Genomic DNA, 72,089 nt, shown 5'->3' with positions numbered 1-72,089 from the left:
AGTTCTGTAAATAACAAATAAACAAACAAACATCCTTGAAAGAGAACTAGAGAGTTTCTTAACATATATGAAATTCACTCCGTTTCAAAACCATGATTTCACTTTTCTTCTGAAAATAAATTGACTGGAAATACAATTAATAGAATAGATTTAATCTGTAAGGAGGAAAAAAAACCCCAACTTTCTCACCATTGTGTTCCATATTATGGGGGTGAATTGCTTAAAATAAAACCTGCAGAGATTCATTGACATCAGCTCAGATAACCTGTTATCTTTTGGAAGAGAAAGTGATCAAATGCAGCAAAGAGTTAAACTTTAAAGATCATAGGAATACAAAGGAACACAAAAGGCAGTAGAATATGTCCTCTTCCATATTATCAGGTCAACATCTGCCATCCATTTGCTCATCTGTCTCCACACTCCCCTTTCTTCCTTTCCAGGCTTTCCTATAACCACATTTGCAAATATTTTTATTAACACATTCTTCCTTGTACAGCTTTACAAAGAGAGGCTCTTCTTGCCTAGATCACATAATTTCTGTCTTCACCTAGGATTGCTTCTCCATAGAACCATCTCCGTATGCTCTTCATTTATTTAATGCCTATAGTGTTCACTCTACTCCACTGATTCATTTGTGGACTATGATCTGCCAAAAGTGAGAAGCTGTAGTGTTTGAAATCAACAGCCAAGTAGTCTTTTGAGTATACACCACATACTTTTGCTGCAAAAACAGAGACACTATTTCACTGAAGAGACAACAGGGAAATTGCAGTGTAATTGCATGGAAAACTTTTAGACTTTTTCTTTGTACGACTCCTAGACTGGAGATATAAGTATCATCTGAAGTTTTTTTGTGCTTAGTTTTGTTGGGATTTGTTTTTTCTCTTCACTAATTCTAAAAGTCTCCACCTCTCTTTGTTTCTGTATCAAGTCATTGAAAGTTTGAAGACATACCTTGAGGTATTTAATATGTTCATTCTGGTTTGTAGAAATGTTTTAAAGTCTTATACAGGTGTTCTTAGTGCTCTTATCTATTGAAAAAAAAAAACCATACTGTGTCAAGTGAAGCAGTAGAGTTTAATACTATCCATCAATACTGAGTGACACAATTTGAAAATTCAAGTATCCCCTCCCCCTTGGTAACCTAATTTTAAATGCTTTTGGGAAAATGACATGTACAATGTGTCCTCAATGTCTATAAATTTGGCCTAATTCAGTACTGGTGGGGATTGATTCTAAAAGCCCCCACAGAAAATTAGTGCCATCAGCCCCCTGTCATTTTGACTAAATCTCGTTTCAACTGTGTCAGTACAGCAGAGAATGAGTGATGGCTTTCAATAGGCAGAGTTGATCCTTTCGGACATTTTCATCTTAATCATCAGATGACATAATTTTGTATTATTTCCCACCTAATAATATAATGCAAACATCTAGCAATGGGACGATGAACCATTATGCATATACCTAATTTAGATATATTAACACAACCTTTATTGCAATAAGCACAATTGCACCATACTATACTATATTTAAAATATTGACTGACATGCTGCTTATTGTGAAGGCAGGAGTTGTAGATATTGAAGATATTTGATCTTCAAGATATTTGAAAGGCAGTGTAATTAGTAAGTCTACATCAGTTCCTCTAGAAAATTCAAGTATGGTCTAGAATGAAGGTAAAGTTGCACAAAAATGTACCCTTAAGTAATGTTGAAGCTTGGACTCAAGTGGACTCAAGCTTGAGTGGACTCAAGCTTGGACTCAAGACTCACTTCTCCCAAGACAGTCAAATGGAAAAAAAAAAAAAGAAAACATTTTAAAACATTTAAAACATTTTACAAATTTATCACCATACCCTGATAAGGGAGGTTTCTGCTCCCCCTCTGCTCTGCCCTGGTGAGGCCTCATCTGGAGTCCTGTATCCAGTTCTGGGCTCCCTGGCTCAAGAGGGACAGGGAACTGCTGGAGAGAGTCCAGCTCAGGGCCATCAAGATGATCAGGGGACTGGAGCATCTTCCTTATGAGGAAAGGTTGTGGGAACGGAAAAGGGGCTGTTTAGTCTGGAGGACACTGAGGGGGGATCATATTAATACTGACAAATATCTAAATGCTGAGTCTCAGGAGGCTGGGTTAGTACTTTTTTCTATTGTAGCTAGCAATAGGACAAGGAGTAATGAGATGAGGCTAGAACACAAAAAATTTCCATTTAAACGTAAGAAGAAACTATTTCACTGTTTCAGGTGAGGGAGCCCTGGCCCAGGCTGCCCAGGGAGGATGTGGAGGCTCATTCCTTGAAGTTATTCAAGACCCACCTAGACATGTTCCTGTGTGACCTGATCTAGGTGAACCTGCTTCTGCAGGGGGGTTGGACTAGATGATTTCTAAAGATCTCTTCCAATTCCTACCAGTCTGTGATTCTATGATAAAGTTAGGTTAAGGTGGCTAGGTGATAATGTTAAGGTGAGTTATCTACTTTCAAACCCAATCTATGTATCCAAACAGTATGGCATTGATCTATATAGGTTTATCAGCTTGGGACAGAATGGGTTAGAGCTCTTCATTCTGAGTGGAGAAGTGTTAAGTGGAGGAGATGCCTCTAAATTTGGCTTCACTAAGCCTGAGCAGTGTAAATATGTGTTCATGCAGTTTATCAAACTGAAATAATAGTTTGCAAAGATAAGCAGAAAGGAAGAATATAATTATCTGAAGAATCATTGTCTACAGAGAAAGGGCCCTTAATGATCCGTGAACTCCTTGTAAGGAATCAATCCAAGATGATGAAGAAAAGCAAATTCCTCCAGACTGTATGTATTGTGTTCAGGTGGCAAGATTTTGGCAGTGGTAAGAGGCTGCAGCAGTGACCTCTGGGAGAAGCAGCTGACCTTGCTAGGCACAACTGGGTCTGCAATGAATCCACTGCTGGATGGCGTTGAGCCCATCTAAGTGTGTGACACCCCTGTGGAAACATACTGAAGAAAGTAGGGAAAAGAAACCCCTAACAACAACAACAAAAAACAGGAGTGAGAAAAATAGAGGGAACACCAAGGAAAGTAGGAAGAAAAGATGTTCACTGGTGGAGCAAATATTACCTTCAGCTTTGGAGGACCCATGCTGAAGCTGAGGAAAAGTGTAAGAAGGAGGGAGCAGCACAGAGAAACTGTACTGACCATGGCTCCCCATCCCCTTATACCACATGTGGTATGTGAGCATGTGGAGGAGTCTGCAATGAAGGAGTGGAGTCAAGCATGGGAGGAGAGGACAGGTGTTTTAACATTTGTCTGTCTATTTACAACAACCTGGATTTATTTTAACTGGCAATAAATTAGTTTTCCTCAAGTCAAATCTGTTTTGCCTGAAACAGTAATTGGTAAGTGATTTCCCTGTTTTTATCCAAACCCACCATCTTTCTCACCTTCTTATCTCCCCCTGTGTTGCTGAAGAGGAGAAGTCAATGACTGGCTGGGTAGATGTTTGGCTAACAGATGCTAACACATAACCCTCAACTCTAAAGCCTCTAAAAGGGTTTAAGTTTACTTTGGAAATGTTTTAAAGGTCTTCCATATAACTTAAGTTTCTTGAGAAATATTTCAAGTTTATTCTATCAAATCTTTGGTCCCTAGAAAAATGTTAGTCTCTAGAAAATTTTAGGACTCCACAGGCCTTGTCCCTTATGTCTAGCCTAGTGAATTTTCTGTTAGGGGCAATTAGTTAATATCCTGCTGGAAAGATACAATTTACTCTTCAAATAATATTCCAGCATTTGCTGCAGGGAAGCTTCAATTCCTCTCTTACACTGCATGAGGTTCCTTAACTTCTGTTATAGTCCTTCTGTTTGGCTTTTGGCATGGTTAGTGGTACTTTTCAGGTGTTCTTTTCCCGTTTGCTTTCTTACCTGATATGTAGGGATTTTTTCTCATCTGCACTCGTACTCAGTCTAGTTCCCTTTCTGTCATCCACTTCACAGAAAGACAATATGAAAAACCCTTCTTATTTGCCTTTAAAAATCTATTTTAATTCAGCAAATAATAATACACCAAAATTCTATGATTATGGAGCAAATCTCTCTGGAAACCATTTCTAAGCACACAAAGAATAAGGAAATGCCAGGGACAAAGGGCAAGGAAATGCCAGGAACAAAAACAGGATGGGTTTTTCCAGAGCACATTGTGTCTTACCAGCCTGATTGCCTTGAGTGATGAGGACAGGTTCAGTGCATTAAAGGGAGAGCAGAAGATGTTTTATACCTTGACTACAGTAACACCTTCAACACAGTCTCCCATAATATTTTTACCAAATTGGTGAGATATGGACAGCATAAGAGTGTACTATATAGTAGGCTACCAGACTCAAGAGTTGTCATCAGTGCCAGATGCTGGTTACTTGTGCTGTGGTAAATAACAATATACCCTCTGGATGAGGGTATAGAGTCCTCTCTTGGTATGCTGGCCAGCAACACCAAATTAGAGTGAGCAGATAATACATGAAAGGGAAGAGCTGCTTTTCAGAGGGACCTTGACATTCTGGAGAAAGAGGCAGATGGAAACTTTAGGAAGTACATCAAAGACAATTGTGAATGCAACAATACAGGCTGGGCACCAAAAGAATTGAAAGCAGCTTCACATAAAAGGAACTGAGGTCTCAGGTGGACAACAAGCCAATTATGAGACAACACATCTAACTTTGTAGAGATGAAGACCTGCATACTGACCTATATTAACAGGGGTACAGATAGTAGGTTCAGATAAGCAATTTTTCTCTTCCTTGTGATACAGTATGTAGTATACTATGTGTAGCTTTGCGCTGCAATGCAAGAAAAATATTGAAATGCTGAAGTGATTCCAGTGGGCCTCCAACGTGATGGGAGGCTCATTTGCTTATTTCATCTGTTTCATGGGAGGATATAGATAAAATAGAGCTAGACTGTTGTCAGAGGTGTATAGTGATGCACAGTGATAGGATAAGAGGCAATGAAAATGAATTGGAAAAGAGATGTTCCGATCAAACATGAGAAAACTATTTTCTTTTTGTTTTTGTTATGGAATTAGTTCATCTCTAAACTAAATTGCTCACAGAATTTCTGGAATTTCCATCCCTGAAGATTTTCAAAGCCTATTAGATGTGGTCCTTAGCAAACCATTGTAGTTTACCTTGCTTTGAGATTAGTACTGGACTAGATGACCTCAAGAGGTCCTTTTCAAATCAGCCCTAAATTAGCTTACAGTTCTTTCAGTGTGTACCTACGCACCTAAGAACACATCCATAAACTATATGGTATAGAGCTAAGCTTAATTTTAAGAGTTTACACAAAGTCTGGAGCACGTGCATAGAAACTTGTGTTGGTTGTTGTGGTTTTGGAGGCTTCTGTGTCTAACACCACTTTGCAAAGTATATCTAGATCCTCTGAGAGTGCTATAAATACAAGTGATTAGCTATTGATTTTGAAAAAGCTAATTTTAGCTTCAATGTGGATTTTTTCCAGTTATATCTTGTTGATAGGAATAGCATCTACTGTCCAAGCTGGTAAGTAATTGAGGCTCTGGGAGCTTGACTGCTCTTGTGCTAATTAAAATCTAATCATCATCGTGAGAACAAACACCTACTGAGACTTTTTAACTATAATTCCTAAAGGATCTTCTCAAAGTTTGCATGCACACACATTCTTTGTCAAGTGTGAAGGCTACTTAAGATGCTGAACACATTCTAGCTGTAATACCACAGTTTCTTCCAGGCTTAGGTACAGCAATGATCTTACTCCTGGTTCTGTGATTAAACCTATGCAACCTTTTTAGGTTTCTCATGGACTGAAGGCTCCTTTTGCCTTCCATTTCCTCACCCAATGTTACACAGCCACGATTAAGGCAGTGGTACAAATGTTTTAATTAACAGCTATACCTTAGAAGTATTATTATTTTTAAACCTGATTATAATAACCCAAGAACCAGGATTTGTTCCTATCTTTTGCAAGAAGATAATTCAGGAAAAAAATACTGATGTAGTCATGCATAGATGGATAGTGTAGCACAAGCTTGATTTCCGCATCCAAGTAAAGATGCTACTTTTTGCTTAGAAACTGAAAATGTGCTTTGAGAAAACTGGGTTTGGATACATTGAGGCTCTAAACACTTCCTCTGGAATTGAACACTTGGAATATTCCATGAATTCCATCCATTGGCACTTGTGTGACTTTACAATGTTAAGCTCTTCCAAGCAATTAAAAAGAAGTAAAAGCACATTGTGAAAAATTCAAGGGAGAACAACAATCCTGATGCACGTAAATTAAAATACTGTGATACATTTTATTCCATCAGTAGATTTTAAGAATAAGCAAAATGTGAGAGAAATTTAGTTTTTAAAAACCAAGTTTAGGCAAAGAAATATCAAGAAACTTTAAACAGTGGATATTTCTGACTTCAAGGGCCGTGATAGAAATGGTTTTAGATTTTTGAATTGTGAACTCTCAAGGACTGCCTCTTAGCACAATCTTCCTGGAGAGTCATGTTAGAAACAATTCACTTATTTTCAAGCTGCATTTGATATTGTTCAGCTGTACATTACCTACACATGTCAAGATTTTCTGAGACTAGTTAATCATTGGAGGGGTGATAATTATAAATGTAGATGAAACCAAAAATGAGATTACCTTAGAGAAACCAAATATTTTTGGGATGAATTGCTATATATAATTTTGACACTTTTTCAGAATACTTGACAATATGACAGGTGGCAATGCAAGACTTGGGTTTTGCCCTGTTTTGTTGAGGAAAGCAGCAGGATACAGCACATTTATCAGAAGTGAAAGTCAAAGGTGTTTTTAGCTTTGGCCTCTATGGGAGAGCCTTCTACCAACAAAAACAAAATTTGTCAGACAGGACAAATTTAGGCCAGCTATGTGGTTCACTTGGAGTGGATCTACCTACATGAGTGAATTTCTTCTTTCCTACAAGAACACAAATTCAGCTGTGTCCAGCTTTGGCTTCCCCAGCTCAAGAGGGACAGGAAACTGCTGGAGTCAGCACAGGGTCACCAAGATGATCAGAGAACTGGGGAATCTTCTTTATGAGGAAATGGGATGAAGCTGGAACACAAAAAGTTCCATGTAAACTTAAGAAAAAACTTTTTTGCTGTTGAGGTGAGGGAGCCCTGGCCCAGGCTGCCCAGGGAGGGTGTGGAGGCTTCTTTCTTGGAGGTCTTCAAGACCGGCTTGGACACGTTCCTGTGTGACCTGATCTAGGTTGACCTGCTTCTGCAGGGGAGTTAGACTAGATGATCTCTAAAGGTCCCTTACAACCCCTACCATTATATGATTCTATGATTAGCTGATAAAAAAAAAACAGAATGGGAAGGAAACAATACAAAGGAGAAGAAATTTTAGGTCACTGGCCACTGAAATTTTTGGACCATGGAAGGAATCACTGAAACACAACATCAGAGAGATTCAGTCGGAACAATGTAAAAGATTACAAGAATGAACAGCAAGAATATTATAAATGTCATTAAAAAAAAAAGCTTTTAATGGGATGTCGTAAAGGGATTTTTGAGATGTACGAAACTTCCTAAATGTATCAAGAAATGTTTAGAAAGTGAATCACGGCTGGAAAAAAGAAGAGATAAGGGTGGATTATACAGGAACAAGTATGAAAACTAGAATGAAAAATGGGGAGGAGACAGGACAAAATGTGTTGGTTGTGTGTAAACTATGTCTCAGTATAATTCTCTGTCCAAAAGCTGCATCTGATTGTTGCAGTCTGTCCTGTCCTCTTACTAAACCCTATTTGCTGTGTGATGTTCTGCGTGTACATCTGTGTAATTTGGTAATGAACTTTACACTTGACTAGATGATGAATTGGAAAGGAAACCAACCAGAAGCTGGAAGGGATCAGGGTCAGAGCTGGAGACTGTGTGAAAAGGGCCAAGAGGCTGGACATGGATTGTGGACGATCTTTTAAGGTCTGGTGTAATGCCTGTAAATTAGGAGAGTGATAATGTAATGCTTGTCCTGACTGGCGAACTTCAAGTCTGATCAATCACCCAAAAGCAAGAGTATAGGCCCTTCTGTGGTGTTCACATTTATGCGAGTGCTAATGTGGCTGTCAGCAAAAGCTTTGCTCTTCTATTTGTGCTGAGCTGTGTGGCACAACATGTTTCTCTTGCACGTATGTGTATTTGCATCTTTTGAGCTGGAAACAGGGAACAACAGCAGCCACATCCAGAAAAACTCTAAGGAAAAGTCTCCTGAGTTTGTCTTCCTTTGACAGCTGAGATTTTTGATGTTACAGTTATTCAACTGTACTCAGAACTGACAGGGTGTTTTTTTCTTGCCACCTGCCCCTGACACCACTCACACTGAAGCAGGTCTACGAGCATTTCTACTGGGTTTTTCAGCAATGCCTTTCAAATTTCCTGGTGCTTTAAGTATTTCTTTTTTAATCTTGCTTCAAAGCACATGGCACATCTCTGACACTCTGGAATCATTCAAAACCGAAGCACTCTGGGTTTTCTGAGTCACACTCTGTATTTTGAAACATTTGAAACACCTGGGAAGATCTGGGATGTATTTATTAATTATCTTCCTACAGCACCAAAGATATATGTAGAGATGTACAGCCAAAATTAAAGGCATGATCTTTTTTTTTTCCCTCAGAAGTGTTGAATCTAGATGACTGATCATAAAAAGTGCCAATAAGTACAAGTGAACATCAAAGGACAACTGGGTTCTCAAGCTGTCTTTATCAGGTTCTAACATCAGGTAGATCATTTCACTGTGAGAAAATTTTGAACTCTCAGATTAGATTCCTACCTGAATTTTGGATCCTTAGGTGAACCACACTTCTGAATCTTTTGAATTTGGGCATCCCTGATGCTTAAGGGATATTTCTTAATCTTGCTCTTCACAGGAAAAAAGAAGTACATCGATAAGTGTGTCACAGGATAACTTGGTTGGTTCGGAAAAGCAGACAAATTCTGCTTATTGGTGGTTGTCACTGTAACAGTACTGATATATGATGCTGAAAGTCAGCTAATTGGTGGAGGAGAAATCTCATTCATATTGTATTTTTCAACTTTAACTTGCAATATATGCAGAACTGCTGTGAAATAGGAGGTTCCCACAAAACTACATGAAGCACTTTTTCAGGACAGCAACTTTTCAATAACTCTTCTTCCAAAATTGATTGTAACAACATTAAGAAAAATAAACCCCTTGCTTCTTGATGAAGCTTACTCAAAAACACCTAATTTTACCAAGTAGTGAACATGGTACTTCTTTGATGGAAAACTCAAAAGCATTGTCTATCACCCTGTGCCAACAGTGTATGTGTGATAGATATCTTTCCTCTCTAGTATTATTACTAGGAATTTATTTGCTAAATATTTTACTGAGATCATCTCTTTGTTAGAGAAGAGTCCAAAGCAAAGCTCTGGCCTATGCTTGTTGGAGCTAAGCTCTAGCTCTACAAACTCAGTCCATATCTACTGTTTGTCTCAATGTGAAATGGACTTATCACTCTAGCTGCTTCCTCTCCATTAGCTTTTCTTATTCCGATTCTTGTTTTGATATTGTCCATTATCATTACTGGCAGTTAAGGAGTAAGCTCTCCCTACCTGTATATTCCTGCAGAAAAAATAACTCCTTAAACTGAAACTCATTTCTGGACTCCACTCAGTTTTCCTGCTCATTGATAGCTTTCTCCTTTCTCACCCACTTGACTAGGCATGAAGCGGTGTCCCATTTTTGCACCATTTCTCTAACTTCAGGCTCAGCTTCTATATAAATCTTCTATTTATACAGTCAAACAGAAAATGAATAGAAATTCTAGACTTGATAAGAAAGTTGCAATTTTTTCTGGCTTCTTAGCAATTATCATCTACTTCAAAGAACTAAAATATCTGGAGTACTGGACCTGAAACAAACTATAATAATTTTCCCTTCTCTCTTCAAAATCTGTTCCTTACAGTTAAATTGCTATGACTGTATTGTGCCATCCAGTATTAGGTGAAGGAACAATGGGTGCATGAAGTTGTAACACCAATACAAACACAGGCAAAATGCTACCACTTTCTCCCTCTACCCATGCAACCTTCTATATATGCCAACTGTAATATTAGCTATCAAAGAGCATAATAACAGATGGTCTAGCATGACATGGGCTTGTACTAAAAATACAAGGGTCAATAATTTGATTAGTATTCTGGATTCTATGATGATGTGTAAAATTTGTTCCACAGATAGCATAGCACTGTTAAAATTACTTTCTTCCTTTTGTGACTGTAAATCTTAAAACCAGCTGGAAAACACTAGCACTATATGTGTTATTTTAAGTATTGATGGGATTAAATATCAAAGCTGATTTATTTTTTTCAATTGGAAAAACAGTAGTTCAAAGGATTACTCCCCTGGAAATTGAAACATGCACAATGCCACATACACAACATCATTTGGATTCTGATGGGTCAAGTATAAACTTATCAGCTAGGTGACAAGAAATGCCTGTTGTTATTACTAGTCATACTTCAGTAGCACACTAAAGCCTGACTTTGAAGAAGGTTTATAACCCAGACTATCTTATTGTGCTCATAATTGATTGCAGGTGCATATAATTGAGATACAATTAATTGCCAGTGCCAAATCATCCCATAAAGCTAAGGAAGCTGGCACTGAAAATATGACTGGAAGGGTTTGACTCCTACTGCTGTTTAAGTTGATGGTAGAAATCCCTGCTGATCTGAAAAAGAACAGAATTTGATCCTAACTGTTGGATGTTGTGCCTCTAAGTGAGATTCCTTTTTTTTTTTTTTTAATGTAAGTTGACATAGCTTAGTCCCATAAATCCTTTTCTTTATGGGCCCTAGGATTACCTCATGGCCTAAAGCATTCGTGGCTCTAAACTGTTCTTAGTACTTAAAAAAAATAACAATTTTAATCCAATTCCCTCTCTTATTGCCTCTTGGGTCCTTCACTTCTCACATTGGCACAAAATCAAGCTCTGTAACACAAAGCCTGAAAATGTGAGTGCTAGTGTTGCACAAGGCAAGAGAGAGGCACAGAAATTGAATAATACACTGCAGCATAACCACTTTTTTTTTTAGCTAGTTTCTAACTGCAGTGTCTGCAGTTGAAATATCAAAGGGTAAATTCAGGGCTCAGCTTAGATTGGTGCACTCTCATCAGTTTTTTGTGTGAGGATATAACAGAAAATAGAACTGATTATGAAAAAAAAAAAAATATTTGCCACAGGTATTTTTCTTCCCCTAGCTTTTAATTACAATTATTTGCCTTTTAATCATAAGCTGCTTTTAATTTTACAGAGAAAGAAGACAGAATGCTGCCAGATAGAGCACCCTCCACATCTCTGCTATTCATTGCCAGGTACGTGTGTTGAGTGAGTTATACTTCAAGTCTCTTTTTTACAAGACATGGCCTTCCATGATTTCCATGTTATTCAGAAACTCACTCATGCCATGGCATAGATAGTATCTCTGCAATTGGTCCTCTCAGCTGCACTGTGTAAGACTGGCGATACAGGAAAGCTCAGGCTAAAAGGAAGTATAAAGATTCCTTGACCCCAGCTCCAACTGGCAAATGTGGGAAACACTAACATTTAAGGGTAGAGAAAATGGTAGAAGAGAGTGAGTACAGGTTTTTTCCTGTTAAAAACTGACATTAAAATAAAAGGAAGGATGCAGGGGAGAGAGAGAGAAAATAAACAGGCTGCCTGTGATAGCATGCATTTGCAAGGAAGAATCATTCAGTACAAATAAATGCTGAATCTGTGTTTTCTAACTAACTTCACATGAGTCTTAAACCAAAAGTGAAGAGAGGGAAAAGATTAGTCTTTTTCTTTCCCAGAAACAATAAATATTATTCTGATATGTATAAAAGTATATTTTGATACTATATAAATGGACTGTCTGATGAGGGGGAGGTAATTATCAATGTCCATGGTAATTATACCAGTGGCAATCATGGAATTTTGCTTTAAAATGGGATTTTAGCCTAACAGAGAAACTGGCTAGGTGATATCACCTGAATAGCTTTATTTCTCACACTGTAGCAACAGAGAAATCAATTATGGATTCGCTCCCCCTCTCTGGTAGTCATATTTGAAGTTTTGATGCTGCGCATTCCGTTTATTTGCTGCTGGCCTAATAATCCCCTGCATGCTGGGAAAACCTTTATTCTCTGACAGAAGTAATAAAGCTGTCTGCACGATTCCCTCTTGTGAGACATGGAGCGTTCCCATTTTATTTAATCTGGTGGTGTGCAGCCTTTTCAAAGTAAACACTTCACAGGGACCAAATGGGGAATGACATCCCAGTGACTGGCCTCTGTGACCAAAAAAAATTTAAAACTTGCCTGTCAAGGAAAAAAAAAACAATGACTTTTAATTTTAGATTCCCCCCCTCCTCACCCAAGAAACCTGCATGAGAAACCTGGGTCAAATGGGTTTTAGCTCTCATTTCTGCTGGAGCGTGTGTCTTCCTGTGGAAGTGCTCGAGTTTTCGCCTGCTCTTCATTCACTCATTCCCACTGAATGGCAGCATACAGAAAATGAAGAGATCTAAATGCCAGCAGGAGGCTGGCTGCTTTCTTCTAGGCATGTCCTGAGCCCAGTCACCCAGAACAACTTGTGATCCCTGGACAAAGACACTCACAGCAGGTGGCCATATCAAGAAATTTTCCTCCTGGAATTAGATATTATTCCAGGAATCACTACTGAGTCAAACATAATGCCCCATCCTGCTGGGTCAAGTAGGATTTCATTTCAATTTCTTTACACAACGATGCGTTTCATCTTGTCTGCGTACAATGACAGTGCTCAGGCATGAAATAAATTGAAGTGCTTGAAAGGCAGAATTATCCCTTGAACCTGCAGCATTCCCGACCCCAAAAACATACATTGTCAAGTGAGTTCCAGATAAGCAGGATCTTCACCGAGTGTTTGTGCTGCTTGGCTTCCTTTAATCATACTCCCTTTTGTAAAAGGGATTTTCGAGGGGAAAGATAAATCATTGCTGAGGAAAAAGGTCATTTTCAAAAGGCTTTAAGAGCTTCATTTTGTGTGGCTTTTCAAGGTGAAACAGGTAATTCAGTTCAGTGAAAACCTTTTGTATTCAACTTAATTCACAGCTCACAGTACCAAGAAAAAAGTAACAAAATAAGCTTGAATAAAATTCTTCATTAAAACTGTTCTCGTAGGTGTGTAAGTCACATTTTGTTGTTTGCTAATATATTGGCCAGAATATTGAGAAATAAATTTATGACTAATACCGAAGCTCTATATCCTGGCTTTAAATCATCTGTGTCTCCAATATTGGACCCTTTTCTTGCTGTAGTACAAAAGGCATCAATCATTTCTTCTGGGAATCACTTTTGTAACACGTATATTGAATATACTGATACTGAGACATCCAGGCATATCATTGGCATCCTTCCCACAACCAGACGGAGACTCATATTTTTAGGGTAGTGTAGCAAATTTTTTGCAGTGTTTCGTGGCTAATGAGCCAGCCCTGGATATAGGGACTCTTTCTGCACCTCTTTCAGACTGCCAGTGTAGGTCTTCCAGATCTCTGGTCACAGGTCAGATATTTATCTTTAAGACATCTGTGCTTAGCATTTTAACCTCAAAATATGAGCTCAGTGTAAGAATGACCAGATGAATATACATAGCTTGGGTTAGTAGACGAAGTTATGACCCTTTCAACTATAATGAATACACTTCTCTGTTCCTTCTGATTTTTCCCACTGAGCTGAGTATCCTCTAAAGCGTGGCTGCACACGTTTCACCAGGAACAACTGTGCAAAATGTTCATGAATGTTAATTGAGTCATCTATAACCTTAAATAATAACCCTAACTGAGAAAGTAGTTTTTCATAATCAAGAAAATGTATTTTTAAAACATGCACCCATATCAAGAACAAGAAATGTAGAAATCGATCTTGTTTGCTTACTTGTTTTTCCTCCACATAAAATGATGTTAATCTAAATATGGTCACCTTCTACTCTGATTCGGATCATATATCTGTCCTAAAATACAAGTAGAGATTAATGTTAGTCACATTTTAGTAGAAATGGGCAGAAATGCTTCTAAAAATGAAACTTTGACATTAATTTGTTCTTTTTTTTCCTCTTCCAGTGAAATAATACTAAGGAAATGCAACCAGGATTGCAGATAGAATACGCTTGATGAGGGAATTTTGTGAAGAAATCCTGTTCCCAAATTCTTATCCCTATCATATCTCCTTGTTTAACAAAAGCTATTACTCCTGTCTCCAAATCCTTCTTCTTTTTGCAATATAGTGTGTCTATTAAGGAGTGTTTTACAGAGATTATACATAGCACTTGAAATGAGTCATGCTTATGAGCTGTGGCAAAATACTGTGAACTTAGCTCAAATTTTCAATACATTGAACCTCTAAAATCAAAAGCCATGGACCAAGTGCCCAATTCATGCTCTCGATCCAGTGTAAAAGATTTAAATATAACGCCGTTTACAGAATCACAGAATTAGGGCTGGAAAGGACCTTGAAAGCTCATCCAGTCCAACCTCCCTGCCAGAGCAGGACCACCTAGAGTAAGTCACACAGAAACTCTTCCAGGTAGATTTGAATGTCTCCAGAGAAGCAGATTCCACAACCCACCTGGGCAGCCCCTTCCAGCGCTCCCTTACCTCAACAGGGAAGAAGTTTTTCTTTGTGTTTCTTTGAAACCTCTTATGCATGAAATAATAATTGAAAGGATGATTTCATTTAGGAGAGAAATTGGCTGTATTAAAGAAAGATTAGTAATAAATTATTTTTCTGTAAAAAAATCCAAAATGAAAAACCACAAATGAGAACATTTCTATTCTGCATTATTATTTTTGTGATATCTAGATGACTGCAAGAATCATACCAGCCTTGGAGAGAATTCTGCTTAATTATCATCATTAGAGTGAATAAACCTTGCTGGGAAAATAGGTAAAAGCAGGACAGAAGAGAATACAAAATCATAGAACCATAGAACTATTATGGCTGGAAAAGATCTTCAAGACGACTGAGTCCATCACATTGCCAAGCCCGTGTGAAAGACATGATTTTGCAGAACTTCTAGCTAAAATAGCTCATGCAGTCATTGATGCCCTTCTGGTTACTCCAATGTGAGAATATTCTAAATTAGTCTCAGACCTGTCTGTTCCTCGAAAAGAACAAATGTGGTCCTAGAGGTAATTTAAGCACAAGGGTAATACCCGTTTTCATATAAAACATTTCTCTTAAAGGCCATTGGCAGATTTAACCTACAAAGCAAGGTGTATATTCTATTCCAATGAAAATTTTGGACCCATATCTACTGATTTTATAGTAAATCAGGACCTCTCAGAGCATTCCAGCATCTTCAGAGAAAAGGTTACAGGGGAAATCCTAATTAATTTTCCTGAGTAGATAATTAGGCTAGTAATGTGATCTGAATCAGAAATATTCTGGTGTGGATTTTCTTTTTCTGAATGTGATAGATTAGAGAGACCCTTATACTAAATTTAATTTTGTGACAAAATAAATGTATCAGTCTTGTAGAGAAAAATGTACATTTCTCCTAGCTATTATTTGCTGAAGGTCAGAATTTGCATTCGTTTCTACCCTTCCTTCTGTTTATTGCTCTTAACCTTAAATTTCTGATTTCACAGAATCATAGAATTGTAGAATGGCAGGGGTTGGAAGGGACCTTTAGAGATCATCTAGTCCAAACCCCCCTGCAGAAGCAGGTTCACCTAGATATAGGAACATGTCCAGGCAGGTCTTGAAGACCTCCAAGGAAGCAGAATCCACAACTCCTCTGGGCAGCCTGTGCCAGGGCTCCCTCACCCTCACAGTGAAATAGTTTTTTTCTTATGTTTAAATGTAACTTTTTGTATTCCAGCTTCATCCCATTACTCCTTGTCCTGTTGCTAGCTACTATAGAAAAAAGGGATGTCCCAACCTCCTGACACCCACCCTTTAGATATTTATAAATGTTAATGAGATTCTTCCCTCAGTCTCCTCTTCTCCAGACTAAACAGCCCCAGGTCCCACAGCCTTTCCTTGTATGAAAGATGTTCCAGTCCCTTGATCATCTTGGTGGCCCTGCACTGGGCTCTCTCCATTTCTTCTTATCAGATGGACATTAAGGTTTTTCCAAGGGAGTTTTTAATCTCTTTCTCCCCATTCTTTTATATTTTTTAAAATTTTCTCAGCACTTGTTGATGCCTAAAGTTACAGCAAAAATACAAAGCAACTCTCCATGTTCCAGAGAGTTTATTTTTGTTTACTAGGGAAGGGAAAGTTAGCACATAATCATAGAATCATAGAATGGTAGGGTTGGAAGGGACCTTTAGAGATACAAAGAAACAACAATAAAAAGATAATTCTGAAGTAATCTGAGAGCATGTATGGCTATCAGCAACCAGTGTCTATAAAATGGTATTTTTCCATTATAATTGAAATGCCTTTGCAAGCTAGCCTGAAATTCCACTGGTTACAAGGTGTTAGGTAGTTCATACCAGTCGATTTTTATTTGTATTTTTGTTTTAATTAGGAAATCCATCATTTTATATGTAAAGCTACTGGAAGAATTTCTAATAATCTAGTACTCTTCTGTATAATTATGCACAATGCATCTACCACCACAACTACAGTGGCAGAGATTAAACACTTCTCATAGACATCCTATCTCTATGCAGGGAAAGACAGCATTATTTTTCAGTAATCTTGTCCATTGGCTATGAAACTGAGTAAACACAAGTTCAGAGATGAGATAAAGTGTTGCAGTTATATCTCTCAATCTAAAATTTGCCAATAGAAACAATTCTCTTTAATCAGGGTGCCAGAAAGCTAATGATCCTATAGTTTCGGAAGACAGGAGAGAAATTGAGGGGACAATTTGTTTTCATTCTTAAAGCCTTGCAAAAAGCTAGCAATCATGAAAAGAAAAAGAAGATAGTTAATTGTCCTGATAATCCAAACATGCATCATTTTTGTCTAATTTTCCTAAGATTTTAAACTATTTCACTGTAAAAATAAAGAAACCAAACCAAAAAACCTTTGATGTTGGTGTAGTGAAATCACACAAATGCTTAGTCCAAAGCAAAATGTTCCTTCCTCTCTTTTCTTCACAGTGTTTATTCAATGCTTATTCAGAATTGCAACTGGATTGCACAGAAAACTTCTTTTTAAATCATTGCAACCTGCCATAATTATTCTACTTCATAAAAGAATTCTTCCAGATTGCATTGCATTTTTTCTGTGAGTTTGTTTGTTTTCTAATGTGTATTTTAATTTTTAAAATACAAAAAGAAATTTCCATGTGTGTATTTATACTAAGGCACCAAAAGAAATACAGAGAAAGACATCTAAATCCTGGCCACACTCATTATGTTATAAAAAAAGTCTTCTTATTTTGATCAAATATTTTTTTCCAGTATCTGTTAATTAAAAGAAACAAAAATATCTACCAATCATTTTATAAATTAATTTTCTTGGCTCACTGCATTTACATCAATAGCTATGTATTTCAAGGAGGCAGTTTACAAGACCATTTATCAGGTTTGCATTAGTGATAAGCACACACACCCCCTATTTTTTTTTAGATGTGCTCTTATCTGAAGCCTAACTGATAATTTGCTTGTGGAGTTTGGTGCTGAAGTGGTTCTAGGAATATCAGATGAACAGTGTTGTAATTTGTGAGAGTCCTAGTCTTTATTTAAATCATAATCCTGCATCAAAATAGTATAATACCTAGAACTGATATGTCCAGTTTGTGAGTTCTTTTGTGTACATGTATAAAAAATATATGAGCATGGCTTTGTTGTTAGATGTTCCTTAGTGTCATACACACTTTGGTCTTTTAGGTGTAAATCAGAAAGTTGAATAAATGTGCATTTTCTTGAATATAGTAGAATGACATGAGACTTTCCTGGTGGGAAGTCTAGCCATCTCCTAGGGAAAGCTCTTCCAGGGGGAATGAGGGATCCATCATCACAAGGAACCTGAAACCCTTAGTTTTTGGGAGTTTTGTTACCCACGTGAGTAAACACCAAGCCTGGCATCACAGCCCATCATGATAGGGATCACAAACTGGAATTAGAGTTGCACCACTTTCACAGTGCAGCCATCTGGAGGGATACTCCTTCAACTGAAGTGGTCTGCTGAACAAGCTGAATTTCTTCTGCAGTACATAACTAATGGCCAAATCTAAATAATTTTTTCCCAGCATTATGGTTTTATTGATCATATCATGTCCCTATTTATAACACTGCAATCCCTGTATTTTAGAACTAAGAGCGGAACAAACAACAATGACCTTAAATATTCTGTATAGGCTCTGATTTGTATATAAAGCTTCTTAATTTGTGCAAATGAAGAGGATATAATTCATCAAATTAATATAGAATTTGCTTTTCTTTGACCCAGTTCTCTTATAGAAACTTATGCTTTGGAATCATAGGAGTACTGTATTAGTGCCTATTTATTTGATGTCCATGAAATGAAAATTAAGGACATCTCTGTAGGTGGCACCCCAGCTGAAGATAAACAGTGAATTCCTGGAGACAGGCCAGCACAGGGCCACCAAGATGATCAGGGGAATGAAGCATCTTCCTTATGAGGAAAAGCTGTGGGATCTGGAACTGTTCAGCCTGGAGGAGAATGACGGAGCACCTCATTAATACATACAAGTATTTAAAAGGTATATGTCAAGAAGATGGGCAACACTTAATTTCTGCAATGCCCAGTGACAAAACTAGGTAATGGACAAAAGCTGGAACACAAAAAGTTCCACTTAAGGAAAAAACTTCTTTCCTGTTGAGGTGAGGGAGCCCTGGCATAGGCTGCCGAGGGAGGATGTGAAGTCTTCTCTGAAGGTTTTCAAAACCCACACAGGACATTCCTGTGCAACTTCATCTAGACAGACCTCCTTGAGCAGGGGGGTTGGACTGGAAGATCTTCAGAGGTCCCTTCCAACTGCTACCATTCTATGATTCTATAATTCCATGTTTCTATGACTATCACATTACGTTGAGTAAATCTTTTTGTTCTCTGTCCTCTTGTGTGTCTATTTATGGTTTTGGGGGAAAGGAGATGGGTTCTGTATGATTTCATATGTTCTCATTCTCTTCTGTCAGTGAAGATTCAAGTTCTTTTCTTTTAGTGGAAACTTGTGTTTTGTTTAGCCATTAATTTATGACCATATTTTACTCTTATTGTTGCTATTTTTATTGTTTCCTTCCATGCAAGAGAATGAGATTCAATCTGTACACGTATAAAAGGAAAAGACAGACCCTAGCTCAAAGAATTAATATCCTTAAGATAATAAAAGCCTTAGCAGACAGAAAGTAACATTAATGATTAATTATTGATACAATAAACAATCGTTTCTACATGTCAGTGTCAGGTCATGCTTTTAAGGTACATGCTTACACAAGGACCAGAAATGGCTTCCAGTATTTGGACACAGAGAATTCTCTCTGCTACATAGACAAGATGTGAAGATAGAAATGAATAAAAGATGTAAAAGTGTATTCCTGGAACTGAGGTTCAAAGAAGACCTCTTACGGGAATATTAAGAAAATCTACCAATAAATATCACCCAGTCATCAAAACAAAATAATTGAATAGCGTAATATATCTCATAACAGAAAGAAGTTTAGTTTATGAAAAAAATATTAGAATGTCATTCAAAACTCAGTTGCAAAGAAAGATCATTCTATTTCAATTGAAATTCTTTATATATAAGGTTAATAATCTGTATTTAAAGACAAAGAGTGGGAGGATGTTGACGAACAGAGGAGCTACAAAATTGCTAAGAGTTAGTGACAAAACTTATTAACTTTAAGGGTCCAGTGTTTCTCAATATAAAAAAATAAACCAAGTCTTTCAGAAATCACTAAACAATATACTTAAAGCTAGTTTATTGATGTTATTGTTATATCAGCAGCACTCATAATCTACCAGACATCTACCACCAGCTACTTTTAAGTTCTGAGTGCAATAATTGAGACTGAAATTTTTCTTTTTTTATAAGAATTGGTCATGAGATATTGAATTAATTATGACAAGCATTTTCAGTTCTAATCGATCTGTAGAGGCAGTTTGCACAGATACAAAGGGATGACATCAATAAAAGGCCACCGGAAGTTCCTTCCATTTCATGACTTCAAGGTGATTCATAATTCTCAAAAATCTCTCACTGTTGCATAATATTGGCACCAATATAACTTTATTTCCTATTAATCTTTTGTGGGGACTCTGTATTCTTTTTAATGCCAGTGAGATCCATGCTGGATCTTCAGGATGAACTTACATTGACAGTTGCATTTTTTTTTTCTGCAGATGGGCATGATGTGAAATCTATTCGTTCGAAAAACACACTTATTAGGTTCACATCAAGACTTACAGGCTTGATGATGGAGTTGCTCTGTAAGAAAGGTAGAGGAAATGGAACAAAATTGGTGAAGAATTGGCTTGATGGTGTGTTAGTCCTAACAGTAAATTCATGGTAGTACACTGTATCACCATTGGCAGATAAGACATGTTTTACAAAATATAGAACTATGTTGTTGCCTTTAATACAGAGATAATGCTACTGCCAATGAAGGAAACAAGAAAAGAAAGCCAGTGGACACATATTGCAGTTCTGATTCTCTGTAAAATAAATCCCAAGAACATTGAAGAATGGTTGTTTCTTTAATCTGCTATAAATGCAGCAAGACTGTTGTTAATTGCAGAGGAGACAAGGAGGTGGGATTAAACTTTGTGTGGTAGCTAAGGTACTAATCAGCAATATGGTGTGAATACTGCTACTTGTCTGCAAGATATGAAATGTTTCTGCCAGGCAGGAGAAATGTTTAGATGAACAGACACTTCTTATTTTTTTCTGGTTCTCCTACATAAAGAAATGGAGAAAGTTCCATTTTCACTAGGTTTCAGAATATGCTTATTATCAGCACATGAATTATTTCCCTACAAAATGCATTAGCAGCTGAGATGTCTCACAGGCATGGGGGTGTCTGTTAATACCGTGGTGAGTATGAGGCAGCACTACTATTTAATATCAATAGCAACAAAAATTGCAGGGAAAAAACACCTTGCCATAAAAAAGATCAAAGATCAGTTTCAGATAAGTGCAATTTGCTCAGAAGATAACTCTTTTGCAGTGGGCAAAACGCTTCATGATGCTGCAAGCGTAGAAAGAAAAAAAATAGCACAGCTGTTCAAAGACTTCAAGATACACTGTGTTATGAGAAGCCTGTCCTTATGTCTTCCATTTGAAGAAGTCGCTTGAGAAAACTCCTTTGTACAGAGATACACAGTTGCACATTTGGGAGGTTGATGCATGTACTCATTTTGTCATTAATGACAGAATTCTCTGCCCCTGTGATCAGCAGTCTCCACAGAAGCTTCATGGAAGGAATGTGCTTTGCATTCTTACAAAGGTATATGGGATGCACTGCTGGCCTTCAGTGTATGTCTTTGAAATTATATATTATTCCTTTGAAGGAGGAAAAAATAGAAATGTCTATCCAAATAAATTTTAAAAGAATAACTGTTCATATTTCCTTTAAGGTCACTGAAAGTTATTAACAGTTTAGCTGAACATCTTTCAGAGATCATTTAGTTATATTTAGTCTGTGATCTGTACTAAATGGTCTAGTCCTGCTGCATTTCTATTGTTTTATGCATACAGTATTTAAAAAATCTAAAACTAAGAACAAGCAGTGGTTGTTATAAACAAGAAAGAACTCTCAGAAGTACTTGTTGGGATGCAGTAACCATCTGTAAATGTCAAAAGCATATAAATTTCCATTACCTTTTCCTAGACTTTACCTTCAAGGATATAGCTTCTACTTTGTGACCTACAACTGAGATAATGATAAGCCAGAAATAAGAATACATCAAAAAATATAAGGATAGAAAAAGAAGAATTGCAGTGAATTAGTGGAAAGTAAGAACGAATCTGTCCCTGGATGTGTTTAAGAGACTCGTGGATGTTGCACTGAGGGAAATGGTCTAGCGGTTGATAGGGCTGGGACAAAGGCTGCACTCCATGAGCTTAAAGGTCTCTTCCAGCAAAAATGATTCTATGAATTTATACTGGAACACCCTTAAATGTGTTTCCTCACATATTTTTTTTCCACTGAATCCTGACAAACTTCCAGAAATTATAACAATAAACATAATGGTTTTATTTTGTGGCAAGACATATTAAATCTATATATTGTAATTCAAAGATAATAGATCAGTTTAAGAAGTATAATTTCCTTTTATTTGTTTTAAACCTATTTCCCAATAATTTTCTCTTGTAGAGAGAAAAACAGATTTGATGTTAAACTTCTTTTTAGAATTCCTGATTTTATAGTATTGTATCCTGTGTCTTTTTGCTGCCTGCTTTCCAAATTAGTCTTTATGTAGAAACACTTCCACACCTGTGACCACTTTCGTTACCTTTCTGTGTATCTTTCCTAATTCTCCTGAATCCTTTCAGAGGTGGCTGAATAACTTTAAAGAACAAAGCTTCTTAGAAAGAACTTTTATAACCTGACTGATTTATTCTGTCATGAAATCATAACTTTTAAACAGTTACAGGTTTAAAACTGGGCAAGTGAATTCCTAATATAAGTAGGTAAAGGATATCTTAGAAGATGAAGACTGTGACAGCATAGATCAACCATAGTAAGGGTGATATCTTTCTTCTGTGTACCATGTTTATGCATTATTAGGAATCCAACTTTCTCTGTTGCTTTCACTACTGAATGTCAGATTGGCCAGGACTCATGTGACTGGTGCTCACATGCAGTGAAAAGTTAGAGTCAAAATGTAGACTTAGAATACAACTGCATCAATACTTTTAAAATTGTTTATCATAGGAATATAAAATATCTCAGAGCTTTCACTGTCTTTGATGAAGCAAATTCTTGAGTATATACCATAAATTAAGAATAGAACATCAGCTATAATGGCCAAAGTTTAGAAAAGGACGCTGGTCTTATGGATTGTGATCATTGCTATACTAACTGATGAATAAATGGAGGAGTGGATTTTGTGTCTGAAAGTTTTCCCTTCTTTTCCTAAATGTATCAGCAGGTTTATCAAAAGACATTACTCATCTCTGCAAAGCTTGTTTAACAGTATCAGAAATACTGTTGAATTCAGTAAAGATATTTATGTACTTGCATTTCAGATGCATCTAGTTACTTTATTGAACTGTTGCATGGATTATATCAGACGGTAAAACTGAAAGTCAACAGCAGTCCTCTGACGTGGCCATCACCTCTCTTATTTGATTCTCATTTGAAAATGCATTTGTTAATATCTTCTTTCTGTGGCACAATTTCCATGCTGTGGTTAGTACTGAAGCAGGCTTATAAAGTCAGTAGGCAGCAGGCATCCCTTTATATAGCCTCAAATTACCACACAAATGCATTCTTCTTTTTCACAGCCCAGCTTCTCCTAAAGACAGAAGACACCTTGTGAATCAGGATTGCGTTTGCTTTGTGGTTATGGTGCTTTGCTCAGACATGCTCCCTTGAAGCAGGTTTGAGTTGAGCTAAGGTTACTGACTCCTCATACTCACAAGTGCCAAGGGGAAAAATAATTTAAAAGTTGTACGTTCAAAAGTAGCATGCACCATTAAGCTGAGTCTGCTGTTGTGGAGAAGCATGAATTGACTGATTTATAAAACACGCTGGGCTTAGTGCAGCAGTGCAGACCTGCACGTGGCTTGTGAGTCTAATAGGGAGGGGGAGGAGAACTATTTGTTTTGTTGTGTCAAACCATTCTGCCGTCTCTGAAAGGAAACTCATTTTAGGATAATGAAAGAACAGGCATAGAAACTCAAACAATAGTTTCTGGATCTCAAAAGAAACCCACATATAATTTATTTCCTTCCTTTTTTAAAAAGACTGTTATGCATTAAAGTGTCCATAATGTTATTAAACTGGTATTCAGAATAATATGAAAGAAAATAAGATCACATTCAAACTGACAGGTAGTTGTACTGAATACAGACAGTGGTTTTTTTCGTTGTTCCCAAAGATACTGTCTTATGGTTCCAATGCTTTCTTCATTTTGAAAGCATCAGTTCATTGTCTTTAAAAGAACATCATTGTATCTGTATTCTCTTTAGTGTTTTGCCATTGAGTAAAAAAGGAGAGATAGTTTAAATTCAAATTGGTGATGTTGAGATGAAATTTTCAGTATCAGTTTTATTTGACACTAGTGCAGGTTATCTACACTCCTGATTAATCCTCCATGTGAATTCTTTTCATGGCTTTTTATTGCAGTTGATCAAATGTAGAGACTGTGCAGAAACGAGCCTCTTCCCTGACTGTTCTGTCCGTGACTAAGGCAGTCAAATCCTAAACTAGGTTAAAATTGCTACATGATATGGATAATGAAATTCAACAATCTTTTCTACTTACTCTGTTGAGTGAACCAACTGATTTTATATTGTGTTATTTGCATTGAATGTAAATATATTGGAAACACAGTTTCGACCACTATACTGTGTAGAAAACCGTTTGAAAACCCAATAGGCAGGAAAAACACCAGAGAAATAGAATAGGACAAGCAGTTTGCACTGTAAGCATTATACTATCTTACTGAAGGGTAATTAACCTGAAATGATCAGCTTCTTAACATATTAAAAGAACATTGAGTATTCTATGAAGCAAAGAAGTATATTTGGCATCTGGCTACAGCTTCTCCACAGACACACTTTATAAAATAAATACCAGTTCTGGCGTGTTTGCCAACAACATTGTCTTAGAATAACGTTGAAAATTCGTTGTTACTGTTATCATTGTTAATAATAAGACTAGCAGTATTATTTAAAACAAGTTTTATTGGTAATATTTCAAGAATAAAATCAGAAACCACAAGTTGTGTGACAGCGTTGACTCCCTAAGTTTGATGCTAAAAGTCAGTTATACTGTCACACCAAAAAGCACTTTGAATTAGCTTATGGGAATTGTATGGTAAAATAGAAAAATTGCAAAATAAATAATCTGGATAACTGAGACTGAGTGTAGATTTGCTCCTTCTTTTTTATTTCTGATTTTTTTTTTCCTTTTCAAAATAGCTGACCAAATAGCATGGTATCCAGCAGGAGAATGCCCGCAATTACTGGAAATGAGAGTCTTCTCTCTTCATAGATTATTGTAATTAATCTTAGAATCATAGAATGGTAGGGGTTGGAAGGGACCTTTAGAGATCATCTAGGCAACCCCGCTGCAGAAGCAGGTTCATCTAGATCAGGTCGCATAGGAACGTGTCTAGGCGGGTGTTGGAGATCTCCAAGGAAGGAGCCTCCACAACCCATCTGGGCAGCCTGTGCCAGGGCTCCCTCACCTCACAGTGAAATAGTTTTTTCTTATATTTAAGTGGAACTTTTTGTGTTCCAGTTTCATCCCATTACCCCTTGTCCTGTTACTAGATACAATAGAAAAAAGGGATGTCCCAACCTCCTGACACCCACCCTTTATTTATAAATGTTAATAAGATCTCCCCTCAATCTCCTCTTCTCCAGACTAAACAGCCCCAGGTCCCACAGCCTTTCCTCATATGAAAGATGTTCCCAATCCCTTTCAATCTTAACAGAGGAATGCGGTGAATCATATGTTAAATGGTTCAGTAGCTTAAATAAAAACTGGATAATAATTAAAAAGAAGAAAAAGAACTGTAAGAAAAAAGTAGCCTACTGCAAATCAGTATTAGAAAATTGTAAACAGGATCTAGCACTTTCACTTGGCATTAAAAATATACCATAACATTAAGTGGACTGCAACTTTCAACTTTCTTCCAGAAATGAACTGGAGAACTGTCTTCGCTTTGGGCCAATTGATCCAAAAGTAAGCCAATCTTTTTGAAAAGCTAATACATAAAAGCGTACTTAATTCACAGCTGAAATCTGTACCAAGGTTTAGATGTCTTCCTTATATGACAAAATGATTGCAAAAAGATACTGTAAAGTACTGTTTGACACTGAGGTCATGCTGCTCACATGCATTACACAGAAGAAAGGGCTCTTTATGCTTAATTAGTAGAAAGCAATGGCAGTTAGTTTGAAGTGATTAAGATATTGTTTTAGAAATGTACTTTCACCTTTCAAAATAGTTTCATTAAGGCCAGAGTGACATAATACCACATCTGTAATTCAAATTTCTTTTGCCACTGAGGCGATAAAAACCAAGTACTTTTTGTGTGTGTGTGTGTGTGTGTCTCTGTGTGTGTGTGTGTTAAGCAGATTTACTCTTTAACAGTGAAGCTTCAGTGCATGATTATGACATCAAAGTGTGACAGACAGTGATTATGTACTGCAGGGGGAAAAGACAGATAAAAACAGACATTTATTTCCTTTACCTTAAAGAGAAATTATCCCTGACTTGTAGTAAAAATAAGTATTCCATCTCTCTTTCATTTAGGCAAAATCAGGTACTGATATAATGAACTTGCTTTGTCTGACAGATTTTCTTTAAAATTGTAATTGTAAGCTCATTTCCTTTCTTTAAGTATATTTTCAATAAGCTTTTTTGTTTTTTCTTGACTTTGAGACTTTAATGCAGGCAATTTGTTGTTCTTTACAAAGACCTTTTGCATAATTGTGTGTAATCACAACACTTTTTTATTTCCCTCCTCCTATCCTCAAGAAAAATAGGACCATGGAAATAACTTTTAGAACAAATTGAATGTAAAGACTGATGAATTTAAGTAATTTAACAATGATTTATGAATTTTAGACCTCCTCTGAAATGGGGAAGTACTTTTTGAAAGTAATTCTCAAAAAGAGTAAAGACAATATTTCATACAAGGAACACAGGATTTTATACAGCTACCAATGAAGTCTCTGGAAATATTTTTGTTAAATCAGGTCTTTATTGCAGATATAAGTAACAGCTTCATTGTTTTGATGTTTTATCTATAGTAATGGAAAGTTTGGATTTGATTTTAAGTTCCTTGATATATAGAGAACAACAAATTGCTGTCAACCCTTAAGACACAGATAAGCAATACCACGGATTAAATTCCAAACAACTTTTGGCTTTACATCTGAAAAGTTTTGCCCGTTAAAGGTAGGGAAGAAGAAAGATGAGGGCTGTGAAGGGATTGTGTATCACTGAAGGGAAAAGGAAAAAAAAAGAAGAGATTGGAAGGATCCTCTTGATCTAGAGCCAGTATATATCATGTAAGTGCCAGACTTCAAGCACATGCTCTTTAATAGAGATTTAAGAAAATAATTCTCTGACCAAACAAAAGGGATGGTTATGAAAGCTAAACAATAAGACCAGTATATTAAATTTAATTCAACTTTAAATGTTGCTATTCCTGTAAAACTGTGCACTTCAAAAATATCCTTGACTTCTTTTTTCACATATAGAATAACAAATTAAATAGCTGATGAGGGCTTTTTGTTTTCAGCCTGCTACTGAATGCATTTTTATGAAGGGAAAAGGTTTCATAAACAATTTGTTTGTGGGGAGACAAGAAACAGATGACATAAGGACAGAATAACAGAAAAGTGAAGTGAGTCACATCTGAAATTGTTGTAAGAAGCCAATTGTCTCTTATTTATTAAGATTTGCATTTTTGTATTAGAAAGTAAAAACAGAGAGGAATTTTCCATTAATATGCTGGTGTGGAGAAGATGGGGGAAAATCCTGCCTCTACAAAAATCAATGTCAAACAGCAATAGAGCCTCCTAGATTTCACCTAAGTTTTTGCCAGCTAACAATAATGTGTCCAGCTCAAGCAATAAATGTTGAATCATTCTTCAAGATTTGTTCTAATTTTAGTTTAAAACTCCTTTTTGGCTAGTCTTCAGCTTCTGGAAACACCTCCATTAAGTTTTTAACCTATCAGCCTGCAAAGAGTGTCTGTTCCTGTAGTTCTTGTAGATTGGAAAGAGTTTTTTTCTCTTCTCTCTTTTCCACCTTCTCTAATTTCCTCTTTGGACTTAATTTTTGATGTGTCTCGTCCTGCAATGATGTAAATAAGAAAAAAAAGGGAAATCAATTACAAATTAACCACTTCGAGTCTGTAATCCTTTATTTTACAACCCAATTATCCTGAAACTAGACTGTCTTCCATGCAGCTGGAAATCTTATGACCACTGAATACTCAATTTTCCTATCAATTCTGTGAACATCTGCGTTGTGCACTTTGCGGTGACTCAGAGTGAGCATCCACTTGAGCCGGTTAGATGTCCTGCAGTGTCAGCAGAATCTAACTTTACACTCCTTGAGAAACATATTTTAGCATTGCTTGCAACTTACACTGAAATGGCTTTATTTTTAAACAAAGAGGATAGAAACTGTATAGTCTGTTTTAAACCTTAGGATACCTGGTTAAGAAAAGAAAACAAGACAAGATGATAAAATCTCCTGGAAGGAAGCAGAGGGCTTCTAATATATTAACTTAGAAGCACACCCTAAAGCCCTGCACTGCCTGTGATCTTCTCTGGGATGATTCAAGGATTTCCTACACAAATAACACTGCCATGTGGGAATCTGAAAGAAGAATTTGATCCCCTATTTTTAGATGCCTGGAAGGCATTTATAGCAAAGTGTCATAACATGCATCTGATCTCTTCCTAAGTGCACTTTTGAAATCATTATATAGTTAGGAGAGATTTTTTTTAGTTAATGAATTTAGACACGTAAACATGTCAGTAACTTTTTCTAAAAGATCAAGACAGGAATGAAAAATCAAAAAACATTCAGGTGGTGAGAAGAGATGCTATGAGTTATTGCAACAAACACTGAATGACACGCATGCGTTAGGAAGACACATCAGAACTATTAGAGCATTTCCCTCTGATTCACTGTAATGTAGCTTTTTATATTAAAAAATTGGGTTTTTCAGGGCACAGAAACCAAGCGGTGTTGCTTGTGTAATGTATTAAACCCGTCACATTTTTCATTCTTGATTTTCTGTCCTTTTATTATTTTATGGTCTAGCTTCTAAAAATGTTAAGAATTTTAGCAGACTCTATGGAATTCTGATTTTAAGAACACAAAACAGGAAGCTATTTTGAATGCTCCCACTTGATCCATCTTTGTGCTGGCAGCACAATGCCTGTAAAATCCACCTGCTGGAAGTCGGGTGGTTTTATGCAAAGGGATGTCATGGTAATTTGGAAACTGATGAATGCAGAGTGAAGCCTTTTCCTGCCCCCAAACCTGCCACACCAGTGTTTCTAGCTCATTACATGCCAAAACTTTTGATTGATGTGCTCACTTCAGTCATGGGTAATTTTAACTCCTATATTAAGTAGCTGCTGCTTCCACTCCATTATATTTCCTCGTATGGGGCAAATCAGAGCTCAAGCTTGGTCTCTATTGGTCTGACCTAAAAGCCAGAGTAAGTCTTTGTTTAGTTTTGCGTAGGCAGCAAGCCAATATTTCAAACAACTTAGACAATCACACTGCCTTTTCTTAATTGACAACATCCTTTGAAATGCAGCTTTTGAGGACTACTACATAGCATTTTTTTGGGAGCCCCAAGGAGGTAAGAAAGTTGTCAAAGGCTTTCTGGGTGTGAATTCAGACTTCTTCAAGAAATTTAAGTAGAATATTAAGTGCAGCACAGAATAACCTGTCACTGCTTTGCTTTACTGCCAGTGGGATGGAACTCATATTTTGCATAGCTTTGTTGCTTATATACCTGAGTGTATTTGGGACCAAAAAAACCCCCACCAGAATAGAAGCTTTGTACATTTTCCCTCAAAAAACAGACCCCATGGGCTACCTTTAAAGAGTCAAAGGATTGGCTAAAATGAGATTCATCTATTCTATGGCTCATTAAATGACTTCATCTAAACTGTTTACATTCTGTATCTTGCAAACAGGAAAAAAATCATCACAAGTTCATCTCATCATAAAATTAGTGTATAAAATAGGTGAGATTTAATGGCTGTGAAGGGAAAGAACTGATATATAATGCTTCTCAAATCTCTACCTTCACCTTTAAGGCTACATATCATCCAGTCATCTAAAGATTTGAGAATGATACCGATTATAAGATCTCTAGACAGCAAGTAGATTTTCCTTCATTTCATCCTGGTTTAGACACCATTACTGGAAGGAATGTTGTTAGTTTGAGATGTGTCTTGGATTTTACAGTAGGATAGCTCAGAGAAAATTTTACCCCTAAATGGTACCTCAATTTCTATATTAGATATGCAATTTAAAGATCTGTGTAAAGCCATTTGGTGAAACATTAAACCTTCAACTTCCTACCAGTGCTTTACCGATTAAGTTCCAAAGCACATTTTAAATATAGCTGTGCAGATCTTGTGGCTTGATGACAAACCACAGTTATTCAACTGGGTTCATTTTAATGAAGACACAAATTAAAAATGTGCATAGTCATGCCTTGCTTCATTTTATACTTTTTGTAAAGAACGGACCTAGATACCTAGCACCTTCAACATTATCTGCTGCATGGATTGTTTAGGCCCTGTACAAGACATAGTATTAAGACTACAGTGTAATACAAGATAAGGAGTGATATGCATTTAATAAACAAAGACAAAAAGCAGAAATATTGAGACATATATATATATATCTTTGAGCTAATTATAAGAATATACTCATCTTTGAGACAATTTCTTTCATTATCAGAAACAAGCAGGCTCCTACTGAAAGCAGTGCATCTCCTTCTAAAATAGTCAACTAACATAGACAAGAGGATTACCTCCTAAAACGATAAATTGTCTCTAGAAGAAAAGGAGACTGAAGTGTACTGCTTGGAGTACATCTCTGTACTGATGATGCCAAGAGTTAGATAAGACAAATGTCTTCTGAAGAAACCTAGTGCTGAAACACAAACAAGAAACTACTGATGAAATCTATCTTTTTTTCAGAAGAATTTATGGAATACTTAATCTGTACAGCTTCATAAATAGATTGTAATGCTCTTAGCATCAGTTAGAAATAAGCTCCATTTCTTGCTACTCCTGTCAATTTAAAAATCATTTCTGTGTTCTCTTTCATCAATTCCAAAGTTACTTTATGGGAGAGAAAACTGATATGCCAAGAATCTACGTTTCACTTATGAAAGTATCTACTGCCTTCATCCTTTTGTAAAGAGAACAGGAAATAAACTGTGTCCTGTAACATGGTTGTGTTGCAGAAGATCCTGACAAAGCAGAAAAGCAAATGACAAATCCATTCTGTGTTCAGATGACAAAAACGAAAATCTTTATCAGGAATGGGTTAGTAGAAGTTACACATTGTACCAAATAAAAGGAAACTACATTACACAAAACCCCAGTAAGTTGCATTTCTGCTTGTTGCAAGGAGCTGCACGTTATCTCTTGCATTATGAAAGCACACATGCCACGTTTTTCAATGAGTCAGATACACTGATCACCTTTTCCAGGTTTACAAAAATCAGTAGTAGGAATATTGACACAAGGATTGATTATATAATTTCCAATATCAAAGTGGCATTACTTCCTCTAACTACTGTGGTATAGACGCTCAATTTGTTAACTCATCTAAAATAAGAGTCACTTGTACGGAGATTTAATAAGAAACTAAATTTTCAAACTGAATTGGCTTAGAAATCTCACTTTTTACTAGCATCTAAAATTAGGCAAATGTAATCTGCCTCATGGAGGGAAAAGACAAAAAATAGCATTGTTTTTTAAAAGAATTATTATATAAACATATGTAAGTTCATTAAAAGACATTTAAACAAGGCTAAACAGGTGCCATAGAGATTAAATTAACCACATTAGAGGCTCTATATATGGCACAAGTAAAAGAAATAGACCCTAAAGGGAGAGACTATAAGAAAGCCTGTTAAAAATTCAGAATAAAGGAAGTTATTTGAATAATAAAGTCAGAGAAAAATAAGTATAAAAGAGGTCTCAGTCTGTCATTTAACATTTTCCCCAGCCAAGTCAAAATCAACTATACTTATATGATGTCCAATGTATGTATTTATTTGCTGTTCTGAAAGACCTCTAGTGTTAGATACAGCCTCCATATGTAACTTAATTTGGAGATTCATTATCATCAAATTTGGAAGGTTTCTTTCCACTCATTTTGAAATTTTCTTTATGCTCTTGAAGCCAATTGCTACTTTTCCTAACCACCATGGACTCAAAGTACTTTCCTTCTTAAAGTAGCCTTTTGTGGACTTGAAAACTGGTTTTAGTGTTCCCACTCGGTACTTACTACACCCTCATCCTACTCTTTACCCCTTGGCTGCTTCAGTCTTTTCAGTCTTACAGTCATCATTTCTATTGTGTTGGGAACCCTTTCTGCTTGTTTTTGGACTCCCTCTCTATGATCAGCATATCTTCTTAATGAGAGATTCAACTAGAAAGAACTCTAGAAAAAAAAAATATCCCCTAGTCAAGGTGAATAGAAAGCTCTGGAAACATCACCTCTGGAAAGTTATGTATAAAATTACAGTAAGGCAGACCACACAAGTATGAAAGAAATTACTTACCAAGTGTATTAAAGGAAACAACATACTATTTCCAAACATTTCAAAAGCAAGAAGCTACTGGGAGCTTATAATGATGAAGATATGAAAGAAGCAGGAAAGACCATTACAGTCAGAATAACTTAATTATTGTATTTATTTTCACTACAAAGCAAGTTAGAGAAACACTCACAATGAGTAGTAAAACTGCTTAAAAGTTGTTTTATTAAACAAATAAATACAGAAGTTATATGCTTACGTGTTCTAAAGAAGTTCACCTGTGAATTTTCTGGACTGCTAAGACCATTAGCAGCGTTTATCTCAATACCAGAAAAATATAAATGGCACATCTCATATAGTCTTCAAAAAGATCTCCATAAGTATCTTGTGAACCACCAACCTAAGGGTTTAAGTTGTTGACTCAAGTGTCATGGAAAACTGGAATGCAATTGTTGAAGTAGTCACTTCCCATGATTTGTCCTACCTCCCTCCTAAACTTTATTGTCTCTGCAGGGGAGCAGCTGACCTACACTATTACCATAAACAATCCTTGATTTCAGTTCACAGGAACACAAATAGTAATGATGAGTAAAACTGCTGAAAGTAGCAAGTCTCCCAAAAATAGTTTCACCCAGCATCCAAATCAATAACTTTTGCTCTGTACCAAAATGTGATGATAAAGACTGAAGGTAACATGTGGATAGATAAAACTGACACACCAGAACATTAGCATAGCTTTTGTGAAGGTGAGTTTCTTAGTGGAGTATTTCTAGCTTCATAACAAATGTATAGAAAAGAGTGACAAAGGCAGTAAAATTAATTCAGCCTTTCACCAAAGACTCTTAAAACCGTGTAGTATGTCATTCATCCTATGAAGTGACATGACAGGGGATGGCAGTTATCATAACATTATCTTGGTCAGTCAAACCTAAGGAGATGGAATTTACAAAGTGGGATCACAGGTTCTCCTCAAAGAAAAAGGAAAATTATGAAGTACCTCAAGGAATTGGTTCTGTCTTACACACTTGAAGAACTATGAAATTCACTGTCTCAGAAACTCATAGAGGCCACAAACTTTAATATGTTAAAACATTGAGTAGACTTTTACATGGATGCTTCCCTATTCCCTAAATAATCATATTGATACAGACTCTAAGACTATATGTACCTCTCTGTTTTAGTACATTGCAAGAATGCCTTCTGAAACCCATAGGATGTAAATACTCGAGGAACACATTATTTTTTTTCAGAGCTATATGAAATATCATCAAGTTTTACCAAGACAGCAACAGTTTTAAACAGCCTAAATGAAGCTCTACCTAATTTTGCAGCTGTGATGTGAAGAAAATAAGTAAAAGAAACATATTCAATGTACTGTGTTTTCCTCTTGATTTTTTTAAAATATCTTTTCCACACTTGTGTGGACATGAGCCATGTCCACATGGCATGATTTTTGCACATCAAATCGGTGAACATTTATTGATAGACTACAATAATTTAATACTCAAAAGCAAAAGAGAAAAGCAAGAGGTGAAAGTGATATTTTAGAATTCAGTAAGGCAGGAATAGACAGATCATTTCACTACAATCAGGTTAAAATTGTTTGAATATTTACATATATAAGGTATAAAATTGTGATACAATGTTCAGAATCAAGCTAACAGGAAAATTTTCCCTGGCAGACTCACAAGGAAACTTTAAAGGGCCCTAGCTCTGGCTCTTAACTCCAGAAAATTCACAGTGTAGAAACATTGCTTTCATACAGGAATCTAAGTTTGAAGGCAATGCTAATTTTCCTTTGACTTAGATGTTGGATCAGTTCTTGAAATACCACTGTGTTGCACAGTAACAAGAGATGTTATTTTAAAATCTTTTATTTAAACCTGCTTCCCCTCCCCCCTCTTTTTTTTTTAAAGAGCTTTAAACTTCCAAATTATTGATGTCCTCCTCAAGGACTTTTTTTGTCTCCTTCTTCCACATCATTTCTTTGAAAGAGACACAAACACGAACTTTTACATGTTCTATTTTGCTGCCCGGTTAGATAATTCTGCAAACCCTTTCTACAGTCCCTTTCTTCATAGAGGTTCAAAAGCTTAACGTAAATATATCACATCTATAAAAGAAGAATTAAGCTGAAGTTATACAGATACTTCAGGAACAGTATGGGATTTTTGACAGCCTTGAGTAAGGTCTTCGCTGTTATTTAACTCCATCAAATAAATGTTTGCCTTGGGAAAACGGTATATACTGGGATTAGCAATCTCGTTTTATTTCACTACTGCAGAGGGGTTATTTGTAAGTGGAAAGAGGAGATGATGCTCTTATTCTGGGTTTAAATCAGGTTTGGTTCAATTTAATATCCAGAAACATCTACACTTGAAATCCTTTACCATTATAGAAATACCAATACAGTAAACGAGCAAAGTGCTCCTAATGGAGCCATTCTCAAACTGAACCTTTGTATCAATGTAATAAATATACCGTCTTGAAGCAAATCAAGCTAAAGGACATTTTTGCTGGTAAGACAGAATCTGTAGTAGGGATTTATGCCAGCTCAGATGTGTGCCTTTAAGTTTGCTTTCCATAGCTTGGCTATTTGAACTGTAACAATTTTTTTAAGGTAGACATAGTCTAATTCGATTGGGAAGAAGCTTGGAGGAAATGACTGCGGTTAAATTTTGATAAACCTGTAAGTGTGTTTCACAATATTGTATTGGATAAAAAATAATTTCAATATGGTGTAAATTTGGCATACATTTCTTGTTTGTATACACAACCTCTCTGCAGTCTGAATCTCAGCTCTCTCCGTACTAATTCTGCCAGTTCTACTTTAAAATGTATTTTATTCAGCCTCAGATATCAGCTTTCCTTCAAGTGTAGCCTTCACATATAAGCAAATGTATGTCAAGCAATTTAGGAATATGCCTGAAAGAAATATGATTTTCCCTCCTGAATCAATCAATCCTCTCTTCTTCCTATGCTACCTATACAATTCTTATAAATGATACCTTCACAATTCTACTGGGAGGTTAAGTAAGTGAAATGTTAATGCAGTTCTCGTATGAGAGAAAATACATGTAGATTCCCAGTGCTCTGTAATCATAACGCTTCAGGATCATATTCATATCCTTGAAATGCTGGCTGCCTAAGATGTTACAGTTTATATTTCTTTTAAAAGACGAAGGAAAGAAAAAAGGAAAGAGATAGGTAGAATCAGTGTCATTTTGTGAGAACCAATGTAATTAATTCACTCCAACTGGAACCTCGGGAAGGATTTACAAACAAAGGGGTGGGATTGCAATTAACATGTTCACTTGTCCCTGAGCAAACCTCCCCTTTGATCTTTCCAGATGACAGGAGATGTGTCTTAGGAATTAGAATGTAATACAGGCATCAGCTGTGATTGATGGAGGGGTATCAGGGCTGAGTGAGAGGAAGCTCTTTAGGCAAGCAGGCATGTGCCACTGTATTTATTGCACTGCTCCTCCTCCTAGTTCTTTGCTGAAAGGAACTTTTTCACCTAGGTTCAGCTTGTCATTAGCAATGGCACTACAGATGGGTATTTTTCTTTTTTAGCTATGATCTCTGGAAGCTGTGTTCTGTGTCAGGTACTCCCTTTTTTTTGACCTACTTTGGATTGCAGTTCTGCCTTTAGTAAGAACGCAGTGCTCTGCTCACAGGTTGATAGTCACTAATGCAGATCCAGACTAGGAGAAAAAAAATAAACAACCCTGAAAGTATTTATGTTCCTACCTCTAACTTGGGACAAAGCCAAGTAGAAATATTTTGTATGTGTATAGATAAAATACCTCAATGTAGCTGGATATTTTACAACCTGTGCCTTGTCTATGAATATTATTCTACAGAGTATTTAATAACAACTAAATTATCACCAAAAACTTAGTAAAAATCAAATCCTTATTAGTCACTTTTCTCAGTCCTCTGGGTGTGCAAAATGACATGGCTCAAGTCAGTTTAGAAGAATTGCAGATGCTTACATCAGCTGTATCATAGGGTTATTATTTAGCCTTTGAAAAGTGCCTCAAAATAAGTTGCTAATAATTTAAATTATGTTTAAAAAGTAATAAAGGTAATGTGCTTCATGGCAATGGTTATTGCTGTGTGACTGCTCAGCTGACAGACATTTGCTTTCCCAAGTATATTCAGATTAATGACATTGTACCACAGTGTCCTCATGTCTTAAAGAAAAAGGAGGCTGTTACTAACAGTTCTGTATCTGAGTCTCTTGTTTTACAGCCTTAAAATGAAGCTGTTATATCCAGAAAAAGCTGATCCAACGGAAAAGGATATAGAATAGGAGAATTCTGGGAGGAAGGTAAGAGGTTTGATATGCTTCTTTGCATTAAAAAAATCTGTAATTTTAGAGTATTATGTCATAAGAATAATGCCATTTATATTTGTGTAGGCTAGTTTAGTCATTCCTATGACAAATGAGTCAACAGAAAACATAAGCATATGACTAATTTTCATGATATACATAACTTGATCCTTATTCAACAAATCATAGTGCTTTATAATATACTTCATATAATATAAAAAAAACCCATACACTTTTCTTAAAGAATGTGATTTGTCATTTAGAACAGGAGAAAAGAGTGAAATTGGTTTTGTTACTTTGAGAGAGGAAGGAAAATAAACCCTTCTGTTTCACATAAAGGTGTCCAAGCAATTTATACAACACTTGTAAAACTCTTGCAAACCTAAAATAGCATTTCCTAAATAGCTGTGGCTGAACAGGAAATGTAGCAAGAAGCAGGAATCTATCAAATCACTTAAAGCTTTTAGGAGTGGCACGTGTCTGTACCGCAAAGGGAGAATTCCCATGTAACTGAAGTGACTTTGTGGCATTAGTTCTTTCCGGGATTTAGCCTTCACTAACCAATTTTTTATTAAACTCTACCAAACTTCAAGGAGATATCTCTCAGGTGGCATATTACAACAGCATACAGCAGCCTTTTGTAGACTAAATATAATTAGGGTTAGCTGATTGCTAAGAGAATTAGAGGAAAAGCATCAGGAAAAAAAAAAAGGAAAAAAACCCCTATATCTTAAAGGCTGTGTTCAAAGCTGCATATGTGACTATACATGTAAGTTTTATTAAGTATTCACTAAGGATTAAAGATAGATACCATACCTAGTCACCTAAGCCATCATGGAAAGAAATGCTGCAGTGAGCAGCCATTAGAGTGTCTCTCAACAGATTCACCTTTTCCTCATTTTCTCACAATTTATTCTTGTGAGTCTTTTTATTGTTGTTGAGAAAAAGCAGGAAAAATAACGTGTGAAAACTAGATCAGGATTGACTCTGAGTGTAGCATATCTCAGAATTTAGTTAATTTGTTAAAAAACTAGAAACAGATTCATTGTCAAGAACTCGGTATCACTCCTTTTTTTACTCTCTTTAGCCTTTCAGCTTCAGATAAAGTTTTATTCAGGCTTTCTGGCTATTTAAAATGGTTGACAGGCAGAAACATTCCTCATGGAAAACTATTGTGGCTGATCCAAACATTTTATGTTGCAGAATAAATACCCAGATTCCTCTTTCTGCATGCGTGTGTTATGTGTTCATGGTGTGTTTATGAATGAGATTATTCATGGAAATAAGAACAGTATAACTGACTTAATTTGATGCCACATAAGATTTAGATATCAAAACAAAGCCTTTTTAATGAAAATAGAGATAAAAAGGATGGACAGTAGAATGTACAGAAGCTTGACAAATAGCAAATTCGAGCTAGATTGATAGGGAGGAACAAATCCGTTCTTGCGTGAGCATTTTGAAAGTCTGTGCTCCTAAATTACATTCCACTCAAGGTTCCGATTTTTTTGAAGTCAAATGAGGAATGTGTAAAGTTGCAGAGCTTTAGAAAGGAAGGGATATTTAACGTACATTCCTTGGTCTGCCAAACTCAGGCTGTACACTACTACTATCTCTCACCACCTGAGATCTGAGCAGTCAGATTAAGATTTTAGAACTGAGAGGGATATCTCATAAGAAGGGAATTTCAGTTATGAAATAAGATACCACAAATGCTATTTATTCTTAGAGAACAAGAGTCTGTTTTCCTGAAAGCCAGAAAGATTAAAAAAAGATAGTTTCTCTACTTTGGTTTGTGACTTCAAGCCACTTTTATCCAGCATGTGGTTTAAAATGGGATCTTTGAAAGACTATGAAGCCTAGGTGCACTAGAATATGTCTGTGCTGCCTCTATTCACATTTGTCTTTTTTAGACCAGTAGATTTCTGAATTAAGACAAAAAAATCTCCATCCTCTAATGTTACAACTTTTTATCAAACCTCTTTTTTACTGGGAACAAGTTCCACTTAGTTCTTTCTGATTTCAGTGCATTCATACACAGATTTGTCATTATTTCTGTTGCAGATACAATGCTACTTAGAAAAGAAATGCTGTTTAAACAAGAAATCTATACCCTGAAAATAAATAGACCCAAGGACTGGATTGTTTATGTTAATTATTAGAAAAAGAATGGTTTCTTCTTGGGTAAGCTATTCTCCAGAGTATGTCCAGAATACACAATGGTTAGCATGTCTGTGTCAGCTCTTATCAGACAGTTTGGATGCAGCTGCCCCAATTTAGTTGATAAAACTGTTTAGCTGGATAGTGAAGCATCATACCACAGGGGCTGTGAGAGACAAAAATAAATATCTTTTAACTCACTACTTTGGAGGCAGACATAGTGTTAACAATTGTCCTACCTGAGCCTTACTACATGAGAATCCATCCTAGGTAATGAAGGGAAAGATTTTTTGGAGATTAGAGAACCATGGCATTGGTGTTAAACGGTGACTTTGTTATGCTTTTATCTTGGGTGGAGTCCACTGCTATTTTTAAAATATGATTGCATTTCTTACTGATTTCTTCATGAAAAGGCAGCCAACAATTCCATCAGTTACACATTCTTGAGTGCCATCTACTGGCACCTTCTCTATTACAAGCACATACGCACATCTGCATGTGTGTATACATATTAATATATGGTCATATACAAACACACATGTATATATGTGATATATAAATAGCTGTATGTGACTGTATAAATAAAAAATTCAGGCTTGTAATAACAAATTTAAAATGCATATTCACCCATTTAAAAGCTCTCACCTCCGTGCTTATTGCTTGAAGTGCTTTGCAGGTAAAGTTAAAGCTAAGTTAAATTAGCAGAATTAATGAAGCTAGTTTTCCTATGAGACCTAACCAATTACATGGCACCTCTCACATGCACAGAACTCACACCTTTTAGCTCCCAGTGTCCCCTTCCAGCCTCTCCTAGCATCATCCTACCCTCTTGAAGGGAGCAATAAATTCTGTTCTTTATTCTGTCTCCAGAGCTGGCAAAACTTTTAGAACATGCACATTTTTGAGTAACCTCTCCTTCTCAGACCTCACTGAAACTGGTCACTAAGGACATAAAAGTTATCAGGTAGATCAGTAGAGAGGCTGTAATCCCACCTCTTGTTTCATTTTAATTGCATTAATTTTCATGCAGTTCATTTTAATTAATTGGTTGCCCCAATAACCATTAAATATGGATTGACAGTTAAATTAATATATTATTTCTTCTTGAAGGAGATTTAAGGATTTTGTTTTTCTTTGATTTGAGTCATGGAGGTGAATGTTCAGGCACTGAGAAATATACTGCTGCTATTGGCATTCATATAGAAATGTACAGGTGAAAATTAGGACAGAATTTGGATTACAGTAGTTCAAATATCTCACAAGTTACTTTGCCATTGCAAGTGACACTCTCAGAGGATAAGCACATAGTATTAGATCCTGACCTGCAACAAATTCTTTACAAAGCACTGTTAGAAAGTGGTAATTTTCTGAAGTCTATATTTAGGATTAGTCTGTAGCATTTATTTCCATTCCACACAAAATTCCTTCTCCTGTTTATGTCAGAACATGACAAATAAATATGAAAAATGTATATATACTCTCTATAGATCAGGTAGGAACGGAGAGGGTACACATCTGTACTCTGTCCAGATGATGAAATGTAGCAACAGACGTTTACCAGAAGCAACTATTAATTACAAACTATCAAGCCAAGTAACCATCACATGCTGCCTTTTCAGTGTGGTCCTTTCATACTCCATGCATCTCACCTTTGTGACAAGAAAGGCCTGAGAAAAAATATTTCATGAGGTGAGTTCATATTTCATCTTTAAGAAGCAAACTTCAGTGCTGAGCTCAGGAGGGAGAGTTAGTAAATATCTGTAGAAAGAACATTCTGAAAGAGAAAATACTTCTTGCAGTTTGTAACCATTGACTAAACTGAAAAGCAAAAAACTTGATGCAAGATCACAAATCTATTACACTGTATCAAGACCTCGACTCCAAATGTTTTTCTTTCCTTTTTATTCAACAACAACAAATAAATGCCTGCTACATGAAAAGAATAATTTTGGTCTGGAATTTTCAGAAGAAAGACTAAAAACACAACCATTTGAAAATAAATGATGATCCTTTTGAAAAATGGGCTTAACTTCATGAATATGAATAGTTCCAGCAAAGTTCTATGTAAAAAATAAACACTAAGGGAGACTAGAGTTCACATTTAATTTTAAGCTAACACAGACTAAGGAAATGTAACAAACAATGGAGACAAGAAAAACAAAGTAAAAAGGGATCTGCTTAGACAATTTTTATCCCCCCTCCCCCCGATGGTTATATTTCTATATTTCTGATTCAAATTGTATGAAATCTCTGCTTTACTAGCTTTGAATTGATTGTTTTAACTTTTATCTACTTCTAATATTATTCTTAGAAGTTTTATTTTCCTACAAGACATCTGTTTCATCTTCTGAAATACGTTACATTCTACACATTGCTTTTTAATTTTAGATCAAAATAGAATAGAAACATAAAGTCAAACCACTGTGTGGTTTCCTGGTGTCCCCTTTCTCCTCTTCATTTCTTTCCTATAGTTCAAATGCTCTTCTTGCCTTACATAAAAAACCACAAACTATGAACAAGCAGTTAGGAAACGGATACCAATACCTCTCTGTAAAGCTGCATTCGCATCACACATATATCCACTCTGCTTATCCTCCAAAATAGCTGGTATTAATCATACTAGAGGTCAATGGAAACACAACTATTGATTTTGATGAGCTTTGGATTAAGATCCAAAGAAACTGGAACTTTTAATAGGTCATTTCCCATGGGGGAGGAAAATAAGATTTTCACCCACTATTGAACCTTAACTAAAGAGCAATATCAAGATCTAGTGTTTTAACCCGTTTTCGACTTGAGCAGAGTTTTTGTTGGAAGCAGATTTTGGAGCATAATACACAAAAAAATCCCAATGGTAAAACACCAGTTCTATACATCACAATTTTGAGAACGTGAAAACTGTGAAGAATTACTCACTACATGAATAAATCCTCATTCCTTTATCCCATAGTTTCTTTAAACAATTTGCCTTTAGAGCTGATTAAAGACAGTAAAGGTGATTTCCATTTGTTATAATGGGAGCTGTACCAACCTCTACAGATAGATGAATCACATTTTTTGTTACTGTCCATTTTAGTCTCTCATAGCTTTCTGAAACTTTCAGATTAAAGTTTTGCAAGTTTGTTCTGTCTGAAGAAAACATTAACTTGTACTGTCATTATCCTTTATACTGGTATATATTTTCTGGATGAAGGATGTTTGTGTTAAGATGCTTGCCTAGTTTTGAAAGATAACCAAAACTGTGGAGAAGAAGAATTACCTTGTACAAAAATTCTTATTTGACTATTTTTTTTCCCAACAGCTTAAATAGTTTAAATAATGACAATAAAATTTTAATTTTCCACTGCAATGTATTTATTTCATGGGCCTTTGAATGAAAAAACATGGTGAAAATCCAAGAACAAATAATATAATATTAGACTGTCCTATTTGAGAAATATAATTTGATCCCATAATTGAAGATTAGTACAATGAACACGTGCAAAGACAAAGTTAAAGTTGTACATTCCACACAACAGACTGAGTAATTGGCACAGCCATTTAGGAAAAGCACTATACGAAAAGAGTTATTTGACCAGCAAAAGAACTGATCCAAAATACAACGAAAGGGGGATATGTGTAACGGTTTTAACAGTAAATGTCCAAGTTATTAGTAATAATAGGACACCATAAAGAATGTACAATGTAACACTTAAAACTGCATCCTTATCTATCTTTTTACATCCATTCTTTAACATGGAATACAAATTCAGGTGAATTATTTATATTTAGTTTATATTTCTGGTCATCTTTAAAACCTTTTTTTGCAGCATGATTTGAATTATTTCCAGATGATAATACCTTTTTTTAAAAAAAACCTTTTCTTCTTCTTTTTTTTCCCCTCAATTGAATTTGCACTTCTCTTTGAAGTTTACTCTCTGCCTTTAATTACCTCTGATGGACTGGTAAGACACTTTCCACAGAGCAATTCATAGACTTGGGCTAATATATCATAAATGAGAAATCTTCTGCTTGAAGCACCATTTTAAAGTACCATTTTAAACTGGAAGGACACATCACTTTGACATACACTCAATAATAACATTTCACAGCTTTTAACTAAGCTGGTGCGCTTTTTCTCCCCCCCTTTTTGCTCTCAGAGACAGATGCCCATTCCTGTTCATGTACTGTTTCTGCCAATACTCTGATGTCTTTATTTAGGGAATTAGAAAGAATTACTTGGAGTCTTCTGCAGGATAAAACTTACTCAGAAGACAGATGACAGCTTTTCATCTGGGGATCATACAGAAGGATGCTTCCTTCCATAAAAATAGATCCTGCAATGTTGTTTGCTCCTTACATTTCACAAGGGCCAATCATTCTTAAAAAGAAAAAAATATCCTTAAAACTGTGAAGTCAGTTGAATCCTACAATCCTCATTCAGTCCAACTGGTATATTTTCAATTATTACAACTTTACACAGTAAGGCATATGGAGTTGGCTCCTAAAAGAAACAGATTGTTCTCCCAGCTGCCCCTCCCATCCTTCAAGAAACAATACCAGCCTGAGTCAAATCAACTCACACAAATTTTGTTTCATAAAGAGACTGTTTGAATTGCATTTGTGAGCAGCATCTTTTTCATATCAGAATGCTGCTGAAGAGAGGGAAAAAAACAACAGAAAGAAGGAACGTTGTGATAATTATTAAATAAACTGTCATCCTATTTAACTGAATGGAGTTATTTAAATGTCACCATAATGAGCTGTTTGGAGTTTATTTTTTAAATTATAATCTGTTAATTAACGATTAATGTGTGCCTTTAAGACATACCCCACTGCAGGAGGTACTGGCAAGGCAGTTTGCCTCAGCAGGAGTGCTAGGCAGTAGTTAACACAGAAAAAGCGACTGGGACGGATCATCAGCTGGTTAGAAATTAACTTTGTATTTTCTGGAGTAGAAAAGAAACTATACTTTCCCAGGGACATGGATATAAAAGTCTTTCAGCAGGTGGGGAAAGGACAGAGCTGGAACACACAGGGCTACTGGTCAATTGTGTTCCCCAGGGATTGAAAAGAAATGATAAAGCTGGATTGTTGTTTGTAATATAGGCAAATCAGGATGAACCATTTAACTGACTTGTTCCTACTGATTATACCAAATACTGAGTGTTCAGTGAGCATGTTATTTGTCAGAAAAAGTGTTTCTAACACAACTAAAGAACAAAGCAAACAAGGTTTGTACTTACAGGTTGGCAGTAGGGGAGTTATAAAGATTATCAGTCTTGTTAACTTCTAGGTCTTATTGGAGGGCTGATGTATGGCCAAAATAGTTCACCAACTGAAACTTTCAGTTTTAAGTAAACTAATTAGTTATGCAGAAATGTGAATTTAAGATAATCACCTTTAATAAGTTAATATAGTAGTAATGAGTTAATATCACAAAGTCATAGAATCATTTAAGTTGGAAAAGATCTTTAAGATCATTGAGTTCAACTGTTAACCCAGCACTGCGACATCCACACCTAAACCATGTCACTGTCAAATCTACACATCTTTTAGATATCTCAGCTACCAGGTTGATTGCTTTGTGCCATATGAAACTATGCCCCCTTATTAAAGAATTAATTGTTTGAGAAATTTCATGGATATTTTTTTAATTATAAACCTTATCTGACTCAGTGCCAACCACTTCATTTAGGTTCTGAGTGAAGAGTCAATTAGGAAATTCAGATTATCCCATGTGAATGCTGACCACAAACTTGTGTTGATGCTGTTGGTCACTGTAACACCAAAAGCCCTCCAATTCTCTACAGAAGGAAACTGAAAATTTTAATTAAATACAGATGTACATTCTACCTCCCTCCAATATGTAAACAATGTGTTGGTGGAGTTCTCATTATTTCATCCAATGTCTTCATTCCAGAAGGTGATGATGTGATTAAAACCAGTGTCTAAAGGCTCCTCAGCTGATGTCAGATCTTTGAGATTGTACATTACTGGTATTTTATTTCATTTTCCCAGATTAAACTGAGAACAAGTCTCAGACTTGCTGATATTGCTTGATTGTCTTGCAGAGTAGTTAGAGGATAGCAAATACAGCTGTCTTATAAACAGAAAGCTAATAAATAGTAGAACTAAAATCAAATTACCTCTAATTACAAATCCATGTAACCGTATGTAGAGGGATTGTTTTACCCTACAGATAAATGTCTTTGCTTTCCTTTTTACACTATTGTGTTCGTCAGCTGAATTTTCTTTCCTTCTTTCTTGGAAATATATCAAACTCAACTTAATAATAACAAGAAGTGTACCTCTTCCTAAAAGTTACAGTGTGGGGTTTCACTTTTAGCTGGCACTTGTGGAAAAAGTACATCTTTGCTGTGTTCAGGTTTACAGTCAGCTGAATGCTTCCCACATCCTGCCTACCTATACACAGAGCTATATACGATCATGATCCCAGAATGGATAATGTGCATTTTTATTTTGTATTTTTGTGCCTCTTGCCTTATATCCAGTCTTCTTTCTGCACTGAATAGGAATTTCCTAAAATGCTAAGTCACTGTTTAAAGTCACCACCTTATTCTATGCTTTTATTCTGTTTGTTTGCTTTGCTTAAAATACATTTTTAAAATACAGTTCTCAACAAATTATAATGGCATAAACAAATACAAGACATGCTGAAGAGAGTCAGCACAGAGAAACAGAGAACTTGTTGAAAAGGAAATATTTAGCTGGGCTTAACAGAAAAATAATGCAGAAAGAAGACAAAGGATGAGGAAAAAATATTTTTGAGGTTATTTGGAAGCTTTGAGGCTTTAATTTAACACAGATATAAGCTGTGCTAGCTAACACAGGACAAGTTGTGTTCATGATACCAGAAGCTACCTAATTAATGAGGACTGCTGTGGCCCGTCCTCAGGAAGTATATGAGAGAATGCTGGTTGACTTCATTTGAAACTGCTCAAGAACCTGTACTGTGTGAGGCCGTAGGTGAGTGAATATCTCTGAGAGCATAACTACGTGGTATTTGCAAACAGAGTTTCTTCTGTAGAGTTGTATTATTTCTGCAATTTTCAGATCTATATTTCAGTTGCTAGTAGATCTGTGCACCCTCTCTAGCCAGTCCCTCTGTAACTTGTACAGTTTTGAGGTTAGAGTTGGATCTCCTCAGATGCTTTCTAGTTGAGTTCAATGTGTGCCTTCAACATTGTGTATAGACATCATACTTGGTTTCTTCACTGTTAGATTGAATATAACCATGGTACAAAACCAGGTCTGTGATATTTCTCATATATTCTCTACTTCATATGAAATGTGATTTTTTATTTAAGAGGGAAAAAATATACATATAGTATCATAAATAGGAATTACAATTTTTTAGTCTGCTAGAAATTATTATATATCCTTCCTTCTCTCCAAAAAAAAGGTGTTTTTTTTTCCTTTTCCTAACCAGAAAGTCTTATGCTACAGTGAATTTCATATGATTCTTTCCAGCACTATGCTTATCACAATGCAGTCTTCAGATAAATAAAATAACAATTTTCCTCCATTCAGTAGAAAGGGTAAATTCTTAGATAACAGTGATCTGGGGATTTAGAAATTGTGCTAAATTCATATGGTAATGAACATCTGTGATGTTTTGGTGAGTCACTTGCTCAAAAGGATACAATCCCCAGGTTTCATTATTGTCTTTGAAAACTTGCAGGAAGTCCCACACTGAACAGTGATGACAGACAACACAGGAAACTTTTAAGCAGTCTCCTGGTATGATATAGGGCAACTCCGGACTATACCCCAATGTGATACAATGGCTAATGTCTAATACATGGAAAACTTCTCAAAATTTCAATGTTTTAATGTCATCCTCAAACAAAATGAAAACATAATGAATCACATTGAGTGCTATTGTAATTTTTCACTTGTTTGTTTTTCTCCATTTGCTGAAGTTGCACAAAACGAGCCACCTGCCAGGAAACTCTCTTCTGAATGGCTTAATTCCTTTCTTTTGCCTCTCCTCCCACTCCTCCCTCAACATATAAGACTTTTTTCAAGTGTGTTCTGAGAATTTCAGAGCATATTTTCCTAATCAACTATGTTAAGACACTCAGCAATTCACACTGGAGGATTTCCTTTACAAAATAAGAATACCTTCCTCTAGAGGTACTTGGTCACTGGGCTTACACCAATGCAATTTAACATGCACAGTGATTTCAAAGTGAAGAAATGCCACAAAGCAGTTTTGAAAGGGAAGCCACAAAATACTTACTATTCAGAGGGTTGGGGAAAAGCCAAGAGACAGTAGGGTAATGTAGAAAGTCCAAATGCGTGATACTACTTAGAGTAGAGAAGGAAGGGCTAGGAAAAATATTGAGATGTGCAAAAGATGTTGGAAGTGAAAACAGATGAACTGGTGTAGAAGCATTACGTCTCTGCTAAAAATGTCTATATTCCTGGAACTCAGGGAAAACAGCACTAAACTGTACTGACAGGAGTGTGAATGTAAGGTGATCAGGTGGGGAAATAAGTAGCTAGACAGCAGCATCAACAGACTGGTGCTATGTTTAAATACTTTATCTTTCTCTGTGGTCTTAGAATCATAGAATCATAGAATCATAGGGTTGGAAGGGACCTTTAGAGATCATCTAGTCCCCCTGCAGAACTAGGTCCACCTAGATCAGGTCACATAGGAATGTGTCCAGGTGGGTCTTGACCTCCAAGGAAGGAGCCTCCACACCCTCCCTGGGCAGCCTGTGCCAGGGCTCCCTCACCTCACAGTGACATAGTTTTTTCTTGTATTTAAATGGAACTTTTTGTTTTCCAGCTTCATTCCATTAACCCCTGTCCTGTCACTGGATACAACAGAAAAAAGGGATGCCCCAACCTCCTGACACCCACCATTTAGTTATTTATAAATGTTAATAAGATCTCCCCTCAGTCTCCTCTTCTCCAGACTAAACAGCCCCAGTTCCCGCAGCCTTTCCTCAAATGAAAGATGCTCCAATCTCCTGATCATCTTGGTGGACCTGCACTGGACTCTCTCCAGTTCCCTGTCCCTCTTGAGCTGAGGAGCCTAAAACTGGACTCAGGACTCCAGATAAAGCCTCACCAGGGCAGACTAGAGGGGGAGAAGAATCTCCCTTGACCTGCTGGCCACCATTGACCTGTCTTAACCACCATTAATCCTACAAAGCAGCCTGCAGCAGGAATTTTTGCATTAAGGCACACCAAAACCTCCTTTTGTATGGAGACATCTCTGGTTTTTAAGCCTTGTCAATAGGAAGTAAATAAAACATATGTTTCCTGAGAGAACGATGAGCTCAACACATTTCTTTTGAATTCATCTTTCTTTCCTCTTTAGCTGTTTTACCAAGATGTTTGTTTATAAGCATCTTTACAGTAGCTCACAGCACGATGAGCTTCTTATAGGATTAAAATACATTTCAGTGTTTATTGGATAGATGAGATACTTGGTTTTTGTAAGCCTAATGATAATTTACCTATTGAGTCTCATAAAATGATGTTCTGGTTGCATTGGAAAAGTGGATTTGTAGACACCACATTTTTGTGCACATTTTTTATCACTCCTGATTTAATCATGCACTTTAGTTTATAATTGATGCCCAGTTATTCTGTTCTTCCTGGAAATCTTTCAGTCCTTTGGAGACTGTAGTTTCTGAGGCCATAATCTTAACCAAAAAAGCTGGACTTAGAGTTTGATAGCTAGAGTACATGGGATTTTTATGATTAACAACAATTTTACTGAAAAAATCTTTTCCTTCAGACTGTAGGGTTTAATCTTTCTTTGATATCAAAGATCACAAAGAAATCTAACTATAAATTTAGATTTTTCTACACTCTCTAGCTGAGAGATTCTTAGACCCTTTTTCTAAAACCCTGCGAACTGGCCACAACATGAGTCAGATTTGGTCCATCAGAGCAATTTCCTTGTTCCTAAGAATGATTATAAATTTGTTTTCACTTTCAAGATGTTTTTCCAAGCCATAAATCTCCTTTCCAATCACTCAGCTATCATAAATCCTGGGTAGTTTAAATTGTTCTAAACTTTATTGGAGGGGTTATTATTTTAATTGTGATTATACACAATGAGTATTTCAGGAACTGTATTCATTGTACAATCATAGAAAAATTTTAATCCTAAATAAGATGTTGAATAATAATTAAAACTACTGAAGATTTGATTAAGAGTGTTCAGGGATTAGAAATGAGAATTAAAGATGGCTATTGGGCCCAAGGGTAAATTCAAGCACTTCAAAGACTTTTTCAAAGAAAAAAAAAAAATAACAAAAAACCAAAGCAATTCCACATATCCCAAACAAATCAAAATCAAACATGTTATTCAAAGTGATTAAAAAATTTATTGCACTACAGATTTCCTTCAGGAAACAGTCTAAAAAAGTCCCATAAAAAACAATAGAATGTACTTGCTGAGCTCCTCAGAGAGTTTGTTGTGTATCATGGGGGACATAATCTCTGATTAGCTTCAGAGGGAGTGTTAAATGCCTGAACTGCTAAAGAAAAATGGTGAGGCTTTTGTTATATCTAATAAAGACATAGTGTAAAAGAAAACTTTGAGGAGAAAGAGCAGATCAGGAAAAGATGGCTGAATTTTATTTCCCACCATAAATGTGACCTTTTAATTAAGTGGGTAAGGATCCATGTTTTAATTTCCTTTATTAAAAAAAAAAAGTTTCATTAGCAATATTGCTTTAAAAAACCCCTCTCATCTAAATAAAATGGAGGATACTTTGCATCACATCACAGAAACGTTTGAAATGAGTGAAAATGGAGTATTTTCTCCTGACTACCATAGAGGAAATATTCATCTTCTAAAACAAGATAAGAACTTATTTTGCCTTAGCAAAATATATACGTTTATATACTAAAAAAGAAAGTATCTAAATGAGCATTTGTGTAACTGTGTGTATATATTTTACTTTTTACTGCCCTCATTGCTGTTCTTCATCAGCCTACTGAGCCTTAGGATTATTGCATTATCCTTCATTGACGGTAAGTAAATGGATAGATGCTACTAGAAGTGCAGAACAAATCACAAACACGTGAAGCTTAAGAAATGTTTTCCAAAAATATCAGTACTGTTTCCATTTCTAAATAAAGTTCTGGTAGAAAGTGATGTAACTCTGCTGGCTTCAGTAGTGTTTTCTACAAGACAAGGCTTGGTAAACTAAATTCTCACCTTCACATTATACATGGCCATGCCCACAGAAATGATCACTTCTTAATAGAAGGGCATGAAGCGATTTCCCTAACAAAAGTAGTAGCCCTCTGACAGGTAGTCAGGCACTTAGAGGCCCCTAGCTGGAAAATGTGTAAGACAGGTTTTCTTCCCCCTCTCCTGTGTAAAAATTTCCCTGGGAGTCACAATCAATAGGACTTGACTACTTTGAAACTGAACTTTGCCACTTTCCCCATTTTCTATAGTTTTGTATAAGCCATCCTATGTTTCCTCTTCAGTATATTAAAAGCCTCCTGGATACGCAACTGAAACTTTATATCAGTAAATGATGAAAATAACTCATAAAATCGATTAATTTGCATCTAGTAAGGCATCAATTTGAAATATGAGTAGAAACAGTAAATCTTTCTGAGTACTGCAATTTCCCTTATATCATTCCTTTTTTTTTTGGAAAAGGTTAACATTTTTTATTAGAAAACAATCAATTTTCATTTGATCAAGAAGTGTTGCTAGGGTAGAAATAATGTGAATGTAATTCGGGCATATTGTATTATCTGAGCTAGATATTGAAATATGATTTATTTTCAAAGAATCAGTTCTAAATGAAAGCTTGAAGTGGTCAATACAAAATGCAGAAATGGAATATTTTTACAGTATTAATAAGTTCTGATTTTTTTTTATAGGTGTCATTAGAAGATAGTTCATTCGATTTGACGATAGAGGGCTTGTTTCATCAGCATAAAAAACTCACAAAACTGACATGGTTATAACAACATTTCAGAAAGGGCTTTTTTAAATAGAAATCAACTTTGGTTAAACTATCTAACTGGTCATGATTTGATTTATCTATATGAAGTATGGCACAAGTCATCCAAGCTTAACTTCCGCCTTGAGCACCTCTAATGCAATTTACGTAGACACAAGCTAGCACTTACTAATAATTGCCTTTGCATATTATTCTGAGAAGGAATTAGCCTGTCACTCAGCAAAAAATTAATTCTGACTATTTTCAGTGATCTCACAAACTGACATTGTAGATTCTCAACAGAGGCAGGAGATGCAGTACATATGATCATTGCCCGACTATCACACTGACAGAAAAGCCTACACTCAAAGCATAAAGATAATTCCTCTTTGCTTTTGCAGTCAACTGTAAAAGGAAAATATGTGCCATAAAGTAGAACAGTGCCAGACCAGAGGATACAGATTACTAAACACTGCTAATTATGCCTCACATGCATGAAGTGGGAATGACAGCATCATTGTGAGTGACAGAAGATACTAAAACTCCCTGTGGAAAGACACGGTCTTAAATGACGTCCCACAGACAGATGCAGAAGTAATACAGGCCCTGTGGTTTTAAATTAAAATGCAGCAGAATTACCTGTATCAAATGACAAGCTGAAGTTGCCTGAGACAGAAAAAAGGGCATATTGGGCACCATGACAGTATCTTTAGGCATCACCCCAGGCCTGTATCTTCTCTAAACACTGTAACTTTTATCAATTATTTATTATTTGTCATTATTCCATCTAGTACCACATGTGTTTTTAAATATCAGCCTTGTAATTGTTTGTCATTCTGCACTTTATCAGCTCAGACAATTACACCTGTGTTCTTCAGGTATGTGCCAAGTAGGTGTTTCTTGTGAAAGTTTTCAAATGATTGATCATAGCTTTACAAAGCAATTATAAAGAAAATATTATTTGTGTAAATGTCTTGCCTGATGACTTAATTCTTGCTGAATATATGTCCTCCATCTCCTGTGGAATCAGCTATTATGCATGTGCAGTGACAGTTACATGCCAATGGGAGACTACAAGTTGTCTGCAATTTGCTTCTGCATATTCGTTGCTAATGTGTACATTTTTGAACTTGTGAACTCTCTGCATAAAAGAGGTTCATACATTGTTCCTATGTGACCTGATCTAGGTGAACCTTCTTCTGCAGGGGAGTTAGACTAGATGATCTCTAAAGGTCCCTTCCAACCCTACCATTCTATGATTCTATGTTTTCACATAGAATTTCACATTATGTTTTTTTATGGCATCAACTATAAAAAAATGTCTTTTGAATATGTCCAATGAAAGTTGTACACCTGATCTCAAGATATTAAAAAAAAGAGACAATGACTAGAATTAAAGTTAAAAAATAAAGGAGAAAAACCACTCTGTGTATGAAACTGAGAATGGCTAGACCTTCAGCTTAAGATAAATATTCCAATGCTCACAGACAATTCATTATTTTATTTCATATCCAAATTTATCTGAATTACTTGAAGTTCTGAAGCTTCCTCAAACGTCATAAGGGTGGGATTTTGTATGAGATATCCTGTCTGTATTTCCTCTCAATAGATAATAGTACCAAAAAAAAAAAAAAAAACAAACCTGTAGATTTAAGTATTTTGCAAAAAAATATAATTAAGGCATTTTTTCATTTTTCCTGAATCTTTGTCACATTTTCCCTTCTCAAAACCTTCAGGTTTGATTTCAGATGAAATCCAGATTTTCAGATCATGAGCTTGATGAGAAGCCAAGCAGCTCTACATCAGATCTACTATATTTAGTATGGCTTAGATGCTGAGAAAAAAAGAAAATTTATCTAAGTTTCTCAACAGCTCATTTCAAACTTTTATTTCTCTTTTATTATAATGAATGCAATTTCTATATTATTTCTGAATTTTAAAACATCTGACTAAAGCACTTTAAATGTTTTCTGGAATCAGCCATCAATACAGTTTAACTGCTTGCTATAACACATTTAATTTTATACTATCTATTGCTTTGCTTATGGAATGAGAAATCGGAACTAAATACTGGGGTTTATTTTTCAAAATTAACACGACAGTTGCAAAAGGATAAACTACTCCATATGTAGGACTATATCATACCCATAGGAACACCTTTCTTTGAGTTCAAAGGGAGATTAATGCATTTGTTAGGATGTAAATTACACTTCTAGCACTGATATGAAAGAATTGCTGTAAAAGATGTAGTGTAAATGTATATAACTTTGGCACCAGGTAATAATTATGTGTAACTAATTCAGAATGTTTATTTTCTTCTGTAAAGCCTTCCAAAGGGATGTGAATATTTTTTTCCCTGTGTATCTCCTTCATCCCCTCCCAAAAAGATCCATGGTTTCTCATTTTCATGGTAACTGAAACATTAACTTAGAAAATCACATCTATCTGACTCTAGAATGCTGGGGGGGGGGGGGTGGAAATTAACTCCCTATATTGTATTTTTCAGCCTACTATTACTTTGCTTTGTGTTAACTTTCAAATATGTAAATGCTTTTCTTATCTGTTTGAACGAGTTTAATGGGGTTTTATTTTCCACAGAGATAAAGTATTAAGGATTTAAAAAACATGTAAAAAAAGAAAAAAAGACCTAACACACAGAGTTCATTATAAATTTAATGTCTTGTTTGTGTTGACGAATTTAAAATATATCCTCAGTTAGTATGTTTTCTTTTACTATAAGTAGAATTAACACTTTCATCTCAGAATCTCAAGGGCTGGAAGGGACCTCAAAAGCTCATCCAGTCCAAACTCCTGCCAGAGCAGGACCACCTAGAGTAGGTCACACAGGAACTCATCCAGGTAGGTTTTGAATGTCCTGAGAAGGAAACTCCACAACCCATCTGGGTAGCCCCTTCCAGTGTTCCCTCACCTCAACAGGGAAGAAATTCTTCCTTCTATTTATTTGGAACCTCTTCTATTCCAGCTTGTACCCATTGCCTCTTGTCCTGTCATTGGCCATCACTGAGAACAGCCTGGCTCCATCCTCCTGACACCCATCCTTTTACATATTTGTAAACACTAATGAGGTCACCCCTCAGTCTCCCCTTTTCCAAGCTGAAGAGCCCCAGTTCCCTCAGTCTTTCATCACAAGGGAGATTCTCCACTCCATCATCTTGGTGACCCTGCACTGAACTATCTCCAGCAGCTCCCTGTCTTTCTGGAACTGAGGGGCATAGAACAGGACATAAGATTCCAGGTGCAGTCTGAGATCAGATTCAAGATTCGTGACAGATAGAAGGCAAAATGAAGAAAGCTACCTGAAAGTTTTACTGGAATGCAGCCCATATCTTGACTGTTTACACTGAAAAACAGAGTTACCTGGAAAGCCTGAAGTAGCAGTAAGTGGAAAATCTCGTTGCTGACTAAACAACACCTCTGAGGTTTGGAGACAGATGAGAGACAGGAGTGGGATCTATCATTTTTAAGGAGAAGAGTCTATTAAAAATGACTCAAAGACAAAATTATTAAGTCTTCAGTATGAACAAGTAAGTATCAAAAGCTCAGGAAAGCAGCAGGAAGAGGTAGCATAAGAGAAGGAAAAGAAATCTTGGAGGCCTAAGGCAGAGGTATACAGAGGTAACACATGGAATATCAAAGGTAGAGGAATCACTCTTAACATTACTAGCACTGAGTAGTATTTTGAGGCTGCAGGCTTGTGACTAGGCCACTGGCTAAGCCCTGGCCTGAACTTAAACAGCAGAAAAATGAGCCTTCCTGGTTTGTAAAGATCATGTAGTAGGAACAAGGCTTTTGTTCTGGAATCCACCATGAAGTCATCATTGACTACTATTGTTATGATATTGCACACATACAGTTTGCACAAGAAGAATTTTTGTGAACAAGTACTTCCATAACCAGTCATACCTACCCTTTCAGGGATGTATTTACAAAGCTACTGACCTGAAAAGTAGCTCCCTGATAACCTACACGTTCAGAGGAAATTCAACTTTGCCAAATTGACTTGGCCTATGAGCATTACATTAAATGTAACACAATACTGAAAAGATGCCAAAAAAGGGTCAGGAAATGTTTGCTTTAGATACTGTCAGTGTAAACAGTTATTCTGAAAGTAACACAGAGCTATTGCACTCTGTAAAGTTTTATTAGGTTTAATCTTCCGTTAAAGTTAGTCCCTTTGCAGTTCAGGAGTAAAGAATTGTTTTATAGAAACTTAAGATCTATAGAAAATGGAAGCTTGGTTTCCAGATAGTCTAGTTCTCATGAAACAAATGTGTGTGCTAATGGGAAGAAGAAGAAACTCAGGATATCAATTCTAATGTTTAAAAGTGACCAATTATTTTTACAGCTTCAGACAATGTGCTGGCTCAATAATAATTATAAATAAATTAAAGGCATTTTTAAATATTGCCATGCCAAAGATTGTATCAGTGAGTACAATAGAAGAAAACAAAAATAAGTATAATTTTACAAGGAGATATTTACAAGGAGGTTATTATCGAAAAACTGGATTACATTTGCAGAAAATTAACTGTATCAAGTCTACTTCTCATACTCATTCTCAACTTCCAAGTTTGATTCCTGGCCCCCAGAAAGGCAGTGTAACTGCATCCAGTTAATAAAAATGTTCTGTGGAGAGAGGTCGTCATCTCTGAAGACCCATGGAGAAGAACACAGCCCCTACAACCTATGTGCTCATATTTATCTCCATAGTAAATGCAGAGAACCTCAGAGGATTATCTTGCTTACTAAAAATAGATACATATCTCTCTTTTCCAGAGAGTAGGAAATTAACTGGAAATATTATGTGTGCCTTCATCTAGTATCTAGTTCCTTGCCTGCGATAACATAGAGGAAAGGTCATGTTTCTGTGGTTAGAAATCTACATACAGGAATAGCGTGGCTCTGAGCTACCTGCCTTGGGGATCTGCAGTGCCATCAGTGCACTGAATAGTCATGCTCTGAGCAATGCAGCAGTCACAGGACCAGTTTAAAGGAAGTCTGGTCATAGACTAGAGTTTGGGACACTCATAGTCAGAATTCTCCCTGTTCTATTTCATACACTCATGTGCTCACATTTCTGAAAGCAAGGGACACAGCTGTGCATGAGGGACTGAAACTGAGCCTTTAGAAGTCCTCAGGCTGGGCAGGGAGATTAACTCCTATAGCTGGGTGGCTTCAGCTGCTGAAAACCAGAGAGTCACTTTAGCTGGAACCTAAGAAGGTTTTTGGTGCTTTCTTCATATAGTGAGCAGAATCTCACACAGTGCTGCATCAGAAGGAAATCCATGGAGCTTCCAATTGTCTCATCTACTATGACTTCTTCACTTAACCTGAATTACAATTTCTAAAGACATGTATTTTTCCTATTTAAAAATATTTCCTTTAACCCAGTTTCCAGAAAACTTTCCAAATTGCCAGATTGAAACAAAATGATCGAGATTTCAGGTATAAATGTCTAGATCTTGTAAGTGTAACTTGGATTTTAGATGGTTTCTGACCTAAATATTTTCCTTATTTTGAAATAAGCCTGTAAGTGTATTCTAACCTTTGTCTTACTTCAAGCTTGGCCTTTTTCATTGACTTGAAGTCCTGATACATAATAAAATACTGGGATCTCTCCTCATAGTTCTTTTAAGTACTGTTTTCCTCCCATTCTCCCAAACACTTTCACTGTAACAATTATTAATTACATTTTGATAATGGTTCCTTTAGCTTTAATATTACAGGAATAGACTTACACTAATCATAACCTATTATAAAGGCTTGTAGACTGTTATAAATATCTTTTACATGTAATTGAGCATATTAATCAACTGAAGTACTAGGTGCAATAATTATTTTTCAAGTACCTCCTATCAGAGAACATATTTTACCCTTATTCTGTATATCTCATTCTACCCTTGAGGTAAAGCTGTTAGATATTTTCTTTTGTAACTAAGCTTATATAATAAAGAAGTGGTATGCAAGGACAATATTTGTCCTTAAAGTACCAACACAAAGGAAATTTGATTTAACATTATTATCACTTTAATTTTATGAGCTTATCAGTTTATTTTTTATGAGCTACCTATAATCTCAAAAGTGTATACAGTTCAAACCCTACTGATGCTTCAGAAACTCTAATCTCATTGAGCTCTTTAAACTACGTGGAAATGCTATAGATGTAACTAAGACTGGAAGCCTTGTGAATGTTAATACCAATAGGAGATAAGATGCATACAACTGACAGGTAAAATAGCCCCACAGTGGTATTTCCCACAGTTAGAGGTGACTAGTATGAGGAAAGGCCCTTGATTTCAGGATAAATATTATATTAACCCAGCTGAAAATACATTCCTATGTGACAGCACAGGAAGTCACAATAGCCTTCAACATTTCATCCTGGGACTAAGCTAATCAAAAGGTAGCACTGCGAAGGAAATATGCCTGGTTGTCTATAGCCAATTAGCCTAGCATGGCTACAGATGTGACAGTTCAAACTGAGGAGTTTGCTAATCATTCCTAGGAAGAGGACTTTCTAACTTTCAAGTTTCTGAGAGTTTTCTTTTCAAGATTTACCAGAGTATACCTAGTGACTTTGAAACTGATTCCCAGCCAGTAGAAATCACTGCAAGTGATAAACTCCTTGTGATTTATACCAGCTGAGTTTCTGTCTTATCTTTCCACTGTTTTTTTCTCTTAGATAATTTTTTATATCACCTAAATCTATATTGAGATTGGAACTTTACTTTTCTTTACATTATCTCTTTCCACTCCAAAATTTAATGGAGATGTTGTCATTCTCATTATTATTATAATTATTCTTATTTTTTAGACTTAAGGAAAACATACTATGTACATTTTAACTTAAAATATATTTCCCATATTCACTTGTCACTTGGCACATTGTCATTCATGTCTCATCCAACAGATATCTTGTACATATTTATGCTACCAAACTCGACATGCCTTTGTAATGCATATCCAGTAAACTACTGAGTAAGATGAGCTCGAATAGTTTGTGGAAATAACAGAAAAGTGTATCCTCATTCTCGTCATCTGGACAGACAGATATGATTATATTGGAGTTTAAATTTCAAACTTCATTGCAAAATATTTTGACATCAATGCATTGAAGGTTTGGGTAATTTTTTAGGGAGGGATGCTGCCTTGAATTTTGACAGTATTGCGTGTGTCAATGCAACTGATCAACGTGTTTGACATGAGACATTCCTTCCCTAGAATGCTTCCAGATATTTGTCAGAATACATTTCCTCAAAGGAAGTCAAACTGCTAAATTCATTTTGCCTTCTAACAAGAACCATCCACGCTGCAGCAGCAAAGCTAAAGCTCCTATGTGGAAACAACAGCAGGAGATAGTCAACACAATTTTACACTCTGGTTATTGCTGAACACCACTGTGAGTAGTGGTGACTCTCCGATTAGATTGTCTTAGTACCAAAGCTCTGTTGTTTCATGAAGCCATGTAAATGAAAAATAAAAATGCAAGCTTCCTTCTGGGAAAAATGTTATATCTTTTTACATCTGCTTCCCAAATCAAATGAAGTAAAAAAACACAGAGAAAATATGCAGTGTACCTGGAGAGTGCAGGGCTTTTTTATTTTGAAGTAGCTTGGTAAGTTCTATCTTTATTAATGCAATGAACTTGCATGTTCCAGTAGAAAATATGCATTTACATTATTTTCATCAACTTATATTCCTGGTATATATTTGGGGACAGAAATACAGCCCTAGCTCTTCATGCTTCATGTCATTCGATAATAGAGTGACAGTAAATACCAAGCCATTATGATCACACTGTTTTGGCTTATCAGAGATAGATAACTTTTTTGTGATTTTCAGTTGAAAGAAGCTTGTATGGCTCAGCTGTCTTGCTGGAAGGAGAATTTTCTCTTTGCTCATTTGACAGACATAAGCAGTGGCCTTGTCATAAGTCCAAAGAAATGCCTATGTTTTACAGAAGCCCAAATTACAGAGACACTGGGATAGAAGATGCTGGGGGACGTAAGTTCTTATGGTTCACCATTGGAAATTAACTTACTAGCAATGTTCCAGAAGTACAACATTCACCAAAGTGTAGTGCATTGCCATCACCTTCATGTGATAGCCTGGTCTGTAGTCTAGCTTGACTGCTGAATGGTGAAGCTGAGGCTATGCTCCTTTAGGATCCCATATGGCTTTCATAGAACAGACTGAGTCTCTTTTACTTGCTGTTGGCTTAGGCCTGACCCAAACTTGGCAGTTTGTGTTTTCCACTCTTTAATTCAGTTATTTGAAATGTTAAACTGCTCTTTGTTAGAAATAAGGCAAGTATCTCTGACAGTGAAGCTACTCTCCTCCCTCCATGCGTACACATCTCTCATCTCCCATGAACTAGCAACAACTTAAGTGTCAATATCTGTACACCATGGTAAAGGAAATATTACCCCTCATCTGACCACTTTAAATTAGCTGTTATTTTTTTAATTAATGTTTTATCTTAAGATCAGTTCTTTTGTTATGGATCACTATGTCAAAGGATAAAATTGTATCCTGCAAAGTGATTCACATCACCAAGAGCAAAAAGACAGTGTGGAGCACCCTAAAGTAGAACTCTTTGTATGTACTTAAAAATATACATCCTCTAGGCTTTGTCTGGCATAAATGTCGTTTGAGCTGCTGATGTCTTCTTATAGGAAAAAACAAAACAAAGCAAAAACCAAATAGAACCAACCAACAAGAGAATGATAAAAAAGCATGAGGTTCACTTTAGTGTGTTAGTATCTGAAGCAAAGGATTTAATTTCTATTTGCATTGCCGGGGCATCATAATTAGATTGTTATTGTTAGTCATATACCTATAGCAAATTTCCACCACATTTCATGAATTATCCAGCAGACAGCTACAGAGGACCAGTCTGTGCACCCAATGAGATATGTAAAAAGAATGCTTTAGAGATTATCATATATTTGTTGGATAGATATTTACAATAGAGGAAAAATAATGCAAAAAAAGAAAAAATCTGTGGTCCTTGATCAGCACAGGATGACCCAACCATGTGCCCAAGGGGATTCCTAACCCACAGAGAATACTTTTGAGGAACTCTTTTTTCTATTGTAGGTAGCAACAGGACAAGGGGTGATGGGATGAAGCTGGAACACAAAAAGTTCCACTTAAATATAAGAAAAAACTATTTTACTGTGAGGGTGAGGGAGCCCTGGCACAGGCTGCCCAGAGGGGTTGTGGAGGCTCCTTCCTTGGAGGTCTTCAAGACCCACCTGGACATGTTCCTATGTGACCTGATCTAGGTGACCCTGCTTCTGCAGGGGGGTTGGACTAGATGATCTCTAAAGGTCCCTTCCAACCCTACCATTCTATGATTCTATGAACCTTTAGTGGCTGGCCTAAATATTCTGTGTGTTTATGCCATGGTTTAGCCTCAGTCAACAATAAAGCACAGTGCAGCTGCTGCATCCATCCCTCCCCACACTTCTTGAAAAGATGGGGAGAAGAATCTGAAGAAAAAAGTAAAACTTCCTGCATTGAGATAAAGACAATTCAAGAGCAACAGGAGAGAAGAAACAGTTGTAACAGTAATAAAGGAAGAGAGAATGATACACAAGGTTATCTATCACTCACCACTCAGAGCTTGATGCTAAATCTGGACCAGAAGCTTCAGTACACTCACAGTTATATACTGGACATGACATCAGTGTGGCATTGAATATCCCCTTCACCATCCTGGCTCAGCTGACCTGTACACATCTTCTCCTGGCTTCCTGTAAAACTTAATCTTATCCCATCCAAATCCAGAACAGTTTGGCTAGATCAAACTCTCCACTGAGATGAGTTGTAGTCAGGTCTCCCTATTTACATCCATAATGGTAAATTTGGATATTGGAAATTTGGAAAATGGAAATTTGCTCAAATGCTGGCTGACGTCCTCAGTATTTCTTAGCATGATTCCTGACATAGGTTTGACATCAGCTAGCTCACCCTCACTAAAGAATACAAAGACATGGTCTGAACATAGTACATTACCAGAACAGTTCCCAAAAGGCTGGATGAATATGCCATGATATCTCAAGAGGAAAAGGAATTTCTTCAAATGCATAAGCTTTGTTGATTATCCTCAGTGAATGAACGAGCACTGATATATTGTGTTCACAGTTGAAAGAACATCTCTGTCAAAGGAGGAAGGGTCCTACCTTATCCCACAAACACTGAAACAATAGACACATGGACAGGAATTGTCCTAAGATATTTTTGTTGGTGAAATTAGACAGTATTCTGATATCTTTACTTAATCATTTGTATGATACTCCTATACTACTTACCACTAAAAAGGTAAATTGAGCAATGAAAATAATACAAGGCCACATTCTGCCTTTAATTTCTCCCCATAGACACTAGATTGCAAAAAGAGAAACTCCATAAATACACAGGGAGATAGAATCTGGGTAATTTCCAAACATCTTTCTACATCTCATGTGCATAATTTCTGGTAAAGCTTTCTCTAGTGCATTAGTTTCCCTTTCTCCTACATGTAGTACACAGTCAAATTTATAATCACATCCCTGAATCCTAACAACAATATATTTTGCAGTGTTTCCATGCTAATTGTTACCTCTTTGTGTCTCACTGATTAAATGTACATATATGTATTTCTAACACCACCGATAATTTCCTGTCTATGAGCTTAGGATAATTAAAGATTTTTAAGAGAGCTAGGCCTTGATTCTTAAACTGAAAGACTGTTTTTTCTCTAATGCTGTGAGACAAGAGGTAGCGACTAATGTTTATATTATTGATTAATCAGACACCGAAGGGATTAGGTTCTAAGATTGTTTAGCACACAAAAATCCATACTTATTGTATTAAAACAGATTTTGAAACATTGTTTATTGGCTATATCCAGGGTCAAGCCTCTGGGATTTAGTCAAGCTGAAATGTCTATATTATATGTGAACATAAACCAATCTGTTAAGAGGAATATCTAATGTTGGCAACACAAAGGCAAATAATTGTAGAAAATTACAGATCCCTAATTGAAAAAGACCATTTATGCAAACACTTAAAAATTTAGAAAACTGCCTAAACGTTAAATATATTGAGTAAATAAAGATGAAGTTTGGACTAGTACCCAATTTTGGCTACTGTTTTCTTTGCTTAATGGATTTTCTATTATGTATTCATTTTGTAATTTTCACGGATAAAAAATTTCATTGGCTTGGCCATAACTTCTACATGTGTATTCAAACAGAACAATGTGTCTTATTGCTCTTCAGTGTGTAATATACTGGCTAGTGCAAGCAAATGCTGGTTGCTCTTTGAAAGAGAAAAATGTCATAGGTATTCAACCATGTGGTCTTTGTGCACGTATGTTTGTGCATTTTTGGCTTTGTCTATGTATGAGGTAGTGGCTTTCTGGGAGTTCGACACATTTAAGACATATAAGAACTGCATTATTAAAAGCATTAATAAACTGCATTATGAAAATATTCATTTGGTGAATTTAACCCATCTACAAAGAGAATATTGTGGTTTTGGTTTGTTCTGTCTTTGTTGATAATTTCCAATTGAGGGGAGATCTTACTAATATTGACAAATATCTAAAGGGTGGGTGTCAGGAGGTTGGGGCATCCCTTTTTTCTATAGTAGCTAGCAACAGGACAAGGGGTAATGGGATGAAGCTGGAACACAAAAAGTTCCATTTAAACATAAGAAACTATTTCCTTGTGAGGGTGAGGAAGCCCTGGCCCAGGCTGCCCAAGGAGGGTGTGGAGGCTCCCTCCTTGGAGGTCTTCAAGACCCACCTGGGCATGTTCCTGTGTAACCCAGTCTAGATGGACCTGCTTTATCAGGGGGGATCTCTAAAGGTCCCTTCCAACCTCTACCATTCTATGATTTTATGTTTCTGTCATATGCCATTTTAACACTTAAAATAGCATAGTTTACACGATAATTTTTTTCCATTTTCTTACAAAAGAAGTCATGACAATCCCAGAGCTCTTAAGTATAAAAAATTGGAATTGAAATTTTTACCTAAACTTTTTAAACAGTTTTGTTGGCTTGAGGTTTAAACAGCAACTTTTGTGCATGGATGTAAATAATCCTACTTATAAAAGAGTATACTCTCTTTTATCTGTTTCTCCTCTGATCAACTGATTCAAGAGGAAGTTTTTTGGTGATTACTTTTCCTGGTTTTGTTTCTGAAACCATTGTGTCTTAAAATCTTTCATAATGGTGTTGTTTTGTATTGTTTTTCTTTTGTCATCAGTAACTGATGGTATGTAGCAGTGATTCTACAGTTTTTATGGCTTTCCATCCTTCATTTTATTTTAGATTTGAAAAAGGGAAGGACCATTTTTATACTCTCCAGAATGACAACGTTTTGCACATCAACTATTTCCACCAGGATTCTCTTGCTTAAGCTCTGTCTTTTTCTGTCTCATTCAGTGTAAATGGCCTGTGCTTGGAAGCAGGTATTATCATTGCCCAAATATACATGCCTAGACTGAAGCTTTGCCATACTGTAGGTGGTGTTTTTGACAATAGTTTCAAGCTGCCCACTGCTTGCTGGTTTTGCTCATTCCCTTCTATTTCACACCCACAAGGACTTCATAAAATACCCCATGCATGCACCTCAAATGAGCAGGTGATTGCATGCAAGACACGTTCTCTTTCTATAACTATTCTTGCAATTCTGTTTTCATTTCTATTAATTATTGCCAAGAAGAATTTCTACATAAATAAAGTCATGGCTCATGGCTTGTCATAATGAGCTCAAAGTCTTTTAGTTCAAATGACCTTTATGTTGAAGTGCTTTGTTGCCGTTCCTTACCTTTAATATGGGAAATTATGTTGCTTGAGGCTTTGCTGAAAGAAAAAGTTTTACTCTTATACTGATATAGTTCTGAGTTTTTCAGAAATGCAACCCCATGATAACAATCTTATTCAGGAATAAAATTGCCTTTTTTGCTTAAAACTCCTCCTGAATGATATAAAGTGGAATGATAAAATCTTTCCTTTTTATATAAAGGTAAAAACATCTGCATGAAAAGCAAGCATTAGTATAAAAATGTTGATTTCAGTTAAAACCTAAGGTTACATCGAAAATATTTTCCTGTCTAGACAAGGTTTAAACCATAAATATCAATGGAAGTTATTCAGATATAGAAATATTACGTATTAATCAAGATTTTTGAGGAGCAGGCAAACAGACTATTATAGAACTGCCTCTTTAAGAGATGGATTTTTACTATCCCACAAGCTGTCTTTTCTTTACAAAAGTAGCTGTGGATGATATAAAGGACATACAGATCATCCCAGATCAAAAACATACTACTGATATTGGATTCTGAGAAGGCAAATAATAAACCTGGAAAACGAAACATTACTTTGTAGTTAACTCATATGATTCAGACTAAATATGATGATAAGAAGGACCGACATTTTTTCTGTGGTATAAGGTGGATAATATTCTAAACATTACCTATGTTCCAGAGTCAGATTCTACTATACTGTCTAACTGATATTCAATGAATTTTCTTGTTCCAGGTCCTTACTGCCTAACTCTAATAGAAATAGTTTGGCAAGTGCCACAGTATTGGCAATTCAAGTAGTAGTTAATGCCATTTTGTGAATCCTTTTTTCAGTTTCCTATAACTGTTCTTCTCAGTAATAAAATAAGCATTAAACATATAAAAATGTAGATAAGTGTTTTGATAGAGAATATAAAATATAAAAGACTCCATAAAATACTCATTAGCAGGAATATTAGCAATTACTTGTGGGGGTTTTTTTTCCTACTTTCCTGATCTAACAGGAATTTAATTCATAGGATCATTTACAAAGTTTAAAGAAAGAAAAAAATCCTTTTCATATCCTGAAATCTTTGCACTCGTTTTCTTTCTTTTAAGATAAATTTGAACTCTTGCTATAAAAAATGCTTCAAGTAGATAACTTCTGATGTTTTATACCTTTTGATGTCTTGCATTTTGGGAACATTATACATTGCATTGTCCTCTACAAAGGGCAACTTTCCCTACTGTGCCATTGTGTTAACACTGATCCTGTGATGTGACCGAGGCCTTTTCCTCCGTACCCTTTCCATCTGTCTGATGCAGGAAGATGCACCTGGGACCTGGATCAGGTCTGATACAGGGCACAGTTACTGCTCTCTGAATGAGTCCACTCTCCAGTAACTGGACAGAGAGAAGGCAAACATGAAAAGGGAATTAGCAGAGCTTTTATACCAGTCCTGCCTTTATTATCTGACCACAATAGACTTTCCAAGGACTGCAGTAATTTACTTCCTTCTACTTTTTCCCTCCCATCCCCACCCCATAGACAAAGCAATAAAGGAAGTAAGCAGGACAAGTTATCTCTCTGAGTCACCCATACAGAATCTTGCCATTTCTTCTAGTCCTGTCATGCTGAGCTCAGACTGGCTCTCAGATAGCGTTACCAAAGCTGAACAGTTCTGTGCAAAATAATCAAACCAGGAAAAATTCCAGCAGTTTTCCTTCCCAAAAAACAAATAAACAAACAGATCTTGCCTTTGTTTTTCCTTGGAAGTTTGCAGATTCAGAGGGTGACAAAAATGGGTAGAGTTTGTCTTCTAACAGATTATGAACGCCATGTGTGACATCACTCAAGAAGATGAAAAATGTTTATACAAACTGTCAGAGATAGCTAAGCTAATTTGTGGCATGTGGCATGCATGATTTTGAACCAAAAAGTTTGTCATACACCTACTGTTTGGCTGTAGAATGTATGAGAAGACAGATCTTGTTGACACATCACAGCTGCAGCTCAACTACTTGTGAAATGCTTTGACTTCAACAAAATTCACAACATGTGCCAAAGAGGAAGAAAAAGAAGCATTAAATTCTCCATCTCTCTTTTGATGTCTTTCTCTGAAGGTAAATGACTATGATTTTGCAGCTGTAGTGAATGTGGTAAGTGAAGCATCTCTGATTTCTTTTGAATGCAGACTCCAAAACGAAGTAAATGTGAAGTGAATATATTGCTGTTTCACAGGAATGAGAGACGTAAGTCCACCACAACTAGAGGTTGCCTTAAAAAGTCACTAGTAAGGAAAGTGGAAAGAACTGGCAGATAGCAGTGATTGTGAGGAATGCAGTTGAAGTATACATACCTTAGGAATCAAAATGCTTGATGTGGCTTTGCATGGTCTTTAACAACATTAAAATGCAATATACATGTATTATGCTCTTTTAAAGTCTTTGTCTTGACCAGCAGGCCTCCAAAATAGTGGATCTTGCTCCTTCTCTATTAGATAAAATGCTCTTCTGCAGACTTAAAAGAAGAGACAAAGAGAAAAATGATAAAATAATAAGTTGAAAATAGTCTTTTTCAGCTCAAATCACAAGCGAATCCTGACCACATATCAGCCATAAGTGAGATTATGTTCTGCAATTCTATTGGCTTCCATTATTACCCAATTCTCTCCATCAGCATTCCCAGGAAGACAGTCCATAAGTGGCACCAGATCTTATCTAGGAAATTACTTTTGTCCTGCAAACTGTGCATGGTTTTCTTAGACGATGTCATTTGGGTCAGATTTGTTCTCTTACGTGGTTTTCTGCTTTCTCATTTTGCTTCCATGAAACTGATGATTAAGTAAATACTCAGTAAATAGATTCAGAAGTTAAAGTATCAATTCCATTAATTTTAAATCAGGTACACAGAGTATTTTGGGGAGCAAGACTACTTTTGAGTTATTTTAAAATGTTCTCAACTTGTGTGTACACAGATTTCTCACTGCAATGTGTTCTGTGTTACTTTGCAGTAGAAGTCTGTTTGTTTTCTGACTTCCTTACAAAGCTGAATTTTGTTCTTATCAATAGTTAAGGACAACTGGACATGACTGAATTGCAATATTCTATGTGAAATGGATATGAAAATTATATAGTGCTTTCTATAATAATGAACTTCTACTATTATGACCTTCTATAGTGAATTTTCCCATAACCTGAAATGTTACCTTCACCGTGTCTATGGAATGTCTGTGTTCTTAGATTGCTGGTTACTCTCATTTAAATTGATGCCACTAAGAAAGGTTTCTGAGTCTGTCTTGTCCAAATATCTGGCATTATAAGGTTTGATAATATGAATTGTTCAACAAAATTGTTTCTCAAGAAACATTCAGGTTAACCATTGAAATACATACAAACACAATGATACTTAAGGACCAAATCTATTCTAGAATGAAGAATCATTCAGAATACAAAAACATCTATTAAAATTCTGATAAAATTAACCACTCTTGAAGTTTTTACCATTAGATTCCAAACTAACTTTCAATATATACTTTTTTACCTCAGCCAAGAATTTTCAGAGAATGCTGGACATCCACCTCCTTGGGTAGTTCTATAACGACCAGCTGTGCTTGATTCCCAGGACCAGATATATGCCTGGAAACAGGCCATTTCATTACTAAATTCTGAGAAATAAAGAGAGGTCATCGTATGACTTTTCCAGAATGAACTATAAAATAATTTCTGTCATCAGGAACTCTCTACAAAACTCAGATGAGCCTAAAATAATCTGCAAGACATTTGCCTAAGACTCTTGTCTTGATAGTGATGTCATCATAGAATATTTGGGATGAATGAGATGGAAGACAAATGGGCTCTGAAGTCATACTGTAGTATAAACACGGATTGAGAGTGAGAATCTAAAAGTGGAAACAACATTATATTGTGGGGTTTTTTTTCCCTGCAAGTACCTGATTATGCCAAGTGCTGAACTGATGCATATGTCTCAACTTCAATAAAATGGTTAGGAACTCTGATTTTCCACTTATACTCTGTGAATGCAGTATACTGTAAACACAACTATAGGGGAAAAATAAGAAAAAGAATATCATAAAGGTCATATTATGAATAAATGAATAAATATTCCACTGAAAATGTATCAGAATCCAGGCTCTAAATCCTCAAAGAAGTTGGAAGTGCTAGCTGAAAGTTAGTAAATATTTTGCATAATAATACATGAGAGAAAATTTATAATAAAGCCTCAAAACTATTATTATAATGAGATAGGACTTATGGCTTTTTTTGGCTTCTATTTTTTTTTCTTTTTAAGAGACATTCTGTTACAGAGACTACAGCTGAGTAATTGAATTTCAAATGCTGACTAACTTAAGCTACAGAATTTGAGTTAAACCTGAAAGGGCCTTATGTAAAATGAGATATTGAAACATCCCACATGATTTTAAACAAATCTTGGGAATCTCCAAACTTGTGTCAGTCAAACTGTTACTAAAGCTTAATCAGTGTAAAGTACCCCCAAGATGTAGGTAGTAATTTTTCTGTCTAAATTTTCCTTGGCATTCCTTTGGACTCCCCTAATATTGTCAGATACAATATCTACATCACGAGGTTTTCTATGAAATGCCCTGATAGCTACAATTTCCTTGGAAGTCATCACTTTTACTATCTCAATCACTGTAGACTTGTTTTTTGTCCCAGAAATAGAAGACACTTTCATTGTCCTAGTAAAGACCTAGATATTGGTTATCTGCTGTTTTGGTGTCTTGGTATCTGTATTGGTATCTTGCTATTTTTCTGTTAGAAACTATGGAAAGAGACTTCATCTTTTTCTTTAGCTTATGGAAGAGAGAAAGTGTATCTTCATGCAAAGCAGCCTATAAACAGCTGGTCAGGAAAGTTCTGGAAGGTAGGAAAAAAAAATCTGATGTTTAAATCTTCTCAGGTTAATGATGATGCTGAATTTTGATCCTACTTATTTGACAGCTTCATTAGGGATATCACATAGCAATAGAAGCAAAGCATACATATATATATACGTGTGTGTATATCTCAATACTATCAAAGAGTAATGCTTGCATAATCCTTCTGCCAGAGTTTATCGTCAACAGTAAGATCTGGTTTGAGTTAAAGAAAGTCATTGACTGGAAAGATCAAGGAACTGTGAAAACTGAACCCCTGCTGTTGCTCTCAGGGTGTAGGGAAAAGTTGCTGGGATCTTCAGGTTGTTTAATACCCTTGGTATTATATATCACAGAATCTGAATGGCTGGAAGGGATCTCCAAATATCATTCAGTCCAACCTCCCTGACAGAGCAGGACCACCTAGAGTAGGTCACACAAGAATTTGTACAGGTGGATTTGAATATCCTCAGAGAAGGAGACTCTACAACCCATCTGGGCAGCCCCTTCCAGTGCTCCCTCACCTGAACAGGGAAAAAACTCTTCCTTCTACTTCTTTGGAACCATTTCTGTTCCAGCTTGTCCCCATTGCCCCTTGTCCTATCATTGGCCATCACCGAGAACAGCCTGGCTCCATCCTCCCCACACCCACCCTTTATATATTTGTAAACATGAATGAAGTCACCTCTCAGTCTCCTTTTCTCCAAGCTGAAGAGCCCCAGCTCTCTCAGCCTTTCATCAGAAGGGAGATGCTCCTCTGCCTTCATCATCTTGGTGGCCCTGCACCCAACTATCTCCAGCAGCTCCCTGTCTTTCTGTAACTGAGGGTCCCAGAACTGGACCCAATATTCCAGATGTGGTCTCATGAGAGCAGAGTAGAGGGGGAGGAGAATCTCTCTCCACCTACTGCCCACAGCCCTTCTAATCCACCCCAGGATGCCATTGGTCTTCTTGGCCATGAGGGCACATTGCTGGCTCATGCTCATCTTGCTGTCCATCAAGACTCTCAGGTCCCTTTCACCTGTACTACTCTCTAAGAGTTAATTTTCCAATCTCTACTGGTAGATGGAGTTGTTCTTTCCCAGATACAAGACTACATTTGCCCCTGTTGAATTCCATTAGATTTCTCTCTGCAAAACCCTATAGCCTGTCCAGGTCTTGTTGACACAGCCTTTTGGTGTGTCAGCCACTGGACCCAGCTTAATATTATCAGCAAACTCACTGACAATGCCTCTGTTCCCTCAGCAAGGTCATTAATGAGCATATTAAACAATACTGGTCCCAGTGCTGACCCTTGAGGGACTCTACTAGATTCAGGCCTCCAGCTAGATTGACTCAGTGACTGCAACTCTCTGACTTCTCCCCTTCAACCAGTTAACAATCTACCTCACTACCTAGTCATCCAACCCACACTTTCTCAGTTTTGCTGCGAGGATGCTGTGGGAGACGGTGTCAAATGCTTTACTGAGATCAAGATAAACCACATCTACTGCATTACCACCATCTATCCACCTGTTTACATCTTCATAAAAGGCTGTCAGTTTGGTCAAACATGACTTCCCCTTGGTAAAACCATATTGACTCTTCCTGATGACCCTCTTATCCTTTCAATGACTGGAGATAGCACTCAGGTTAAGTCATTCCATCATCTTTCCAGAGATGGAGGTGAGACTGACTGGTCTGTGATGAACAGGGAATTGTACCATTTTCCCAGTTTCTCCTTTTTGCCCTTTTTGAAGGAAGATATTTATATATATATAAATATGTATATATATGTTTTTGTATATCTGTGTATGGAAAAAAGATGAAGAAAAAAGTAAGTCTAGGAAGTGAGAAAAGATCTTTTATAGCTGGAGTAAAACTGAAGTCTGCCCTATTCTGGATGTTTCTTCTGTAAGGGTAAAAGAGGAAAGTGTGCTGATTTATCTCTTGCTGGTCTGGTTGTCCTGTGGGGCAGGAACATTACAAGTCACTGTTTCACATACAGGCTGTCACTTTAGATGATAGAACAAAGGGAAGGGACTGAAAGTAAATAAAACTTGAATTCACACAGGTATAAAAGGACGTTTTTCTATAAGCAGGCAGTTATAAACATCACGCTGAATGGTTTGTGAGGCAAAAATAATGGGCTTGTTTGAGAAGCAATTGAGGTGCTTTCTGACAAAAATAGTATATTAGATTAGTCTCCAAGGGGTGGATAACCTTTTCAGTTTCTAAGTATTTCTTCTGTTCTCATGTGTGAGCTTACAATCTGTTAGTCTCAAAATATATCTGCAAACCCACAGGCCCACCTTCCTGACAGCTGCTCAAATAGAGTGGAGGAGCAGAGAAAAAGCTCTGCATTGTCACCCGCGCAGCAATTCTGAAAAGCTTGGTAAGTTACTCACACAATCCAGAAATGCCAGTCAGGGTGGGAGCAGGGATGGAGGCAATAGGAGAGGGAAGGCTCTTGAAGTGCAACATTTGCAGCACATGCTCAAAAACTAAAGGGGCCAATTAGTATAATAGATTTGAAATCATTTCAGCACAGTGCCAAAGACAAAAGAAAAATTGCCCTTCAGAAATGGAGCTTTATTATTCAGATGAGTATAGAGACGAACAATGAATTGTATCAGTTTTGGAGGCAACATTCCTTCTCCTTCATCCTGGACCATACATTATTAATGAGCACTATTTTTGAGTGTGAAAGAACTGTTTGAAAAGCATTAACATAGTCTATTGGATGTGATTGACACTGTCATCCCTTTCATTTTGCTGTTGGCAAGAGGCATCCCTGTAGATTTATGTGCATCTGGACATTACTAATATTCTCCTTGTTATGCACTCTGGGCAGCTGTGATATGGAAATTTTTAGCATGGTTTTTAGGGGGGGAGTTTCCTGTTGTAATCTGCGCAAAAACAGAAATGGTTTTTTTCTCTCAGATTTTATCAATCAAAATTATTTAACGTCTGGTTCCTTAATACCTCTGCTTTCAGCATGTGCGCTTTTTAAAGGAATTTGATGAAGATTACATGGATTCTCCAGATATTTACAGTCACTCTTTTCCAGATAGGTAGTTTAGTTTCTGAGACCATGTCCACTCATCCTGCTTCTATTTTAACCTCCAATTCTCCACCTTGATTGCATTTTTAATTGAGTTGGTGTATCAAGGACTGCAGCTAGTGTCTACCTGCTATTTAGAACCAGTAAAACTGTTCTGATCTGTCTGTGTAATGGCTTTAAATCACAGCAATTAAGACCAGTGAAATTAAAAACCATTGAAACAATTAATCTAAATGGCATCTAAACCAAAATTACTGGAGGTTACAGGGCTTTTTTTTTAGAGATAATGCTGTTTACATCATTTTTATCCATAGATTTAGATTTTTCAGGACATATAAGAACATATGTCTTCCTTTTATATACATGAATATTGCATTGTATAGCAAAGAAGAGAGGAAAAACTTGTAACAGGGTGAAGGTGGATACTAAACATGAATGATTGTGTAGACATTATTTGAAAAGAA

This window comes from Colius striatus, chromosome 2 (assembly GCF_028858725.1).
Source record: "Colius striatus isolate bColStr4 chromosome 2, bColStr4.1.hap1, whole genome shotgun sequence".
Classification (NCBI taxonomy): Eukaryota; Metazoa; Chordata; class Aves; order Coliiformes; family Coliidae; genus Colius; species Colius striatus.
Note: the sequence above shows the minus strand (reverse complement) of the source record.